This window comes from Glycine max, chromosome 19 (genome assembly GCF_000004515.6).
Source record: "Glycine max cultivar Williams 82 chromosome 19, Glycine_max_v4.0, whole genome shotgun sequence".
NCBI lineage: Eukaryota > Viridiplantae > Streptophyta > Magnoliopsida > Fabales > Fabaceae > Glycine > Glycine max.
Genome location: NC_038255.2, coordinates 13,302,877 through 13,374,965, shown reverse-complemented (window position 1 = coordinate 13,374,965; position 72,089 = coordinate 13,302,877). Strand labels below are relative to the sequence as shown.

The 72,089-nt window shown below is 37.4% G+C and overlaps 1 protein-coding gene and 1 pseudogene across 1 annotated transcript; one reads left to right on the top strand and one right to left on the bottom strand.

Moving 5' to 3' along the window:
• Nucleotides 1–22,901: 22,901 nt before the first annotated feature.
• On the top strand, nucleotides 22,902–40,375 carry LOC106797307 (uncharacterized; annotated as a pseudogene).
• Nucleotides 40,376–42,113: 1,738 nt separating this feature from the next.
• On the bottom strand, nucleotides 42,114–44,695 carry LOC100793032 (myb-like protein A). Its single transcript, XM_003555020.5, has 4 exons — nucleotides 44,180–44,695; nucleotides 43,971–44,053; nucleotides 43,623–43,749; nucleotides 42,114–42,973 (listed from the first exon to the last, which is right to left on the bottom strand). Exons 1-4 carry the CDS (start codon nucleotides 44,624–44,626, stop codon nucleotides 42,410–42,412), a joined length of 1,221 nt encoding a protein of 406 aa, XP_003555068.1. The 5' UTR covers nucleotides 44,627–44,695; the 3' UTR covers nucleotides 42,114–42,409.
• Nucleotides 44,696–72,089: the final 27,394 nt, after the last annotated feature.

Genomic DNA, 72,089 nt, shown 5'->3' with positions numbered 1-72,089 from the left:
CTCATGAGAACCCTAGGGCCTTCCCTTGGATCTCTGGCCCAATCTACTTGGAGTCTTCTATCCAATGCCCTTGCGGGTTAGGATTGCATCAAAAAATAAGGAGCTTAGGGGAAGTAACAATGGCGTCATCGACGACTATCACAAGTGGTTGAAGTCTAGAACAGAAGGGATAACTTGGCTCCCAAAGCTAAAAAGTCTAAGTGGGAAAGAGGCTGAAATTCTTGAGGAAAGTTAAGAAGTGCAAGCTTTGAAAGCAAAGCTCAAAAAGACAAGAGTGGTGAAAGAGAAGCTGAAGACGACATTCACTAGGGTCAGGAAAGAGTGTGATGAGCTAAAAGATATCAACATGACCATGGTTGAAGCGTTAGAGTGGGAAACAAAAAGGGCCCGAAAGGAAGAATGGAGCAAGAAAAAGTTTCGAGGGGCTTTGTGGGGCAGCAGTAACCAGTTCAAGCTTAGAAAGGCCGAGAGGGACGAATCATGGATGGAAAGCATGGTGTTAGAGGATAAGTTAAAGGCTTGTCAGAGGCCGAAGAGAAGTTTGACGGAATAGTTGAGAAAAATAGAAGAGAATATGTTGATAATCATTGATCAATATAAGGAGAAGGTGAGCTTGGTTGCTAGTCATGCACAAATGCTGGAAGACGAACAAGTAAAGATATCGACTCTGCAGATGGAAAGGGAATCGAGAGAGAGGGTGATAGAGTTATTGCATGGGGAAGCCATGAAATGGATGAATAGATTCGATCTCAGTCTGAATAAGAGTCATGAGCTTCCAAGGTTGTTAGCCAGAGCCAAGGCAGTGGCTGACACGTACTCGGCTCCCGACGAAGTTCACGGTCTTTTCGATTACTGTTAACACATGGTTGAACTAATGACCCGCATAATTAGGAGTCGCTGAGGTGTCTGTGTGGTATTTATGCTTTGACTTTGACAAGATGTGATTAACCATGTTGTTTTAATGAAAATAGGATTTGATTCAACCCTATGTTCTACGAAATGTTCTGTGTGAATTCAATACTTCAACGACTTATCATTGTCATGCATCCACGTTTATCTAATTATTGCATTACTCATTGCATTTTGTTTTTAGCAGTCATTGTCATCATCCAAAAGTAACTATAGTAACCAAAAAGAACAAACCCGCTTTACGACACCCTTACCAAACACGTGCCAAGGCTAAAATCATGAGCAACATAGAGGAAGTTCAGGAACAGATGAAGGCCAACATGGAGGCTATGAAAGACCAAATGACTACCATGATGGAGGCCCTAATGAGCATGAGGAAAATGATGGAGGTCAACGCGGCTGTAGTCGCCACTACAAGTGCCGCCACAGAGGTAGACCCGACTCACCCATCTGGTATGAATCAAGTAAGTCATCCAGTCCTGGACATGGTAGGTCAGGGAGGCAAAGTATTGGGAAGTACGGGCAGCCCCCATTTTGCACAGGTTTAGAGCAAGCATCCGTTCCCACCATATGGACTGCCTCACAACTATGCACCACCCAATGTTGTACATGTGCCTGATGAGAACATTGATCACTCCGCTCCTATACCCCTTGAGAGCCAACAACCTTAGTCTGGGCATGCACATGTCACTCAACCCATAGAGGAGACACTTGGGCCGACTTCGAGCCTTACCCCAGATATGCCGCTGAGGGGCAAGCATATGGTGGCAGACCCTAACCTAACACCTTGGGGGGCCTTCAGTATCGCCCACAACCGCAACTACAACCCTTACATTTTTTGGTGGGAAGACTGCCTCCTGCCATGGTGGAAAGGGAAAAATTTGATCACCTAGAAGAAAGGTTGAGGGCCATTGAAGGAGGGGGAGACTACCCTTTTTCCTACATGGTGGAACTGTGCCTAGTACCCAACATCATCATTCCTCTGAATTTCAAGGTGCCAGACTTTGACAAATACAAGGGGACTACTTGCCCCAAGAACCACCTGTAGATGTACTATCGAAAGATGGGGGCGTACGCGAAGGATGAGAAGCTTTTGATGCATTTTTTCAAGAGAGTTTGGTCGGGGCAACTATCACTTGGTACACTAATCTGGAATCTTCCCAGATCCATTCTTGGAATGACCTAATGGTTGCCTTTATCAGGCAGTACCAGTACAATTCCGACATGGCCCCGAATAGAATGCAGTTGCAAAACATGTGCAAAAGGGAGCATGAGTCCTTCAAAGAATATGCCCAGAGGTGGAAGGATCTGGCGGCTCAGGTAGCACCCCCAATGATGGAGAGGGAAATGATAACAATGATAGTGGACACATTACAAGTGTTCTACTATGAGAAGATGGCGGGTTACATGCCTTCGAGCTTTGCAGGTCTAGTATTTGCGGGCGAAAGGATCAAAGTGGGCCTAAGAAAGAGCAAATTCGATTACGTTGCTTCAACAAGTGTTGGCAATAGAAGGATTGGAACAGGTGGGGCAAAGAAAAAGGAGGGAGCGCCCATGCCATAACCACAACACCCACATGGCCAAATTCCCAACAAACCCCTCACAAACCCATGTACCAATATCCCCCGCACCAATACAATTACTTGGCCAACATCGGGTCTCCCCCCTGCCCGACGCCCATTCGGTTGAGCATGCCCAATCAACCACAAAGGCCTCCCCAACACCACCCACAAAATCCATTCCCTACACAACCCATACCAAGTGTAAATCCCAACCCCAATACAAACACTAACCCAAGGAGGAACTTACCAGAAAGAAAACCCTCGGAGTTCACCCCAATACCAATGTCGTATGCCAGCCTGCTACCATCCTTGCTTAACAACCAAATGGTTGTGGTGAGCCCGAGAAAGGTCTATCAACCTCCATTTCCCCGATGGTACAATCCCAACGCCACATACGCCTATCATGGTGGTATCTTGGGCCACTCAATCGAGCAGTGTGTAGCCCTCAAGCACAAGGCTTGATTGATGCTGGATGGCTGACATTTCAAAAGGATAGCCCAAATGTGAGGACTAATCCATTTGCCAATTATGGAGACTTGGCGGTGAACACAGTGGAAGAATGGGAGTCTCGAGGGCTGAAGCAGATAGGGGATGTGTCAACTTCAAGGCAGTTCATATTGGAAGCATTGCACGAGGCCGGTGTAATTGACCTTGACAATTGTTCGGTCACGGCAAGTGCACCGGATCGCGCAAGTAGTATAAAATGGTAAGAACCGAGTATCGAACTCTCGGGGAACTTGTGTTACTTGGTAAAGCTATTTTAGTGAGTAAACGTCTAGTATGAAAAGAGATGTGTGGATTATGCACAGGTATGTAAACTAACTATAAAAAGGAAAATCACGTGAGTAATGATGTGTAAAGACAAGTAGACAACATGTTGGTCTTCCTAATAGGTGCCTGATGTTAAAAAGATATTCTCTACTTAACAATGCTCATATGCTCTATGGTGTCTCCTGAAATGCTAAACCCCTATTCCTCATGATAGTCTAGCCTAATCCTGATCAAGCATCATCCTCAGATTCCTCTTGTTGGACTAAACTTGATCAACCTGTCCTATCAAGTTCTAAGAATCAGACCAGTTTCCACTATTGAATGATCCTAATGACACATGCATGTACGTGATCAAGGAAAAAGCATGGTAGAATGAAGTTCTGATAGCACAGTGAACACACAAAACATCATTAAATAGATCTACAGGTATTTACTTCAAGTACCTACAAGGAAGGACCAACAGAGGATTTAGCTCTCCATAATTGGGAAGCTTTCTTTACAACAAAGAGAAGAGAAAAATGAAGGATTGAAGAAATACAAGTGGTCTCAGGACAACTTCCTCTTCAAGCTCGGTTCTCTGCAGGTCTTCACACAACAAAATCTCAAAACTCTCTGGAACTTGGACCTTTCTCTCTCTAGAAATCTCTTGACATGCAGAAGCTTCAAGAAAAGGTCAAACTCCTCTCCAAAATCTGATTTCAGGCTTAAATAGGTGGCTTTGTTTGTGCTCACGCGCTTAACGCAATTATGAACCGCTTAGCGCTCATTTGTGGAATTCGGCTTAGCGCGTGCTTTTCTCACTCAGCAGATGGACTGAAGCGATGTGCTTCGCTGGATGACCCTTCGCTCAGTGAACATGCACAAATCATCCTTCTTCCAAATTCTTCCTCGTGCTCAGCTGAAGGGGTGGTGCGCTCAGCGGATGCCTCGCTAAGCCAGAAGATTGGCTTAGCGAGAGAATAAAAATTAGCACTTTACAAACTTGCCTAACTAACCTGAAATTGAGAGGAAATGATTATTAAACACACAAAATGGAAATACTAAGTATTTATTACCTATCTTTAACAAAAAGTAATTACAATACTACAAAATAACCATTAATTGGAGGAAGTTTGATACAATTTACATAGGTTTTATACACAAAAGTTAGTCGTATTCATCGACTAAAAATGATGACAAAGGAGATCCGTGCTTAATGCATCCAGGGGCGTTGCACGATGTGGAAACATGCCCAATAGCTGAGGAGCTACTGCAGGGAATGATAAACAAGGGGCAAATTGAAATCTACAATGCAAAGAAGGAGGAAGGGGAGGTATGCATGCAGTGGAGTGACAGAAACCCGAGTAAGCCTAAGCCTTTGGTGATCCATTTATGATGGAAGCTTGCTTGTGGGGCTTCTATGGAGGCTGGATCTTTAAGCTTCAATGAGGTCCTTTAATGGTGATTTTCCACCATGGAGATGTAGCGGAAGACAAAGGAGAAGAGGTGAGAGGAGGCGTCATCCACTAGGGAATAAGCCATGGAAGAAGGAGCTTCACCGCCAAGATGAGCCTTGGATAAGAAGCTTGGAGAGGATGCTTCAATGGAGGGAAAGAAAGAGGGAGAGAAAGAGAGAGGGGGGAGCACGAAATTGAAGAAAAAAAAGGGAGAGAAGTTGAACTTTGAGTTGTGTCTCACAAGACTCTCATTCATCAAAGTTACAACAAGTGTTACAAATGCTTCTATTTATAGACTAGGTAACTTCCTTGAGAAGCTTCTTTGAGAAAACTACACACCCATCTAAAAACTAAGCTCACCTCCTTGAGAAGCTAGAGCTTAGCTACACACACCCATCTAAAAACTAAGCTCACCTCCTTAACAAAATACATGAAAATACAAAAAAAAGTCCCTACTACAAAGACTACTCAAAATGCCCTGAAATATAAGGCTAAAATCCTATACTACTTGAATGGCCAAAATACAAGGCCCAAAAGAAGGAAAAACCTATTCTAATATTTACAAAAAAGAGTGGATCCAACCTTGACCCATGGGCTCAAAAATCTACCCTAAGGTTCATGAGAACCCTATGGCATTCTTTAGCAGCTCTAGCCCAATCCTCTTGTAGACTTCTATCCAATACCCTTAGGTGTAGGATTGCATCAATTTCACCAGGGGCATTACCACTCAGAGGCCCCGAGGCTTCCAGCCCTTTACATCAAAGACGCCTGCACCTTTCCCTTACAAGAGTGATAAGGCAGTACCATGGAAATATGGTGTGCAGGGGCCCGACGGAAGGCAGGACGCATCCGTCATACGTGTTGCGAATGACATGCCATCTGCTAAGATTACAAATATTTCTGGTACGAGTGGCATGACTAGTAGTGGATGTATTTTTGCTGCTCGAGGTCAAAAGACAAGGGGGAGGAGAAGGCGAATATAGGCGAGAGGGAGAAGGCGGGCCCGACTGTGAATGATGAGGCCCCTGTTGGGAAAATTGCATTGACATCAGTTGTTCCCTCATGTGTAACTTGTAGAGTGTCCCACATATCCGTAGCACTCTTACAATTTGAAACCCTAAAATATTCATCCATTCCTAGGGCAGAAATAATAATGTTTTTAGCCTTTAAATTGTACTGCACTAATCTTCTTTCTTCTTCAAACCACTCTTCTCTAGGTTTCTCTATTGTTGTATTTCTAGCCACCATGGTGGGTACATAAGGTCCAACTTCTATGGCTTCCCAAATGTTTAAGTCTATTGCTTCAATGAAAATTTGCATTCGGGTTTTCCAGTAGTGGTAACCCTCTCCATTAAAAATAGGAAGCCTATTTATCGAATTTCCTTCTGGGAATAAGAAGTTTGCTGAGGCCATTATTCTTGAAGCTTCTAAACTTTATACAAGAATGAAGCTCTGATACCACTTACTGGACAAGTGGCCTCAGATATCCTAAGAAGGGGCTTGAATTAAGATATCACAGACAAATCCCCAATTAAAAATTTTACTTTTAATTTAACCCAACAACCCAGGATTCCTTTTAAACAAGAACTCCTAGATAATAATGCAAAATAATCTTACTAAATAGAAATAATAAGCAATAAACAATAAAGGAGTTTAAGGGAAGAGAAAATGTAAACTCAGATTTATACTGCTTCGGCCACACCCTTGTGCCTACGTCTAGTCCCCAAGCAACCTGCTCGAGAGTTCCACTATCTTGCAAAATCCTTTTACAAGATCTGAACCACACAAGGACAACCCTTCCTTTGTGTTCAGATTTCTTTACAACAAGAGACCCTCGATCTCTTAATCCCTTTTGAGAAATAGAAAGAAGAGAAGAAGAAATCTCTCTTGAAAGAGATAGATTGTACAATTTGAGCACTCAATTAATTCCTTATTGAATTGCAAGTGCATTGGCCAAGGAATTCTTAAGAGGACAAAATGATTTTGCTTTTTGAGAGGATAAGACTTTTTGTTCTGAAAAACTCTAAGCAAATTCGTGTTCCAAGTCACATATAAATAGACCTTTGATGGTCATGTAAAAACCATTTGAAAAGTTGTGACCCTTGGAAATAATTTTCTGAAAATCTCCTCTGTTAATTAATTACAAGACTTGTGTAATAGATTACAGGCTTTAAAATTTGAATCAGAACATTCAATAACTGCTAGTAATCGATTACACAGTGTAAAATTTGAATTCAAATTTCTAATAGCTGTTATAATTCATTTTGGCTACTGGTAATCGATTACATCCTCTGGTAATTGATTACCAGAGAGTAAATCTCTTGAAAAAGATATTTTTGCTTAAATTTCTTGGCCAAACCTTTTGCAGTTTCAATTTGAAATTCACTTCCTAAAACACTAGAGATCTTCTTGATGTTGTATCTTGTATTCTTGGATTTTTGTCTTGAATTAAACTTAAGAAGCGCATTTTCATAAGGCATCAAAACATCACGATCATATGGCATCATCAAAACATCAAAGGCAAAGTCTTTGCTTCTACATTTGAAGTGCCCTTAAAACACTGTTTGGATCACCTTGCGTGCTTATCTCTTATACAAGTTGTCTCATCTAACTTATGGGAGGAGTTTAATTCAATTGACTTTCTGATTTTCTTCTCAGACCTTAGTATCAAATAGCTATTTGTCTCATTTCAACTTTGGATTCAACTTATTGCAACGTATATTTTTTATGCAGCTATTTGTGTCAGTGACAACAAACGATGGTGCACTTCTAAGGGTTTCCTTGCCACCCACAAAGCGTCTATCATCTGATGAATTGGGTCATGCAGCAATGACTTGTGACATTTCAATCGTGCAAGTTTCCTTTAGCAAACTAGCAAGCCCTTCTGCAGCTAAATGAATTTGTCTGCTTTCAAGTTATCTTTGTTGTTTCAAAATCCTGCTATTTCCAAGTTGTGGTGTTCGCCAAACATTATATTATTTGGTTGTTGTCTTTCTGTATAACTTTTCACAAACATTGTTTTATGTTATCTGGTCCTAAGGTGCATGCCCGACCTTTTTCTTTTGTTTGGCTTATTTTGTTTGTTATAATTAACCATATGACATTGACATGTATCATTATACATTTTAAATGTAAAGCAACAACAAAATGTTAAAAATATGGAAACTGAAATTGGAAAAGAAAATGTATATAAATTGTGCTGAAAACAATGTAAGAAGAATAGTCTTGTAGGAAAAAAAGTTTATAAAAAAACGGTGAGCAAATAATACAGATAATGCACAGTTGAAGTAAAATGATTAATTAGAGTGGCTATTTTGGGGAAGGAATTTGACCTTGTGGCTGTTAGGATTGCCAGTGATTTTCTAACATATTATATATATATTTTTTTATCAGTTCTGAAGCTGATTGGAAAATCATGTGCTACATTCTTCTCATTATGGCCATGATTGATGTTAATTGGCAGGTTTGTGTCATAGGATTGGCTCACTGCATTCTTTTCCTTTTAAGTTGTGGATGTGCTAAGTTAGTCATCGAATCTGTGATGCGTTTGTAGGCTACGGGCATGTGTAATAGGAAATAAGATCGATTATTACCATGCTATTACAGATATCATATGGTCACAAGAATTGGACTCAATTCTCAGTTGTTTCTAATGTAAATAGTCTTGATGCAGCATTTCAGGAATTGCACATGATGCAATAAAACTAGCATTTGTCTAATCTTTTATTCAACATCCTCTGACGAAGAAAAAAAAGATCCATCAAACTTAATAATATGTGTTATATAGCTGACTAAAAACAATTTACAGCCTAGCTTAACGAGCTACTGGTGCACACTCAACATCTTCAATATTAATTACCCTTCTAATCAGTCTCAGGTTCCGATGGCTCTGTAGACAGGTGTCATGATTCCTGTATGTGTGGTCCATTTTCCTAGCTATTAATATTGAATTATAGTCTTAGGACTTCAATTTAGACAATTTTTTCCCGTACTTTATAACTCTATCAAATCAATAATTGTGATTCAGAGCATGCAAAAACACCAAGTCACTAGAGGCCTAATTTAATAAAACCCATCATGATGCTGAAGTGTATCATAGATAACAGATAACTATGCACTCTACTTCACAGTGTAGGAGTTATCATACTAAAAAACTATATCAAACATTTTCCATGCAAAATATATTTTTCCATATTAATTGATTCGATCTTACTTTTATTTGTCTCTATTTACAAATAATTGCATATAAATGATTCACGCCCATATGCATTGACACATTTTTTTTATCTATGTTTTTAATTCTTAATCATACACACAAACTTGGAAGGAATGAAAAAACTCATGAACTTTGTTAATTTTAACCGATGCTCATTAGTTAAGCATTTTTATACTAACGTCCAATTTCCATTACTGCGTTTAATCAAATGAAAACTTAGAATCAATTGCACGTCACCCATTTACATGCATATATGTATAGTTAAAAATCATCTAATTTGGTTAAAAAAGCTTTCCATCATACCAAAAAACTTACCTTCTGAAATTATATATTTATTATACATATTACTTTGCTAACATATGTAATATTAAATACATTCTGATTTATTTTTTGTCATATATTTGTTTCCCTGCATTTTTATAAATATCATTGTTGCTTTTGGACATTCGGTTAACAAAAAATAATCACTTTGGATGTCTACACCACCACAGATACATTCACAATGATTTAGATGACTCTCCACATCCAATTTTGCCGTGCTGCATTGAATGCTCGAGAATTCTCAAACCCCTTCGTATTCCGCGGCTTACACATTTTCACCAACCACTATGTCACTTCAACATTTATTCTCCACAGAGCACTTCTTTAGCACTCAGCAGATATTCAGTCTTCATTCCTTTAAGAAAAAATACTAAAACGGCTCGGAGAATGGCTTCAGAATCATCAGCTGACTCAACGAAGACAAGTACCAGTTCTGATTCATCATCAGCTACAAGCAAGGTCAATGTAAAAGCAATTACTCGCTTACTTTTTCAAATTACTTTGAACATTATAATCCCAGTTTAAAACCTGTGCACCCCTTTTGTCAGTTCATACCTAGGTTTTCTTTGTCTCTTGCTATTCTGTTCTAGCTATCAAACCAAGACTTCTTCCTTGCTTTATGTTTTGAATGCATGCATAGATATATTTTGACTTATTACTATTGTCAACTATTATAAATATTGTTTTGTTATTTTTTTACTAGCAGACAATAAATACCCAATTTCCTGTGTTATTTGCTCTGTTTATTGATATTAAATTACAATATAGTACTATATGTTGCTTTTAATTTGGAATATACTACTAATAGATAGCAATTAAATATAATATTTTGCTGGTAGGATTGTTATTTGCTCTATTTCTTCATGACTTTGAGTGTCTTATCACCGTACAAATCCTTTTTTTACGCTTATTCTTTACCTCAATTGTGTCTGGATAGCGAATTATGCTGCTAAACTTCGAAATTTGGACCTATATTGATCTCTCATGTTCAATAATAGTTGGACGCTGTAATTCTAGAGCAAACCAGAAAACAGTCATAGTCCTATTCTATTTTATCATATGAGGAATCTGACATGTAACCAAACTAGAAAGTAGACATAGTCCAGCAAATTATAACTTTGTTTACTTTCTGACCAACGTAAACAATCCAAAAACTTGGCTATAGCTTTTCTATTCTGATTGTTAATCTACATTCCAGTCGAAAGATACTTTATGTCAGCAGCCTGTTTTCATCTCAATGTTTAATTCCAAAATAGACTTAATGTGACCTGTTAAGTTAGGCATGAGTATCACCCTAAAAGTTTGATCCAAAAGATTATAACCACATATTTGTTAAGTTTAGAAGTTTTTCATTTTAGTCATTCGATGATACATTCATTCATTTTATTATGTTGTTGTCATTCTCCAGATATTTTAAATTTTCCTATTTTAGTACCATACTTGATTTTAATTTTTGCATTTCCTCTCACTGCAGATTCAATATCCAATTCACACAAAACCATTAATCCTACAATTCACTGCAGTATTCCGCAATGATATGGTAATGTTACATACCAATTGTTTTTATTCTTCATGTAGTTTCATATTTGCTTTCTTGCTATGGTTTTTTGCAGGACATGATAGAAGTGTCCTCTTTTTACTACCAACAATGGGCACTAGAATACCCTGAGTTTATGAATTTTAGATATGATGGAATAACATACCAAATCAGGCTAAGGCAGCATCAGGCAAAAGTCTACATTGCGGAAGGGCTGCACGAATTCATAAAAGATTTATCAATTTTTGAATTTGTGATGATTAAATTCTTAGCATGGAACAACAAATCCATGTTTGATCTTTATTTCATTCCCTCACTGGAATGCCAGACTTGCGGAAGGCCACAACTGATGTCAAGACAATATATTTGGACAGTTGAAATCACACAATCAATGCTTAGTGCACCAGGACCACTGGTAACAATGAAAACCTCTTTAATGTTGCTTATTAATTCATGCTCATATATCATACTATTTTTTTTCCATGCAGAGGCTCCCCAACCGTGCCATGCCACATGTAAATGCCTGCGGTCGACACATGACCATTCTCAGAAGATTTGGACCTCCATTATAGTGGAATGTCGTGGTGGTTGACCGTGGAGTTAGGCGCAAATATGTTGTACAACCATGGTATCAATTCCTTGCAGATAATGATTTCTCCCATGGTGATGAAGTCTCCTTCTATTACAGGAGCATTGACAAAATATGGGAAATTGTCATCCGCCGAAGAAAGAATTGGGACCACTAGATTTAGTTTATGTGCTTTGATTTTTCTCTCCTTTTGTGTTTTATGAACATTTTTTCAACTACATGGTCTCTTTCTTATTTACTTATTTGACTTTGAACATTAGATATATTATAAATGTTTAATTTTTTTTATTTGCCAGATTAGCTTAAATTTTATTTCTGTTTTGCAAAAGGAAAAAGTATAGATGCCAAAAAAATTGCAAACCAGGGGAATAGAACTGATCCCTGATAAGAAAATCATGTGCTATATCCACTTCATCATTGTACAATATGATGCAGCTTAACATGACTGTTAAGTTGGTACTTACACAGCTTTTTGAATTATATATGATGTCCAAATAGTTCACTATTGGATCAAGTGGCCTCGGAATAATTAAGAAGGGGGGTTGAATTAATTATTAGCGAATCTTTACTAATTAAAAATCTACCCTTCTTAGGCTTTTACTAAAATGTTAAGAAAGTAAAGAACAGAAATAGAAACATAACCTTAAGTAAAAGCAATAATTAAAGTGCACAGCGGAAATTAAAGAGTGTAGGGAAGAAGAAGACAAACACAAGAATTTATATTGGTTCGGTAACAACCCATGCCTACATCCAGTCCCCAAGCGACCTGCGGTCCTTGAGATTTCTTTTCAACCTTATAAAATCCTTTACAAGCAAAGATCCACAAGGGATGTACCCTCCCTTGTTCTCTTTGAACAACCAAGTGGATGTACCCTCCACTTGAACTGATCCACAAGAGATGTACACTCCCTTGTTCTCAGTCACAACAATCCAAGTAGATGTACCCTCTACTTGTACCACAAAGGATGTACCCTCCAATGTGTTAAGACAAAGTTCTCAGGCGGTTAGTTCTTCGAAACTTTATGAAGAAGGAAACAAAAGAATTCTCAGGTGGTTAGTCCTTTGAAATCTTTTTTTTATGGGAAAGGAAAAAATCAAAAGAATTCTCAGATTGTGTCATTTTGAATTCTTTGACAAGGGAAAAGGGAGACACAAAAGAATTCAGGCGGTTAGTCCTTCGTTCTTTTGGAAAAGGGAGAAGAGAGACACAAAAAGAATTCAGGCGGTTAGTCCTTGGCGAATTCTTTTTGGCAAAGGGAGAAGAGAAAGAAAAGGATGAATAGCACACTTTTGTTTTCAAGGTTCGGAAACCAGAAAACTTTAGAAAGCTTTTTGCAAAGGAGGAAGAAGAAGAAGAAGAAGAAGTTCAAAGAGATTCAAAGGTTGTAAAAGAATATGTGGAAAAGTTGTTTGTAAAGGTTGTAAGTATTGTAAGTTGTCTTCAAATGCAAATCAAGGTATTGCTTTTATAGACTCTTCAAGTCTGGTCAAGAAAACCATTGGAAGAGTTATAACCTTTAGAAAAACCTGAAAACCATTGGAAGAGTTACATCTTTTGATTTTTCTTCAAAACTTGTCACTGGTAATCGATTACCAAATCCTTGTAATCGATTACACAAAGCTTTTTATGAAAGGGTGTGACTCTTCACAATTGAATTTGAATTCCAACGTTCAGATGCACTGGTAATCGATTACCAATATCTTGTAATCGATTACACCATTTTGAAATCAATTGGAACGTTGCAAATTCAGTTGAAAACTTTTGAAATCAAACTTTGTCACTGGTAATTGATTATAGGAAACTGGGAATCGATTACCAGAGAGTAAAAACTCTGGTAACTTAGAAACTTTTGAGAAAAACTCTTTTGAAAAACAAAACTGTGCTATGTTGTTTTTTGAAAAATCTTTTCAATACTTCCCTTGTGAAGTCTTCTTGATTTCTTCTCTTGGAACTTGAATTCATCTTTTCTTGAATCTTGAAATCAAACTTCTCTTGATTCTTGAATTTGTTCTTGATTTAATCTTGAAATCATTCTTTGGGCTTTTTGTCTACATCTTTGTCATTATCTAAACTTCTTGAATCAACTTGATTCATCATCATGAAGCTTGCTTCTACATTCACATTATTAATGCCTTCTATTTAAGTTCTTTCTAGCTATCCTTTCCTAACTGTAGATGTTTTCATTTTAGGAAGCTTCGCCATTCTCTTATTTTCTATATATTCTGGTGCCTATCCATGTTTTTCCTCTTTGCTGTCATTTAATTGAAACAAATTATAAAAGCTATTCGAGAATAAAACAACTGATTGTCACATCAACATAGTTTCATCTTAGGCATTCTGTGCTGCAGTCATCTCATATTTATTTGCTGCCTATTCAACTGCTTATGTTTTACAGACCATGTAATATCCATGTTCTGTTTTCAGATTTACTTGATCAAAAAAAGAAAACCTATCCCAACATGCTGTGTTTTTAGACCAGATACATATATATAATTTATGTGTTTGCCTCTGTAGCTGTTCGATGTATGTCCACATATGACACAATCAAAGTTCTTCTGTTTCATCCATGTTAAGGTTGATTACCATCATAGATTAGCCATTTTGCTGTACTGGTTTTTTCACATTTAATTCAATTATATTAACAACTTTGTTAGATACTTAACTCAATCCTATTCTTTTGTCCTCTCCATTTAGCTATTTAAGCCTATATTTCTTTGCAACATCACCAAATATAACTTCTCTTGCTAAGATAGCATACTCAAATGGTAAGTTGTGTTTTTTCAAATGGTCTCAGACAGCAAATCAACCACCAATTTATATTGCAGTCTACAACAACATTCGATTGTTACAACGTTAATAAAATGCCTATTTTGGCAACTTTTTTCTATACTACTTTGGATATTGTTATTCTTTTGTTTTGCTATTTTGGCAAAACACTATATACCTCTATAATTGTAATTATAATATCATATTAATCACTTTTCTATTATCCTAATTGTCATCAAAATTTGAAAAAACAATTTTCCCTTTTTTTTCCTTGCCCTACATTTATATCTATTTTGTCAAAACACTATATACCTATATTATTGTAATTATTATATTATATTAATCGTTTCTCTATGATTCTAATTGTCTAAATCCAAATTTGGAACAACAATTTCTTACTTTTTTTCTTTCCATACATTTATATCTAAGTTAATTGATGATATATTTAATAAGTTAAATTAATTTAAAACCAATTAACTCATTCCAATTAAAACTATATGTGTAAGAAAAAAAAACTTTGTGCCCATTATTTATTCCAATTTTTGATAGTTTTTTTTTTTTAAATTACTATTTTTAATTTTCCTGATTTTGAAAAAAAAGCAAGACAAAAAAATAGTCGTTACTTGATCTATCAACCAAAACAAACTATTATTCAATAATATTCATTTCTTTTATATATTTTCATACACATTAAATTTACAAAAAATATCATCTCATATATTTATCATTATCATTATAATATATGACTCTTCACATACAATCCTCAAAGCCAGCCATGAATAATGCTACAAAATTCCCACAAAAACCATTCCGCCAGTTACGTCTTCTCGACAATTAGTCTGTGACTCCCGCACTTCTTCTCCAAAAAACATTCCGCTTCCACACATCCACATCCAATCATTTTTACTCAGTTATATTTGCCATCCAGAAGAACTTTAATCAAGTAGGTTAATATTTTAAACAACTTATAGCACTAACCCCCGGTCCAACTCACATTTCAACTCAACCAAGACAAGCATGACTTCACATTCATCCTTGGCTACAAGCAAGGTTTTTTTTTGTCCTCTGCTATTCTACATATGGATTAAAAGCTTATTATCTGTTATAGATGACATATTGATTAACATTACCAATTTTGACTCCCAAATTTAATTCCTATTTTGACTGCTAGACCAAAGAAAGATACATTTTTCTCCCTATCTCTTCTATTGCTTCGTATTAAATTGCAAGATGTTTCCATATATTGGTCCTAATTTTTTATACTCGCTCATGCATGTTGAATATTTTGACAACATTAGGTTTTTTATAATTTATGAATGATCCTTATTGAAGGACTGCTGTCTGTTAAAGGTCATATATAAATCACTATCCCAGTTTTATAATTTATAATACTAATTTGAGAACAAAACCTTTTTCTACATTAAAAATTCAAAGTCATAGAAATTTTGTAGCATAGGCCATTGAATATTGTCTGCCCTAATATGCACAATACAAACAATTTGGCTTTTACTTTCATATTTTGACTTATAAAAACTAGATTTTGATGTCTAATATTTGTGCTTTATTTTTTCTTGTCCAGTTTTTGATAAATTATTCCCTATTTTGTTCTGTGACAAATTTTATTATTTCTTGTGCTATAGGACCGATCAAACTGGTTGGCGACAATACGGCTTTTGGCCGCATTCCGTGTTTCCAAGGTCAACATTTAACCATTTTCGCAGTTGTCTTATTTCATATGAAACAAAATTCTTTTAATTAATGTTAACATGTTTTTCTGCAGAACATCATTGAGGTTCCACTGTCTTACCATAGACAGTGGAGGCCACATTATTCGACGTATGTTTTATTTCAGTATAGTGGAACCACACATTTTGTTAGGCTTCGCAGATATGGCAGCCGATACTTTTTTTCTGATGGCCTAAAAGAGTTTAGAAGAACTCACGACATTGACGACAGTGTCATAATGCGGTTTTTTAGTGGTGACAAAAATACTACCTTCGAGGTGGATGTCATTGGACCTATCCTTGGGCAGCGCCGTCCAAGGTCGGTTCTAGCAACCAGGAGACACATCTTTATAGCCGATGTCACCGAACACATGATGCAACAGAGCCTCCCTTTGGTAATGGTTTGCTAGCTACCCAATTATGTTCATACTATTAAATTATTTACTTTTATTTTGCTTTAACGCTGACTATATGTTGTTATTTTTCTCACCCCAACTTTTCTTTATGACAGCAAACCTATTCTATTATTAAATTTTTGTCTTTATATTGGTTAAATTTAAATAACCCTGAGTGTTGTAAATACAATACAGGGAAAACATTCAGTCATATGATCACTATTTTTTTTTTCGATGCAGGTCCTTCCACCAACAGCTTTCAATTTTTTGTTTGGATCACAAAAACTTATTCCTCTTCGGAGAGGCTATGGCAAACGGCAACAATGGCAAATCACCATGCAGGATGGTGTCCCATCTGTTGCCCATCCATGGTTCCAATATCTCTCTGAAAATAATTTAATGGTTGGAGATGAGGTAATATTCTTCTTCAGATTTGACGAACATGTATGGGAAGTTGTATTTAGAAAGGAAGTTATATAGATGATGAGGACCTTTCCAGCTGAAGATAATGCACAGAGACCATGGACACGGACTCTTTTTTGTTTATTTCTTTTATGTTTTTATTAATGTTGTTACTCAAATACATTACAGTATCAGACAATTTCAGGTTTATTATTTTGTTTCTTCAATGGTTTTGCCTACCAAGGTTTAACCATGTTAATTAAGTATCCTTCAATTCTATTTAGTTATATTTTGCTATTTATATGTTAATTAAGCTTGCTCATCATTTTATTTCTATTATGTACTTAAAAAAAATTACCAACTTTGTCGTACATCAGAAATACTATTATTATTATTATTTGCTCACTGTTTTTTATAAACTTTTTTTTTCCTACAAGGCTATTCTTCTTACATTGTTTTCGGCACAATTTATATGCATTTTTTCCCAATTTCTGTTTCCATTTTTTAAACAATTTTTTGTTGCTTTTCATTTAAAATGTATAATCATACATGTCATATTGTTAATTATATCAATTTTACATGTTTGGATATATATAGCTGGAGTTAAAGTTTTAATTCTGTCATTCAATATATATAATGCATTTATTATATTTTCCCAAAATCATGCTTTCTAATTATATTGATAGTGTCTTTTTTATTGACTGTTAATATTTATCATGGAACTTATAATGTTTTTCATGAGTTAGCATAGATATAGTAAATAATTAATATTAGTATGAATTATGGAAATAAAATATGGTTACCATAGTTTGTTTTTATACAAATTTTACATAAAAAAATAAAAATTACAAACACGTATTTGTAGATAAAAAATATTTGACTAGAATTGTGTTAACTATTTATTTTTTAAAACAAAAAATCAAACTTATTTTATCGATATTTAAAAAAAATTCTACAATTTAGTGTAACTTGTTAATTACATTATTTAAATTTACCATGTCTGATTATTATATTGGTGATTTAAATTTAATTTTTTTTAAAACAAATCGTGATATCATTTTCCTTACGAATAACAGAAGTCTATTGTTACAACTATATTTAAATTGGGCCTTAAAAGTTTACAAGAATTTGTCTTCTTAAGATCATCAATTGGTACAACCATTTGTATTCTTGCAGGGAGATTCCTCAATTCAAAGAACACATTGTTGCTTTAACCATTTCTATTAAAAATTTCTATGCAAATCAACAAGTGTTTTTTTCCTATTCATTAGCAGTGACCACTCCATCAAATTCTATTTTATTTTATTATATTCATTATTACTATTATTATTATTATTGTTATTATGAATAAACTCTATCTAAGGTTTTTTTTTTGTGTTGTTATGCTTTAACTTGAAATACTATCATCACTATTATACCCTGTATTTTTTTTTTATAGAATTGTAATTACCTGAATTAATACAAATACAAACATTTGTAACTTTCAGCAAGACGAATTCACCTTCAACACTACAATTATTAGACATCTATTTATAAATAACACACACAAATAAAACACATTCGAGGGAAAAAATCTCAATTTGTTGGTTTTTTGGGTATTTTAGTCTGGCTCCAACTGTCGCTTTCTGCATGCATTCCTGGTCATTCCTTCAACTACTACTCCACCTTTTGCATGCATTCTCGATCATTCAAGAACAAGAAAGTTCTTACTCTGTCTTTGCGCATTCTCTCATTGTTGTCTTTCCTTGGTTTGGTTTCTTTCTTTTTTGTTTTTGTTCCTCCATTATTTAAAGTTTGATTTTTTAATTGCTCTCAGACCTTCCATTTTGTGCACATTTGGTCTTGCTTAAACTTTTCTTGGTTCTTAGGTTTAAATTTTCCAGCTACTCGGAGTTTCCATTTTGTGGAGATTTCCTATTGTCGTGCATTTTGGTTTGAGTTCTTGCGGTTCTGTTTTTTTCTTTACATTTGTTTACAATCGCAGGTGTTTTGTTTTCATGCATGCATGTTTGGTGTTATTTATGCATGTTTGTTTGTTACGCTTTTTTACGATCGGCCTGTTGGCTGGTGTTATTTTTTGTATGTTTTTAGCCAGGACAAACAAAATCGGGTAATAGCTAAGGTATCATTGCGAGAGTACTATTTTCCTATCGAGGTCACCTTGAATAGCCATGCCTGCAATGTTTTTTGGTTGTGGGCCCTTAAGTTTTGGTCCATATTTATGCATGCTTGCCTATTCCCTTTTTTTTTAATTCATGTTTTCTATGTTGTTATTCATCATGACAAAAATATTTTATGTTTGATAAATACTATATATTGTTGTTCCTTTTTGGTGTTGTTGTTGGCTGTCCAAAAAAACAGAATCAGGTCATCTCAATTATTCTTTTAATCTTAGTCATCATATTTATGGTTTGACTTATCATTGTTTATTTCAATAAATAACATTCTATTTTTTGTTGTTATCATGTTATGTGGTTGTTTTGTGGTTTCAATTTCTATGTATGTGTCTGACTTTTTGTTCAGACTAATGGCACGTATTGCTGACAAGATAAAAACCATTGATGGATCTAAAGAAACTTTGAAACTTGTTGTAAGGATAACTGAGCTCTGGTTTGTTGGGACGTTGGGCAGGTCTGAACAAGCTGAGATTGTCATTGTTGACTTTGACGTATGCTTTTAATTTGTGCTTTTTGTTCATGAATTGTCTCTGTTTGTAGCCGTTAATTAGATTATTTTATTATTCATCAGGTGATCAGATCCATGTGGTCTATAAGCAAGACCAGTTAAAGGCATGGAAAATGGATTTGAAGGAAGGTTGTACTTATGTGATGCATAATTTTAGAGTCAGTAAGAATGATGGACAGTACAGAGTTTGTGATCATCCATATAAATTGACATTTATTGGAGTTACGGTTGTCAGATAGTGTGAATTGGATGGCCTTCCTTTTAAAAAGTATAGATTTGTAGATTTTTCGGATGTCATTGCTGGCCAATTACAGTCTGACCTATTAGTAGGTAAGCGCAGCTAGATTTACATTTCTAATTTCATCACCAGTGTTTGTGGGTTTTGTTTTCCGTTACTGATTTTTACTTAATTTTTTAGACATCATTGATGTCGTTGATGAGGTTGTCTTTCGTCATATTTCACCCAGAAGTAAGAGAGTTGTTTTTAAGCTTATGAATTTGAGGTAAACGTCTGATATGTTGTATGAGTTACTCATGGTTGTATGATTGTATGGTTGTATGTTGTTAATTGATTGTTTGTATAATCAATTGTTTTTTTTTCAGTAACCAATTGTTGTCTTGCACTCTATAGGACGATTATTGTGTCCAATTTCTGGAATACTTGGATCACCATGAGAGTGAAGGGCCTATTATTGTGTTGTTGAGCAATGCCAGAATTAAAGAGGGTCAGGGTATACTATGATATATAGTTAGTTGTTTTTCATCTTCATTGGATCCAACTTATGCTTTTATTTCTGAGTGGTGCAGGATCCTATCCATGCTCAGTTAGCAATTCTTTGAAGGCTTCAAAATTGACTATTCATGAGCCAGTGGCACCAATTGAAGAATTCAATCAGAAGTATTTGCCTCCTGTTGTTATTAATATATAGTTGTTTTTTTTCCTTCGGTCTGTTATTGATTTAGTATGTATAGGCTTTCAAAATTGGGCATTGAGATTCGCTCAGTTTTGACACATCGTTCCCAGTGGAGTTCGCAGCCTTTAGGTTCTGCTCAGTTATCATCAAGGGAGGCATTCATTTCCAAGTCAGAGGCAAAGAGCATTTCTGAGATAAACAACATTTGTGAAGTAATTGTCTTATATATGTTAACTTGCTTATTGCTTCTTTGGCTGCCTCCTGCTGAATTTTATAGCTGTCATATTTCTTGCAGGAGTTTGTTTGTGTTACTGTTGGCACAATCACGAGGATTGTTATGGACAATCATTCATGGTGTTATGCATCTTGCATTTAGTGCCATAAGAAAACAGATGTCTATACAGAACCATTTGTATGCCCATGTGGCAAACATAATGATCGAGTTGTGCTTAGGTCTTTGTTTTGCTTTTTAAATTTCTAAGCCACTATATTTATGTTTGAATTTCTTTTTAGTATTTAACACTATTATATATGTTTCCAGATATAGAGTTGAAGTGATGGTCAATTATAAAGATGAAAGCACAAAATTTCTCCTGTGGGATCGTGAATGCACTGAATTGATTGGGACGTCAGCTGATGAAGTCAATACCCTCAAAATAGAAGTAGGTGTCTATAATTTCAAAATAAAAATTTTAATCTTGGGATTATCTTTAATTTTATTTGTGTATTTTCCTGTTCAAGGATGGTGATCTGGATTTAAATGCCTCCCCAAAAGCACTTGATAAACTACTGGGTCATTTGCTCGCCTTCAAAGTCAAAATCCAGCCGCAATATAAAAATTATGTTGTTTTGAAATGCTCCACTGACTTAACTTTAATTAATGATGTTCTAGACATGTTGCCTGATGCTGAGGTGCTATTTTATGGAGTTGTTTTTCTTCATTATTGTTATATGTATATCTTATTTATACGCTAATTCATTTTTCATCGATTATGCCGGTATCAATCAACATCTTATGCAAACATGTTCAAAGATTAAATCTACAACACCATTTGATTCCAATGATCTTGTCCACGATGAATCTGTAAGTTTTAAGTTTTGGCGTCTCTTTGCAATATAATATTTGCATAGAGATATTTGGGCCAGGATTCTAATCCACATGCATAATGATTATCGAATGGGATCAAGAATCCCGACTGACATTTGCATGAAGTTCAGCTTTTGCATCAACTTATTGTTATTGTTTGTTCTATCGAGCAATCCATTTTTATAACAGCAGACCATGATCCACTTATTGGACTTCCCTTGACACCAACAAAACGACAGCCATTTAATGAATGTGATGATGAAGCAAGAAGCTCCCAGATTTCACCAGCTCAGCTATCGTCCAACAAATTAGCAAAACATGAGAAGATTGAATAGATTTTGTTGGTTAGGCACAACCAACACTGTTTCCTTTTTTGTTGGTTTTTTGGAAATTGTAATTGAACTATCTTTGTTTTATTTTGATGTTTAACCCTGTATGGCATGGGCTATTGCAGTCTAACATCCTTTTTATTTAGAAATTGTAATAGAACTATTTTCTTTATTTTATTTTCATCTATGATCCTGTCAAACATTACGCTTATACTAGCATACGTTATTGTAGCCTGACATCCTGCTTATATATTTTGCACAATGTTGAGATGTGTTACTTTATTAATCGAGATTAAGATTCATTATTTTTTAAATAACAGATTAAAAAAACATTATTTATTCCATGGTAACTGAAGCATGCGTGGGTGATTCGTTGTTCATAATTGAGTTAATGTCTTGATTAACAAATTTGGTCAACGCCTGTGAAGAGTTTAATAGCCTGAGCTTAATTTAATTTAAGTTAATTTATGATATGTATCAAGCAAAATCTGGTATTCAGTTCCGCATGTATACAGGAAGAAACAAAAATAGCTCTCATGTATTCATCATGTAATTTCCTACACTTTTATAAATTTACACAAGATATTACTTTAAAGAAAGGGAAGCTAAATGTTTTATCAATGAATGAATGCTACTTCTATTCCTCACAACATACTTGATATCAAATTCCTTATCGGTCAACACCTGTGTCGAGCTTAATAGCCTGAGTTTAATTTAATTTAAGTCAATTTATAATATGCATCAAGCAAAATCGGGTATGCAGTTCTGCATGTATACAGGAAGAAACAAATATAGCTCTCATGTATTCATCATGTAATGTCGTTAACTTTTTAAATATTACACAACATATGACTTTAAAGAAGCCAAGGCTAAATGTTTTATCAATGAATGAACGCTACTTCTGTCCGTCACAACATACTTGATATGAAGTTCCTCATCGATGTTACCAATCCATGTCTATAGGTACATGTGTCATTACTATTTGAATTAAAAGTATCCAGATTTTGCCACCTGTAAATTCAAAATTTGTTATTACACTCTTTTAGTTTCATTTCATTACTTACTGCTTAAGTTAATTATGACAGGCCTCATTTGAATAACCTTTAACCGAAAAAAGTTCAACTACGACGTGCTCAATAATCCTCGGTGTTTGTTTTTGTCTTTTACCATTTGAGTTTCCAATATAATTGCTACTTCCAACTATACTCTACTATCCAAATATAAACTACAATATGATCAACTAAAGACAACAAGAACATGGAAAACCATAGATTTATAAGCAAGTCTTATTCAGCAAAAGTCAAGAGCAACAGAAAGCATATTAGACAACAAATGGTCCATCTTAATGTTCAGGATAGTGTCCATGCAAGTGTCAATCCAGCTTCATCCCATACTGAAGATGATTATAACCAATTAAAGACACCACCGCATAGTGTCCATGCAACTGTCAATCAGGCTTCACACGATGTTGAAGATCATTGTAAGCTATCAAAGATAGCATTTTTATATTTTTATATTCAGCTCATATTAGTCAATTATGTTGATACAATATCCATATATAGTTTGTTGTGAAAAGGTAAGGAATTCGTAGGTTTGATGCAAGATTATAGCAATGCATGCCATTTCATCATTCCGTTTGAATCATTATCATTGTTTGCTATTTCTATCATCCTTTTTCTGTTTTGAATTTAATATCTGTTATTCATCTGAGAATGAGAGTTTTGGATCAACAGAAGGTAGTATTACAAATCTCCTTTATTGATTTACTAATTTCACTTCTAATCATAATACCTAACTGCAATTTTCGTAGAATCTCTGACTATTTCTTCAGTTGGATATCCAAACTTTGAATCGTTGCATCATGATTCTTCAATGGACACAGGAGGTAAATGTCTTATAGAATTCATTTTGTTTTTTAAATAACACAATAAAACGTATTTTCAAGTATTTTGATGTTCGCTACCAGTTAATGTTCTAATATCTATTTTAGCCATTCCTATAAAAATTAAATTTTCTATAGTTACGATTATGGTCTAATATATAATGTTATTATTCCAGAATATTTTGATCTTGGTGACTAGCTCATGCAATGTAGACATTGTAATGCTAAAATGTGGTACAATGAAAACATATCAAAACGTTCAAATACCTCAAGCCCACGATTCAGTCTATGTTGTGGAGATGGCAAAGTTGAACTTCCATTGTTACAGAATCCACCTAAATTTCTGCAGCAAGTTCTATTTGAGCAAAATACAGCTCATGCAAAAAATTATCAACAGAAAATAAGAACTTATAACATGATGTTTGCATTTACTTCTGCTGGTATTAAATTTGACATAACAATTAGTCATTCAAGAGGTCCTCCTACAATCAGAATTCAAGGCAAACTGTGTCACAGGATTGGAAGTCTATTACCACTGCCTGGAAAAGAACCTAAATTTGCACAATTGTATATCTATGAAACAGAAAATGAAGTTCAAAATAGAATTAACACCATGAGGTAGTTAACAACACAATGCCAATATAACATCTTTGATTTACATTGATGTCCATTGTTTATTTTACATTAACATCCTCTTAATTTTTTATATATTTGAATATCTGGTTTTTCAGCCACTATAATGAAATTGAGGCACATATTGTCTCAAATTTGCAAAAAATGATGGATGAAAACAATGCTCATGCAAAAAGTTTTAGGGTGCCAAGGGATAGATTGATAGACACAGAAGTGCATAATGTCATACTCAAATTGATTGCTGGTCGAGAAAAAGATGGTCGTACATATAATGTACCAAGTGTTCCAGAAGTTGTTGCACTCATTGTAGCTGATATTGATGCAAATTCGAACAGAGATATTATTGTTGAAACTCAAAATGGTCAATTACAAAGTGATGTGTCATCATTTTCTCATATTTCTTAACCCTTTTTGTCACCATTTTAATTACTGATTAGCCTTAATTGTCAAATTAATTATGCAGTTTTATCGTTTGGGCCTACTGGATTAATTTTGTGTTTTTAATTTAATTTCAGGAGAATTATAAGCAATTGGGCTTGAATCCAGAATTGGGCTTGGACTTGAAGAGAGCAGGCTATTTTATTCTACCAAATCTTATCTTATCTAGATTTTATCTCATCTAGATATTATTTAGATTTGATCTCATCTAGATATTATTTCATCTAGATCTTATCTTATCTAGATTTGATCTCATCTAGATCTTATCTTATCTAAATTTGATCTCATCTAGATATTATTTCATCTAGATCTTATCTTATCTTATCTTATCTAGATTTTATTTTATTAATGGGCTTGGATTTAAAACAGATTTGTAAGCCTTGGGGCTGAAGAATATATAACAGCACCAAGGTTCTAGTTTAAGGCTCTTCTCTCTCTCTCTTTTCTCTTGAGGATCAAGCACAATTCTCTTTGAGGTTCTATTATTACTGTTAAATTATGTTCAGTTTTTCCTCTTCACTAATTACTCTGAATTTGTTGCTATTAATTCATGCATGCTTAGTGCTTGATTAATTGTCTCTGCGCTTAATTTACGTTCATGCTTAATGATCGTTTATGAGTAATTGGTGTATGTGTTGCTTAATCACATAATGAATGCCTTATGTTAAATTTCGCTTAGTAATTTAATTTTGGGTTCGATTAAGTGGTTGAATTGATAAAGGATAAATTCTCGCAACCTAGGATAAGAGACTTGCTTGTGAATCAAGGGGAAGCAACATATTTTAATTCTGATATTTTCTAATTCAATTTGACTCGTTTAATTTAAAAAAGCAAACAACCCGCCCCCCCCCCCCCCCCCAATTTGTTGCTATTTCCTACTATTTGTTATGAACGTTTGGTTGATCATTGCTCATTGGGAGACGATCTAAGATCACTTACTAGATACTGCATTTTTAATGTTTATTTGATTCGGGTACGGTCTCGATCAAATTTGGCGTCGTTGCTAGGGAGCAGTCGTCCAAAGGTTCATAATAGCTAGTGATTCGTGCTTTATGTTTAGTTGTTTAACGTTTAACTTTTTTGTTTAGTGTGTTCGTGTTGTGTTAGTGTGATATTCTGTTTTATTTGATGTTTTGTTTTGCAATTTAGTAGTACCCCTTGTTCAGCGCCATCCCTGTTTCAGTTATTGTTTTGCTGTGAATAGTGCTTAGCGACGGAATTAGAGACTGATTTTGTGTTACTGTTCACACAGCATTACATTAGCGACTGAATTAGTGACAACTGTTTACAATTTAATTGGCGATTTTTGTTTTGATAGTTAGGGTAGTTATTTTTGGCTCAATTTTTGTGTGGTAGGTTCTTTTGACTCATATTTTGTGTGAAAAATACCAGGAACACGTGGTGTGGCTGGATTTGAGAGATTTAAAAAATTTGAGAACTTATTTTTAGCAAAATTTAAAACGGCCATAACTTTTGCTCCGGGTATCAAAACGACTATTATTATATATGCATTTGGGGTAGAAAAAAATTTCCCATATTGTGGCAACTTGCGAAAGTCAATTGGGTTCTCCCAAACTCCAAAAATCAGCTATTTACTAAGTTTTTTTTTTATTTTTCAAGTATTATTGTCCTATTTTTCTAAACTTTTCTTAGGTAGTTTTCATAGTTAGACTTTGAATTTTTGTTTGAAATTTTTTGTGCTATCTTTTCATGATTTTAGGGTGATACTCACAAAATTTCAGCTCATTTTGATATCGTTTGAGTATAGTTGTAGTTTTACCCCCTTATTAGGTGCTTGTTGAGAAACACATTATTTGCTGCATATAGTGCATGACTAAGGGCAATCCAGGTGATTTACAACCCTTTGATCCTGAAATAGATAGAACCTTTCATAGATTAGTTAGGCATAGTGTGCATCCTGGTCATTCTGTGCATTTTAAGCATTCTGTTGAGGGTGATTCTGAATATTCTAATTTTGAGCATTCCACTACTAATTTTTATACTGAGAACATGGCTCAACCTCCACCTCGTGAGAGGACTCTTAGGGAGATAGCTGCACTTGATTTCACTTATGAAAGCGTGTGCATTCAATATCCTGATGAGGGTGTTCCATATGTTCTCAAGACTGGACTAATACGTTTGTTGCCCAAGTTTCATGGTCTTGCAGGTGAAGATCCCTATAAGCATCTTAAGGAGTTCCATATTGTTTGTTCCACCATGAAGCCCCCCGATGTCTAGGAAGATCATATCTTTTTAAAGGCTTTTCCTCATTCTCTAGAGGGAGTGGCAAACGATTGGTTGTACTACCTTGCTCCCAAGTCCATTTTCAACTGGGATGAGCTTAAAAGGGTGTTCTTGGAGAAATTCTTCCCTACATCTAGGACCACTGCCATCAGAAAAGACATTTCAGGCATCAGGCAACTTAGTGGAGAAAACTTGTATAAGTATTGGGAAAGATTCAAGAAATTGTGTGCAAGTTGTCCTCACCACCAGATTTCTGAGCAACTACTTCTTCAATATTTCTATGAGGGACTTAGCAACATGGAAAGGAGTATGATTAACGCTGTCAGTGGTGGAGCCCTTGGTGATATGACCCCTGCTGAAGCTACGAATTTGATTGAGAAGATGGCTTCCAACTCCCAATAATTTAGTGCAAGAAATGATGCTATTGTCCTTAGAGGAGTCCATGAGGTGGCCACAGATTCATCTTCATCTACTGAAAATAAAAAGCTTGAAGGAAAACTTGATACCTTGGTCAACCTAGTAACTCAGCTTGCCATGAATCAAAAATCTACACCTGTTGCAAGAGTTTGTGGTATATGTTCTTCTGCATATCACCATTCAGATCTTTGTCCTTCTTTGCAGCAATTTGGAGTCAATGAGCAACCTGAAGCTTATGCTGCAAACATTTATAATAGACCTCCTCAGCAGCAAAACCAACAACAACATAATAATTATGACCTTTCAAGCAATAGATACAATCCAGGTTGGAGGAATCATCCAAATCTGAGATGGACAAGTCCTTCACAAAAACAACAGCCTGTCCCTCCTTTTCAGAATGTCGCTGGTCCAAGCAAGCCATATGTTCCTCCTCCAATGTAGCAACAACAACAGCAGCAGCAATCACAACAAAGACAACCAGCAACTGAGGCTCCTCCTCAACCTTCCTTAGAAGAGTTAGTGAGGCAAATGACCATCCAGAATATGCAATTTCAGCAAGAGACAAGAGCCTTCATTTAGAGTCTGACAAATCAGATGGGACAGATGGCTACTCAGATGAATCAAGCTCAGTCCCAAAATTCTGACAAATTGCCTTCACAAACTGTGCAAAATCTGAAAAATGTGAGTGCCATCACCTTGAGGTCTGGCAACCAAATTCAAGTGCCTCCACCAGTAGCAGCACCTGCACCTGAACCTGTCAAGCTTCATTCTACACCTGAAAAAGAGGATGAGATAGTTGCATAAAAGAGAAAGCTTCCTAACAAAAATTTTCATGCAGGTGGACCTTCTTCTAGTAATTCTGACTTACCGCAACCTCCTATCCCTCTTCCATTCCCACCTAGAACAATTCCAAAAAAATGGAAGAAGTGGAAAAAGAGATCTTGGAGACCTTCAGGAAAGTAGAGGTGAACATACCTCTGCTAGATGCCATCAGGCAGATTCCAAGATACGCTAAGTTTCTAAAGGAGTTATGCACCCACAAAAGGAAGCTCAAAGGCAATGAAAGGATTAGCATGGGCAGAAATGTGTCAGCATTGATAGGTAAATATGTTCCTCACATTCCTGAGAAATGTAAGGACCCAGGTACTTTCTGTATACCTTGCATTATTGGAAAAAGTAAATTTGAGAATGCCATGCTAGATCTAGGAGCATCAGTTAGTGTCATGCCTCTGTCCATTTTCAATTCTTTATCTCTTGGACCTTTGCAATCTATAGATGTAGTGATTCATTTGGCAAATAGAAGTGTTGCTTACCCCGCAAGTTTCATAGAGGATGTGCTGGTTTGGGTTGGTGAACTTATTTTTCCTGTTGATTTTTATGTTCTTAATATGGAAGAGGGATTTTCCCATGGTTCAGTTCCAATTATTTTAGGCAAGCCATTTATGAAAACAGCCCGAACCAAGATAGATGTTTATGCTGGCATATTGTCTATGGAATTTGGTGATATTGTTGTTCATTTTAACATTCTTAATGCCATGAAACATCCATATGAGGATCATTCTGTTTTTTGTGCTGAGATAATTGATCAAATTGTTGATAATTATATGTTTGATTTTGATTCTGGTAGGAAACATCCATTTTTATCTGATCTACATACATGTCATTCCTTATGCATTGAATCTGAATTTGAGTTTGAATTTGATCCTGTGTCTGATTTTTATGCTGAGAATGAATTTGAATTTGAATCTGATTCTGATTTTCTGGGTGTTGTACCTCTTGATGTTGATTTTTTAGAGTCAAAATGCACTAACCATGTTGCAGGAAGTACATATACTTCCGACTTGCTTTATGAGGTACAGGCTGAGGAACCTTCTTCTTCTCCTACCATGGTTCCTCCCACTGTTCAGCCACCACCCACACCAGAGTTGAAGCCCTTACCAGCAACCCTCAAATATGCTTACTTGGAAGACAAGGAAAAATTTCCAGTGATCATCTCTGCTTCCCTTGATGCTAAGCAAGAGGAGAAGTTGTTGCTAGTTCTCAAGAAGCACAAGAAAGCCATTGGATGGACTTTAGCAGACATTCCTGGCGAGTCTGCATTGATTATAGGAGGCTGAACCAGGTAACCAGAAAAGATAATTTTCCCTTGCCTTTCATTGATCAAATGCTTGAGCGCTTGGCAGGTAAGTCCCATTACTATTTTCTTGATGGTTTTTCTGGTTATCTACAAATTCATATTGCTCCCGAGGATCAAGAAAAGACCACATTCACCTGTCCCTTTGGCACTTTTGCCTATAGGAGGATGCCCTTTGGCCTATGAACGCCCCTGGTACCTTCCAGCGGTGTATGCTTAGCATTTTCAGTGATTTTTTAGAGAGTTGCATAGAGGTGTTTATGGATGATTTTACTGTTTATGGATCCTCTTTTGATACATGTTTGGATAGTCTAGATAGAGTTCTTAGTAGATGCATTGAAACTAACATTGTGCTGAATTTTGAAAAATGTCACTTCATGGTAGAACAAGGTATAGTTTTAGGGCATATCATTTCCAGTATGGGCATAGAAGTAGACCCTGCAAAAATAAATGTTATTTCACAATTTCCTTACCCCTCTTGCATGTGAGAGTTTCGTTCTTTTTTTGGTCATGCAGGGTTTTATAGGCGCTTTATCAAGGATTTTAGCAAGGTGGCCTTTCCACTATCCAATCTGCTGCAAAAGGAGGTGGAGTTTGATTTTGATGACCGATGCAAAGAGGCTTTTGATTGCCTCAAGCATGCGGTGACTACCACCCCTATCATTCAAACACCTGATTGGACAGCCCCATTTGAGCTAATGTGCGATGCATCCAATTACACATTGGGGGTTGTCCTTGCTCAAAAGATCTCCTTACTTCATCTTACTTCTTTTCCACCATGACTTAGGGAGTTTTCTTTCTTCTGTCTCCTTTTTTACTTTTATTGCACTTGTCCAAATTTTATTGATTGCTTTGATTGTTCTTGATCTTATGATTGTGCTACATTGAGGACAATGTGTTGTTTAAGTGTGAGGGGGGGAGAAGATTGTTCTTTAATTTTGTTGGGTATTCTAGTTTAATTTTATTAGGTTTTCTAGTTTAAGTTTGTTAGGTTCTAGGTTAATTTTGTTATTTTGGTTTTATGTTTGTGTACAACATTGCATGTTCCTCTTTGAATTTTGGGTTATGTACAAGTAATGGGTAATTGTTTTTGAAATAGAAGTTTCTTGGCATTTTGTGAATTGAAACCCTTGTTTTTCTCTACATGTCAAGTTAGTTTTGAAGGTTCGAATTGAAAGTGATAGATTTACCCTTGGTGAGAATTTGAGCCATCAACATTTATTTTGTTCTGTGTGTTTTGCCCCATTGATTGCTTGCATAATAGCCTTGGCTTGACTCTTGTTGATACTTCTTGCTTCACATGCATGTTGGGAGATGATTTAGGCATTTTATTCTTATAAGCCTCTAGCCAAATGAGCCTACCTTGAATTAATTCCTTTGATAGCCCATTTGAGCCTATGTTCCCCTTTCTTTGTTTTAAAGCTCATTACAAGCCTTAAGTGAAAAACCATGATTTCACCCTACCCTTAAGGAATTTTGGAGCTTCGGAATTGTTTTGGGAATAAGTGTGAGGGGGGGGGGGGGGGCGGGAGGGGTATGTTTCATTGGATGATATGTTTTTGTTGGCCATGCTTGATGATTTATTTGGCCATGCTTGATGTATATACATATATTGCCTAATTGTTGCTTTATTTTTCAAATGCTTTCAATTGCTACTATTCACGTTCAAAATAAAAAGAGAAAAAAAATCAAAAAAAAAAAGAAAAAGAAAAAAAATAGAAAAAGAATGAAGTTGAATAAATGAGGTCTTGGTTTGAAGACTTGGATTCGTTTAAGGACTTGGTTGATTTTGTTTTGGGTTTACTTTTTAATTTTGGTTTTGGGGTTTACTACTTTTTCTTACTTCCCACTTATTCCCCATTGATCCTCTATTCCTTTCGGTTTTAGCTACTATCCCATACTTTCATCTACCCTGTCCTTGGCCCCATTACAACCTTAAAAGACCTTTTGATCCTCATGTGCATGTGTTTGTGATGTGGTTGTCAATTTTAGAGTCTTGCCAAGTCTATGTGGTGTTTGTTTTCATGGGTGCTCTAAGAGTAAACAGTAGCCTAGACACTTGAGAGATAGAGTGCATATCTTGTGAGGCTTTATCACTTTTCATTCTTGAGCTGATTTACTATCTTGCCATTTTTGAGATGCTTGAATGAATTTCATGATGGCCTTGATTCTTTAACTCTTTACGTGTTGGATGTTACCCATTCTTTTCATTCCTTGAGATTCATTGAGAAATATGTAATTGTTGTTGTGTCTGTTTGTTTCTCTTTAATGTCTTTGAATTTGCCCCTTGCTTTGTTTTTTTTCAATTTTTCCCAGAAGTGCAAAAGCCTAAGTGTGAGGGGATTTGATGTGTCATTATTTTCTCATATTTCTTAACCATTTTTGTCACCATTTTAATTACTGATTAGCCTGAATTGTCAAATTAATTATGCAGTTTTATCATTTGGACCTATTGGATAAATTTTGTGTTTTTAATTTAATTTCAGGAGAATTATAAGCAATTGGACTAGAATCCAGAATTGGGCTTGAATCCAGAATTGGGCTTGGACTTGAAGAGAGCAGACTATCTTATTCTACCAAATCTTATCTTATCTAGATTTTATCTCATCTAGATATTATTTAGATTTGATCTCATCTAGATATTATTTCATCTAGATCTTATCTTATCTAGATTTGATCTCATCTAGATCTTATCTTATCTTATCTAGATTTTATTTTATTTATGGGCTTGGATTTAAAACAGATTTGTAAGCCTTGGCGCTGAAGAATATATAATAGCACCAAGGTTCTAGTTTAAGGCTCTTCTCTCTCTCTTCTCTTCTCTCTCTAGTCTCTTCTCTCTTCTCTCCTATTTTCATTTGTAGTTTTAGGCTTTTCTTCTTTTAGACATTATTTTTCGTTTTTCAATTCCAGCTTTTACTTTTCGTTTTAGCAATAAAATTTCGTTCTCTATTGATTAATGGAAGGCTAAGTCCCCAGCGTTGTTTTCTCTTGAGGATCAAGCACAGTTCTCTTTGAGGTTCTATTATTACTGTTAAATTTTGTTCAGTTTTTCCTCTTCACTAATTACTCTGAATTTGTTGCTATTAATTCATGCATGCTTAGTGCTTGATTAATTGTCTCTGCGCTTAATTATGTTCATGCTTAATGATCGTTTATGAGTAATTGGTGTATGTGTTGCTTAATCACATAATGAATGCCTTATGTTAAATTTCGCTTAGTAATTTAATTTAGGGTTGGATTAAGTGGTTGAACTGATAAAGGATAAATTCTCGCAACCTAGGATAAGAGACTTGCTTGTGAATCAAGGGGAAGCAACGTATTTTAATTCTGATATTTTCTAATTCAATTTTACTTGTTGTTTTATTTACAAAAGCAATCAACCCCCCCCCCCCCAATTTGTTACTATTTCCTACTATCTGTTATGAACATTTGGTTTATCATTGCCCGTTGGGAAACGACCTAGGATCACTTCCTAGTTACTGCATTTTAATGTTTATTTGATTCGGGTACCGCCTCGATCACAGAGGATACATGAATTACATTGTAGTTATCTAGCTTTACAATATCCTCTATTGTTTCATTATGGAGAAGATGGATATAGGCCTGACATTCTACATCGTGATACATTAAGTGGGAAAAAAAGAAAAAGGAATTGTCTTACAATGAGAGAGTGGTTTGCTTATAGACTGCAATGCAGACCCAATGAAGGTCAAACTTTGCTACATTCTAGAAAACTATTCCAACAATTTGTTGCTGAAGGATACACAATGATTGAATCCGAAAGACTTTCCTATGTTAGAAACAACCAAAAGAAACTCAGAGTTAACAAGTTCTGTAGCTTGCAGCAGTCATCGGATGCTGGAAATACAGAAGGTTTAGGCAAAGGCAAGAGGATCATCTTACCTTCAACCTTTGTGGGCAGCCCACGTTACATGGATCAACTTTATTTTGATGGCATAGCTATATGCAGTCACGTAGGCTTCCCAAATCTTTTTATTACTTTTACCTGCAATCCAAATTGGCCTGAAATTCATAGGCTACTGACACCTTTGAATTTGACAGCAATAGATAGGCCAGAAATAATCTACCGAATGTTCAAGCTTAAATATGAGCAGATGTTATCAGACCTTACAAAGAATCACCTGCTAGGAAAAGTTGTCGCATGTAAGTTGATGCTAATTCCTTTTTCTGCTACTAACAGATAAGTTACTTATTGTAAATTATGTTTTCTTTAATACCTTTCTATTAATGATATTTGGTTACAACTACAGACATGTACACAGTGGAATTCCAAAAACGAGGACTTCCTCATGTCCATTTATTTTTATTTTTACATGCCAACAACAAATATCCATCTCCAAACGATATTGATCATATTATATCAGCAGAAATACCTTCACAGAAAGATGATCCAGAACTCTATAAATTAGTGCAAAATCACATGGTTCATGGTCCATGTGGAATTTTGAGGCCCGCATCTCTATGCATGAAGGAAGGCAAATGCAGTCGATTTTATCCAAAAAAGTTTCAGCCCACAACTCTTGTAGATGGAGATGGTTATCCTGTGTATTGTAGAAGAAACACTGGTCAGACAATAACCAAGAATGGTATTATAATTGATAATAGATGTATTGTACCCTACAATCCAAAATTGTTGAAAAAATACCAAGCACATATAAATATTGAATGGTGTAACCAAAGTACTTCTATCAAATATTTATTCAAGTACATCAATAAAGGATATGATAGAGTTACTGCTATCATGGTACATGATGACAATGGAACAGTTCCCCATGCAAACACTCCGAATGATGAAATCAAGGAATATCTGGATTGCAGGTATGAGCCAAGTTTAAAATGTAAATCATCTTATGATTGTATTTAAAATATTTGTTTTTATTACAGATACATTTCTCCATGTGAATCTACTTGGAGGATCTTTGGTTTTCCAATACATGGTAGAAAACCTTTTGTGGAGAGGCTACAGTTCCATCTTCCAGGGCAACATAGCATTCTCTACCAAGACCATGATGATATTGATGATCTCCTCTCTAACCCAAGCATTTCTGAATCAAAATTTATAGCTTGGATGAATACAAACCAGGATTTTGTTGAAGGTCAAAGCCTGACATATTCTGAATTTGCAACTAAGTTTGTGTATAACCAGAAACAAAGATGTTGGCAACTTAGAAAAAAGGGTTATACCATTGGCAGACTTCAATGGGTTCCCCCAACTATATGGGAATTATTTTATTTGAGGATGATGTTGATTGTCTATAGAGGACCAACCTCATTTGAAGATATCAGAATAGTTGATGGTGTTGAATATTCTACATATAGAGAAGCATGTTTTGCTATGGGTTTTTTACAGGATGATAGAGAATTCGTTGCTGCAATCCAGGAAGTAAAAGACTAGGGCTCAGCACCTTATCTAAGGAATCTTTTTGTATTATTACTTTTGATAGATACCATGAACAAACCTGAACAAGTGTGGGAAAAAACTTGGCATTGGTTAAGTGATGATATTGTATATAGTCATTGCAGATCATTAAACACTCCAGGTTGGCTTACATATAGCTTGGCACAGAAAAGTTTTATCATAAACATTATCTAACTTCCTTTTCAAATGTCTTAGGATTACATATTGATGACTCCAATCTGATGAATCTGGTATTGCTTGAAGTTGAACAGCTGTTACAGGCCAATCAAAGATCACTTAAAGACTATCCTTCCATGTCATATCCTGAGAACGCAAATTTACTAACACATGCAGACAACGACCTCATTTTGTCTGAGCTCAATTTCAACAACGAAGAACTTAGATCAGAATTCTTGAACCTTTTTTCTCAAATGACAGGTTTATTTATTGTGCTAACTTGCCTTACTTATTTTCCTCCCTTGTGTTTCGCTCTGGAATTTCAAGTTGTTATTAAAACCAGAACAATCTTTATGCCTACAGACCAACAAGCAAAAATTTATAACCAAATTATTCAGGCTGTCAATAAAAATGAAGGTGGAATGTTTTTCTTATATGGATATGGAGGAACAGGAAAAACATTTATTTGGAAGACACTTGCAGCCTCATTAAGAGCTGACAATAAAATAGTTATTATGGTTGCTTCTAGCAACATAGCTTCTTTGTTATTGCCTGGAGGAAAAACAACACATTCAAAATTAAAAATTCTTGTTCCGATATTTGAAGACTCAACATGCAATATTCATCAAGGAACACAATTGGCTGAATTATTGAATGAAACAAGTCTTATCATCTGGGATGAAGCCCCCATGGCTCACAAATTCTGTTTTGAAGCACTTGATCAAAGTCTAAGAGATGTTATTAAGGCGAAATCAAGTTCTGATAAAATCTTTGGTGGTAAAGTTATGGTATTTGGTGGAGATTTCCGGCAGATTCTGCCAGTCATTCTTAGGGGTAGCCGCTCTGATATTGTTAATGCAACTATTAATTCATCTTATCTATGGAATCATTGCCATGTTTTGACACTATCGAAAAACATGCGTTTAGAAGCCAATACAGATGCAACAGACAGAGAAGAAACTACAGCTTTTGCAGAGTGGATCCTTAATATTGGTGATGGAATTGCTGGCCAGCAAAATGATGGTTATGGTTCAATTGAAATTCCAAAAGATCTGTTAATCACAGAATATGATGACCCACTCTCTACAATAGTTAATTCTACATTTCCAAATTTATCTCACCATCATACCAATCCTGAATACTTTCAAACCAAAGCCATATTAGCTTCCACAAATGAAACCGTACAACGAATTAATGATTATATACTATCATTGATACCAGGTAATTATAACATACTTAATCCAATTCTTATTATATATAAATTTGGACTGTATGTCATTCTTATGAAACATTCTGCAGGATTAGTAATCAAATCTATTCAATATTTTATCTCCATATTGATCTTCTAATTTTTTACTCTTTTTATTCTTTATCTGATATGATAACCTGATAAAAAATCACAGGTGACCAAATGGAATATCTAAGTGCTGATTATGTGGACAAGTCAGAAACACTAGAGAGTTCTCATTTCCGATCACTAACAACGGAATTTCTTAATTCATTAACAACATCCGGTCTACCGAATCATAACATCAAAATCAAAATTGGATCACCTATCATGTTGTTAAGAAACTTAGACCAAACTCAAGGACTATGTAATGGCACTAGATTAATTGTTACAAAGTTAGCTAAACATGTGATTGCAGCTGATATAATTGCTGGCAAAAATATTGTCAGAATGTTTATATTCCAAGAATGTCTATGTCTCCTTCACAATCACCATGGCCTTTTAAGCTCTTGAGAAGACAGTTCCCAATAATGTTTTCTTATGAAATGACAATTAACAAGTCCCAAGGTCAATCACTATCCTCAATGGGCCTTTATTTACCTAAATCTGTCTTCTCACATGGACAATTATATGTGGCATTGTCAAGAGTAAAATCAAAAAAAGGCCTTAAAGTTTTAATACATGACAAAGACAAAAAAAAATTCAAATTCTACAACCAATGTTGTCTTCAAAGAGGTCTTTGCAAATCTTAAAAGGTTAATCCATTTCATATATATTCTCAATTATTAGTTTGTATGCTATGATATTCGATAGTTACTTATTCATTCTCTAACATGCAGTTAGATACAGAATTATAACAGCCAGCTTTCGACACATCAATTCCAGTACTGATTCTCTCTTAACCAGGTGCAACATATCATATATACTATTCTTATGTCATGTCTTTCTGCATAGACCATCACAATCCAATAAACAAAAAACTGAAAATATTGTTGCCTTCTATTTGGTTGTCCTACATATAATAGGTCCATTTTTGGTGCAACCTTACAAAATAATCCAGCCAAAAAAGAGCTCAAGCCAGAAGTTCAAGATATAGACAGAAACATATTCTTCATTCATGTACTTGAATAAATATTTGATACAAGTATTTTGGTTACACCATTCAATATTTAAATGTGCTTGGTGTTTTTTTTTATCAATTCTGAATCATAGAGTACAATATATGTGTTATCAATTATAATCCCTTTCTTGGTTATTGTCCCATCACGATTTCTTGACTTCTCATATTTCCCTTCTTCATACACAGACATACAAGTTTCAAAATTCCACATGAACCATCAACCACATGATTTTGCAATAACAATAATATCTATCTTCGAATTTGCATCAATATCACCTGCAATAACTGCACCGAATTCTGAAACCGTTGCCATCCAAAAACTCTTTGAATGAACATTAATAGAGGATGGAAATGTCTAAGGCAAATCCATTTTTCTGATATATATATATATATATATGTATGTAACATAGAAATCCAACATTCAATATTGACAATCATCCAGAGCGAGTTGAATCATTCGATAATTGCTACTGTCCAGCAAACACATAAATTATTTATATCACATATTTTTATTAACATGATTTTAGGAAAAAAAAAACTATATGATCAACTATTTAATACTCATCTTTGATTAATTATTGTGCCACCAATTTGTAACATATATTGATTGATTAAATATTTAGCCATTTCTAGAATAACAAATTTACTATGAAATAGTATAAATACGTTTAAACAGAAAACTAAAAGCGAAACTTAATCTTTAAATTCTTTACATGCAAATAAACAATTTAATTTTTTTTTTACAAACACTTATTTCTTACAAATATAATCTAATTATTATCAATTACAGCATATTTCACGTTTTCCATTTAATCATTAGCATTTGCACAAAAAACAAATTTTCTTCCCTACATCTTTGAAGATATATATATTGCTCATGACATTCAACGACAAACTAGAACCACAACAATATTCACAATGATTCAACTCCCCCTACATGTCCAATCTACTGAACCAGCATTCAATATTCCACGATTTCCAATTTACTTGCCATGCCTCACGTCACACCTGTTGGCTAACCAGTACTTTATTGCCTAATTTATTCCACAAACACCATTTCCTTACAAACATTCACCTGTTTCAACTTTTCTAAAAAACAATAGCGACTGGGCTCCGACTATGAGTTCAGACTCATCGACCGCTTCAAACAAAGTAAATTTCTAGACTATTCTTTCCGATTTTGACTTCTATTTCTGATTCTATGATGAAATTTATTATCTACATTGCAAATTTCCTCACTTGATTGCGGAATCCTTATCGGGTTTTTCTTCTCTCTCAGTTAATGTTTTCAATGCATGCGGTTAAATTAGTTCCATCTAGGAACTTCTGAATAAAATATGAATACATTAGATTACGCTGCACAAAAAATTATTTAATTTCCATTCGACATGTCTAAAATTATTCTAGATTAGGAACTATATCAATTATTTGGACTGTTGTTTTCGTATGACCTTCAATTTTTCTGACTTGGAAATTTATCTTTTTTTTCATGGTTCTCGAGCATTGCTTCAACTATTCTAACCCTGCTTCCTCTGTTTTTGTCTTTTCTCAGTTTGTTTATCATTTTTGTATCTTTATCACTTCCACTCGATTTTTTCACCTGCTCACACCTTCCATTTTGTGATGGCTTTGCTTTTACTTCAAGCTTTCTTACTTCTTCGATTTCATTCTTGTTCTTGCTTACTCTTATCGTCCATTCCTAAAACTGCCACATCACAACTTAGATCTTAATTGAATTTTCTAGCTCACCAAACCATATTAAATAAATTCTAACCCTGCTTCCTCTGTTTTTGTCTTTTCACAGTTTGTTTATCATTTTTGTATCTTCATCACTTCCACTCGATTTTTTCACCTGCTCACACCTTCCATTTTGTGATGCCTTTGCTTTTACTTAAAGCTTTCTTGCTTCTTAGATTTCATTCCTGTTCTTGCTTATTCTTATCGTCCATTCCTAAAACTGTCACATCACAACTTAGATCTTAATTGAATTTTCTAGCTCACCAGACCATATTAAATAATTTTAGATTATCGACTATACTGATTATTTCAATTGTTGTTTTCATATCGTGTTTATTTGTGCATGTTAACCTCCCTCATTAAATTTTGTTATTCATCATTCTATCAGCATAATAATGAAAACACTCCAGCTCGAGATGAGTTTTTCTTACATACATCTTTAAAGCATTCCATAAAACTTTAATTTTCTTTAATTCCCTGTATCTTTGATCAACAATTGTAGAAGGTTATATCCATCTAAATGTCCTAATCTAGAATTACCCATGCCTCTAAAATTACTAAACAAAATTACAATAAATATCTTCATTTGTATCAGATCATGCCATTTTTCTATCATTTCGCCAACCGACAATGTTGTTTAACTTCCTCCATATCTGATTAGCAATGCCAGAACCTAATATATTGTTCGACAATTTTACTGCTCTAAAATGACTAACCATAATTACACTTTCTGTACCAACTTGATAGATTAAACTTTATTGCTTTGTTTCTTCCTAACTCCACATGTTTGATTATTATCTATTTGAATAATATAGCTATGTTGCTTTTTATGTCCAATCTCATTCTAGGTTGAACTTCCATTTATCAGAAAACCAGCAATCATGCAGTTTAGAGCCACGTTCCACAATGATAGGGTAATTTTGGATTAAAACTCTTTTTTTTTTGGTTTTTTTCCCGCCTTATTTATTATAATTTTACATTCAATATTCTCTTGCAGGACATCATAAAAGTCCCATTTTTTTACCACATTCAGTGGGCACCAGAATATCCCGAATATGTCTGTTTCAGATATAATGGAGTTGTATACCAAATCCAAGTCAGACTCCATAAGGGAAAAAATTTCTTTGCTAAAGGACTGAAACAGTTTAGAAAAGAATTAGCCATTTATGAATCTACCATCATCCATTTCTTTGCAATCGACCACATCTCAATATTCAACCTTCATTTCAGTCCATCACTGGAACAACAGACCTCCTGAAGACCGTGGATGATATCCAGGCAGCATATTTGGACACTTGAAATAACACAATCAATCATTGATGCACTACACCCTTTGGTAATGATAACAAAAAATTTATTATGACTCATATAAACACAAAATTAAATATGATTATTATTTATCCTCTTTTGCAGAATCTTCCAAACTGTGTAACTAGACATCTAAATGCTAGCGATCAACACATGACAATCCTTAGAAAATTAGGACCTCCATTACAGTGGAATGTTATTGTTCTTGATATTGGAATTGACGAAACATATGTTCTGCAACCTTGGTATAAATTCCTTGAAGAAAGTTATTTTTCTCATGGTGATGAAATCTCATTCTACTACAGGCATCATGAACAAATTTGGGAAATTATTATTAGAAGACAAAAGGATTGGAACAACAATGATAGTGATAATGACTAAATTAAGTTTAGGTTGTTTTTTTTGTTTACTAACATTGCCTTCGTCAATGAGTAACCTAGCTTTTTAAAAAAATACAAACAATCTAATTATTATTAATGTTACATATATTTATGTTCATTTTAATACAGTATTATAGAATAAATGAAAATTCATACTGAACAAATTACAAGTGATGTGTGCATAAGCACGGGTTACCAACTAGTTATATATACATGTAGATAAGTAATTATTAGTAAATATATAAATATTTTAAGAAAAAATGAATATTACGGTAGACAAATACAATAATTTTTTATTTTTATGATACTTATAAGACAATAATATAATATAAATAAAGGACTATAATAAAGAAATTATGTTAAGTTAAAACAAAGAATAAAAATTAAATAGAGAGAGAATATGTGCTGAAATTGTGTGTTTTTAGAAAGCTGACAAGAGTTTCAGGAAGAGATTTATTCTTTTATATTTTAAATTATATAAATAAATATGGGTTGGATTCCAAGAAAAAAAAAATTTCTTCTTACTTTTCATCCTAAACATCTACCGAAAATTTATGGTGTGTTTAATTTAGAGAAGATGGAAACAGAAATAATAAAAATATAAAATAAATATTTAAATTAAAATAAAGTGTAAAAAGTTTGAGTCCCACCAAAATATAAAATTTCTGTAGAGTATTATTTGTCTTTTCCAAAACAAACACATCTAAGGCATTATTTTCAAAAATTGATTTTAGTTTTATTAATGTAACCAAATAAAAGATTGTTCAGACACTTGGTGAAAGATGGTACAAGTCGTTTGTCTGTCCCATTGTTTCAAGAGCCCTTCATGCATCTCCTTTCTCACCTGCAATACCTCTCTGTCCACCATCCAGCCCATCTCCGTCACCGGCAACTTCATCCTGCTTTGTCGCTGCCACCTACAACCTCTCACCCCCTGTTTTCTATACTTCAAAGTGGGTTCCATTTATTCTCTTTTATTTTGTAATCGTTGGATTAATATTGAATATGTGCCCTAAATCATCAATTTTCTTAAGTTATATATTAGAATGAGATGGGCTCGTCTATATGTTATATTTGCGCTTTGGGGGAGTTGAAGCAATGACGAGGATGAAAGCCTCGAGCAAGGTTGGGGTGCTGAGCTTGGTGGGTATCCTCGGGTTTGCAATGGCAACGAGTAGAGAATGGAGATGTAACGAAAACACTGAGATGGTGCTTCAAACTTAAGGTGGTGGGTAACAATAAGCAAAGGAGACTGAGGTGTCGTTGGACTGAAAGATTATATCCTCGGGTTTATCGTAGTCGAACACCCAGAAATGAGCACTATCATAGGGCAGTCTACACCAATTATATTCATATGCATGCCCAAAAACATTTAAGCTTGAGTCACAGCCGAAATGTAAAAGAAACCTACATTAAAGAAACACTGAATGTGGACCCCATCCACTTGATGGGGCTAAAACCACATTCGAACTGAGAATCACAAGACAAGACAAAAAGCAACTAAAATATCCAGCTAATGCAACCAAACAAACCTAACCGAAAGCTACAGTTTCAAAGGTATCCAAAAGCAAATTTAAACCAGAAAGCAGCAGAAGAAACTATATGAAAAAGAGAACACCAAATCCATCATGCACAATATTGCATCTTAAGCTTTTCTATAGATCATCTCCATGAGATCCATTTCCTTCTTCATCTGAACCTCCGGCGCCATCTCCATCGCAACATCATAACCCATTGTGCCATCTTCCACAGCAGCATTTACCATCGTAGGCACATAGGCACCACCACCACCATGTAGCTGCTGCACACCCCGCCCAACTTCATCCTCCTCAGAACTGAAGCCACCCTCTGAGCTATCGTACCGAACTCGAAAGAGACGCGGATATTTGGTTTTGGTGTTGGTGGTGTTGCTACTACGCTCGCCCTTCAGGTTCATGTTGTTCATGGAGTTCTTGATCAGCTCCTTTTCCGCATCTTCTTCTGCAGTGACTTGCCTTATGTAACTCTCCAGAAGCGTCGGCCCCTTAGAACTCCTGCGCTTGTTCCTCAGCCTCTTGGCGTTTAGGCGCCTCTTCGTCGCGTTCCAGTGGTTCTTGATGGTGTTCTCCGTCCTGCCGGGCATTCTCCTAGCGATTTCGGCCCACCTGTTCCCAATCCCCTTGTGAGCTTCGATCAGGATTCTGTCCTCCTCTTCGTTCCATGACTCCTTCTGCATTGATACAAAACAGCAATGCTTGGATTAAATATGTGAAATTAGATCTATATTAATTTTATAATTTCATTTTTTTTCTAACTGTTATAAAACATTTTATAAGTAGTTTTTTTTTATTAATTCTGGAAAAGTATAGACACATGCCCTGAATGCTTCGGAGAATTGGTTATAAATGAAAGAGAATTAATGTAGATAAAAAAAATGTTATGTCACTCAACTATACAAAGATCTGTCTAAAAAAAGTCAGTTACAAATTTCCTAAGCTGTAATGAAATTTGTATAAATGCCATTATTTAATTTCATTTATGAATTTAATTTAATATGAATTCTTTTTAATTTAATTGAAAATCCTCGCAAAATTGTGAAACTAACTCTCCCCACATGGTAAGTAAATTCCTCTAGAGTAACTTTAGCTACTTAATTAACAATTATCACTCATCCCAGAAATTCATCAGAACTTGGAAGAATTTAATTTTCCATTCAAAATAATAAGAAATACATATTGTGTAAAAATAATTAACAGGCAGGATGAAAAATCTGTGAAAGATGTGTTTGGATAATTGTAAAAGATGATGTCAATTAGTACTTAGTATTTAGTATGCGTAAGAAAAAGAAAAAGTGAAAAAAGGATAGAAGAGGAAGTAACCCTAATGTTGGGCCGGAGATGGTTGTGCCATCGCTCCCTGCACTGTTTCCCAACCCTTCCATTCAGCAACCTTGCGATGTGAGACCATTTTTTGAGCCCGAAGCGTTTCACCAATTGGACGAGGACCCTATAAACAAAAACCACATGATCAAAATTCACCACCATTTTTTTGTCAACAATCGGACAAAAAAATGTAAGAAAATTCACTAATGTTAAAGAGAGGAGCTAAATTAATGAGAGAATTTTTTCATTGAAAGCCCCACATGAAACCGCAAAGAATTGAATTCCAAAAAAATAAAAATTAAGAGAGAGAAAGAGTATGAAATTGGGACCTAATTTGGTACATACCTGTCCTCTTCAGCACTCCACTGGCCTTTGATTATGTTGGTCATATTCTTGTGCTGAATTTCGCCATTACTCCTCCTCTGCATCTGCTTCATGTGTTAATAAAAATAAGAACTTTATTTCTTAGAAATATATATATTTCTAGTCCCAATGATGCAAGAGATGGTGACAGATCCAAGAGAAAATGATCATGGTTACAGAGTGGGACCCACCTGATGAGGCTGTGAAGTTGCACCTGCACCTGCACTAGAGCACCGAAGGGGAATTTTCTGGGAAAAATCCCATATGGCTCTGTTGGGGCCATGCATGGGTTCATTTTGGGTGTTGTTTTGTGCATAAGGCATGATGGGGTGGTAGAAGTTGTTGTCGTTGGCAAAGCTTCCTTTGAGGCACTCATTAGGGTATGATGAGTCACCTGAAGAAGAGGACAAAGAGAACAATGGGGTAAGGATGGAGGAATTAAAACCCTCTGAGAAAAAGTTTGCAGTAGGGTGGTGATTATCATGGTTTTTGAAATTGTTTTGGTACATGCAGAAGGTGGTGTTGTTGTTGTTCTCTTGTGACATGGGGATAAAAGCTGGGATCTCTGGTTTGATCCCAGAGAAAATACTAGAAAGGTAGTGAATTTTCTCTGCTGGAAAGATTGGATCAAACTCCATGAAGGATAATGAGAGAGATTTCTTGTGTTGTTGTTTGTGTGTCTGAACTGTGCTTGTGAAGGAAAAGGGGTGGGGTCTTGGGTTCTTATGGAGTCTACCAGTGGGACTTACAAAAAAATAAAACAAAATCAAATATGAGTGAGGGATATTCATGTGACACGTGGCCATTGTGATAACAGCATCCAACGGCTCAAATTCCTTGTCTTTGTGACTCTTCAGCTCCTGCTGTGGAGTACAGAACCGAGAAAATTATTATTTTTATTATTATTATTTCATTTGTTTTATTTATTTCAGGATGATTTCTGGTAATATTTATAAACCAAAAAAGGAAAATGAAATGATGAGTTTGTTAGAGAGTTTTTGTATTTTAGAGATGGCTTAGGACAAACAAATGTTTAAAATCACATGAATGAATGACACGTGGTTGTTGTCACTCTGATAATAAGATCAGGAATGGGATTTACTTTTTCTCTTTCTTCTTTTTTTTTCCGAAGGATAACAAGAGTGCCAAAACAAGCTCCTTAATTTTTTAGGATGATTTCATCAAATTAAAGCCTGTACATTATATATATATATATATATATATATATATATATATATATATATATAATCACGTTTTTATATTTCGCATTTGCATGTGAAAATAGACTGGATTTAGTAAGGGGCAACTAAAACTTGGTTGTAACCTTGTCTTTCCATTTAATTAAAATGTTATTTCCATACATATACTTCTTCCCATCAATAATATAAAATTTTACATAGATCTTCCTTCCTAAAGGTATCAGAAAGGGTAAAAATGGAGAAAAAGTTTCCTTAAAATATTTTAAAATTAGTGAATCAAAGAGATAGTATATATATTGGTTAATTTTTATTATTCTACATGAAAGGTGAAAAATGCTTCTTCTTTTTTATAAATTTCTGATTTTAGGAAACAATTGTTAATTAAAATTTATTCAGTGAGATTATACGTGCATGGAAGGAATATACGCTAGTAGTATATGTTAAAATGAAATCTTGAAACAACTAAATTAAATTACTAGCATTTCTGTATTGACTCCTTGTGACTTTTTTTCTTTCACTTAATCTTGCAATCATAAAATTAGTTATTTAATTTTTTTTAGGGGGTGGCGGGGTACTTTTCCACGAATTTGCAATTTCTTTTTGATACATTTTAATGGATAAAGGCCTTCTCTTTTTCACGGAAAGCAAGGAGGAAAAGATGCAAGAAAACACAGAATCCTTTATGGTAAGACCGACAGTTCAGAGTGGCTAAGAAGACCCTCTGCCACATCAAAATGCATGAACAAAAATGACTTTAATTTAATGACAGTAATAAATTTCAGGTTTTTGGTCTTAAAAGAGGGGTAAGTAATCTGATTCATAGTCAAGCTGTATGTAACAATATTTCTTGTCCTGTTCATGACGCCGTTGAACCCATGAAGGCCAATTTTGAAGTCATGAGAAGACTCATATGCTGTGCAGCGTGAAGAAAATAAAGAATGCACTGATCAATTGCGTGTAACTGTCTATTCAATGTTCACACTTTCCTTAATTGATATAATAACTATTTAATGATTTTCCATAAACATTGAAAAAATAAACTAATCACTCATTTTATACCATTGAAATATATATTGATTATAAAATGCTTTAAAATGAGGTGCAATTACCGTACTTCAAGATTTGAAATTCTAGTATGTCATTCATCTTCCGTTTTGTTTTACCATGACCAATATCATAGTTAATTAATGTGTAATATATCATTGGTAAATGTAAATGTCTTTTTTATATTGCTTAAAAAATTAAAAAAAAACATATTAAGATGCATAAAATTAAGTTGTTTATAACTTTTTCTACACTCTTTTATAACTTTTTCTACACTCTTTTATAAAATTCATAATAAATATTTTTTTAGTTTTTTAACTAATCCTAAAAATATATATTAGCAATACCCTAAAAGTAAAAGTATAGCTTAATCGTATTTTTTTCTGTTTTTTTTTACTTATAGCATTTCTCTCCCTTTTTCTAATTGGTTACATGAAATTTTTTTAAGTTCTAAACGTGTGATTGGATGAATGTTTGGAAAATTAATTTTGAAATGAATATTGTAAAATTGGTTTTATAAAATTAATTTTAATTAAAATTGTTTTGGAAAATAGATTGATTCATATATATACGAACAGTTTTACCTTGAAAGCAGTCTATTTACTATAATATAAAAATATGTCATAAACTTAATTTTCCCGATCATTTTTATATATGATTCCCTCTTACCCTTCCCAATTCTTAGACGTGTTAAACTTTTTTGCTAACTAAAATTGTAGGTATATCCACTCATCCCAATCCTCTTTGAACTTTTTTCTTAGTTAAAATTTTAGTTGCTATTAAATAAATACAGTAACATGAAAATGCTACACTCCACATGTAAACTCTAAACATTCCACATCTTTTAATATTTTTATCATTTCTTGCATAATTTTTAAAAAATGAACCTAATTTTTTAAAAACTTTTATAAAAAATAAAATAATATTTTCTCAAGTGAAAATTCCATTAAAACTCAATTAATTTTCAATGAATTAAATTTAATAATGCATCTTTTTTTAGTAAAACAAAAGAATAATATAATAGTTTTTTTTTCTAAATCAAGTCAATGTACGTTTTTAGTCTAACTACTATAAATTTATTATACTAATATAATATAAAAATATAATTTATATCAAAATAAAATAGTATTCTCACAAATCAAACTTGTCATTAAAATTCAATTAATTTTCAATTGAATTAAGTTTAATACATACACCTATTATTTTTTAGTAAACTAAACCGTAAAACAAAAGAATAATATAATAGTTTGTTCGAAATCAAGTCAAATGCCTGTGTTTAGTCTAATTATTATAAAATTATTATATTAATATAATAATAAAAATAAATTAGTATCAAAATAATAATTTGAAAAATATCTATTCACGTTATAATAATAAATATAATTGATGTCATATATTAAAAAAAATATATTGTTAAATAATGAATATTCAAAATAATATTTTATTAGCACAATATGGTAGATAATTTGATACATTTTTATAAACTTTATATATATACAATTATAATGCTAGTGTTTTATAATTTTATCAATAATCAATCAATTATTGTTATTGTGTTAATATATATTATCATAAATTGAAATGTTCTATCAATTTTTTAAGCAAATATACATGTATGTATTTATGTATTTCTGTATATATGTGTTGTTTGTATAATAATAGCGTAATATATGTGTTGATTACTTGTCTATACATCAAGAGTTTATAGTTACTATGTTGAAAAAAAGAGTGACGGAGACTTTGATGCTGGATTATGCATGAATAAATACATGTTGTTTGGACTATGCTATCTATAATCATATAGTAATTCGAAATTTATTAATTTTATCATTCTCTTTTGATTGATTTTATGTTAATCACTTGTGTCTTCAACCTAGCCATTGACTCTAAAATAAATATTACATTAGACTTAAATCTTCAATGCAAATTACTTGTATTGATAAACTATATATATATATATATATAAGTGTAGCTTTTATTTAAATAATCCTACTATATTTAAAACATTCTGATACATACATAAAAACAAGCGTACCTAAAAAAACAAAAACAAAAATGAAGTGACCAATGCAAGTGCATAGGTCAACTAGCAAGTCTATTTACTATAATATAAAAACATATGGTATTTCTTATTTAGATTAATTCTGCATACCTTTTATCCTGATTCTTGCCCGCCGTTCTCAATTCGCTTGGTATGTTCAACATTTCTGTTTAGGTATCCGCTTCTCCCCCAATCCTCTTGGAACTTTTTTTCTAACTAAAACTTTGGACACTTTTAAATAAATATAGTAACTTGAAAATGCTACACTCCACAAGTACACTTGGAACATGATTGTAACTTTTTTTTAAAACTTTTTACTCTTTTATTTCTTATAATTAAATTCTAAGATCACTAAATCATTTCTCATTTTTAACATTTCTTACATAATTTTTTAAAAATCTATTTACCATAATAATAAAAAAAACCTGTCATGAAGTGACACGTGACATCTCTTTATTAGCTTAATTTTTCGCTCATTTTATCCCCATTTTCGCCCGCCGTTTCCAATACTCTAGACATGTGCTTTTTTGCTAACTTCTTGGTGTCTACCCCTCCCCCAATCCTCTTTGAACTTTTTTTTCCCTAACTAAAAGTTTGGACGCTTTTAAATAAATATAGTAACGTGAAAAATGTAACACTCCACATGTACACTCTTAACATGACTACAACTGTTTTTCTTTCTTTTCACGGTCTTTTTTCTTATAATTAAATACTAAAAATACAAAATCATTTCTCATTTTTATCATTTCTTACTTAATTTTTTAAAATCTATTTATTGTAATTAAAAATTGTCATAAACTACCATGTGGCTTCTATTCTCTTTTATACTCTCATTTTCTTAAATTCAAATGTTAGTTATTCAAATGTAAGAGAGAATAATTCAATTTGAATAAAACGGTACTTGTGCACTTCGTTTTTTTGTGACACTCAGTCTCTGAGACTGTGTCATACCCTAATTTCATTCTGGGGATGATTATTTGTTAATATTTGGATTCTTGTCGGCCGAATTGAGCTGCTTAACACTAATCGTCATGCAATCCGAAGGATTTTGCAATGTTTTAAAAGGAAATGAGTAAAATACTCAAAATGGGGACAAAATGGTCAATTCAGGGGCATTCTTCAGCCCTTGGGCCCACCTAGGCCCATTAGAAAACTTAAAGGAGAATCAACCAGCTCGCCTAGGCGAGCTGTGTTGTAACCTCCTCCCCCCATTTTCCTATAAATAGGCGTGAGGGGCTGAAGGGAAGGGGTTCAACATCATTATTAAGCATATTTCACTGAAATTAGTGAGAAGAAGGAGAAAAAAGAAGAAAAATCAAGGCTGAAGCGCTTCCGTAACGTTTCTGTAACGTTTTCGTGATCAATTCCATGAACGTTCTTCGCCATTCTTCATTCGTCTTCATCGTTCTTCGTTCTTCAACCGATTAGTTTTCTATTTTGAAGCTTTGAATTCATTCTATGCACCCTTAGGGGTCCATTCTTGCTTTGTATGTCTTCATCTTCATCCTTCTATCATCAGTGATCTTTTCTTTTGTTTTAAGTGAGTTTCGACCGATCGTTTAAACCGTAACCTCACTTAATCAATGTTAAAATGAATTTCAACCGATCGTTTGCGCGTTGTAATCTCGTTTAATCACCTTTAAAATAAAATTCAACCGATCGTTTGTGTTGTAACCTCGATTAATCATCAAAAAATGAGTTTCAACCGGTCATTTACTCCGAAAGTTTTCTTTTAATGACTTGAAAAATAATCAAGTGAAACCAAAGCTAAAATCAACTCATAAACAAGCTTTTTGTCCACAAGAAAAATCACTTGAATCAGTTCAAAGGTCCAACGCCTTAAACGGTCTTTTTTTTTTTTTACTTTTTAAACTGTTAAAATGAACCTATAGAAGTCTAAAATCAATCCTATGCGTAATTTTCTTTCTTTAAAGAACTACGTAGGTCTGAGTTCCTCATCGCAATTGAGGATACGTAGGAGCGAGAGCCCCGCTCTTGTCGACCCCAAAAAGATAAAAAAAAACATAAAAAAGGGAAAATAAACTAAGAATTGAAGTCATGATTTTGCACATTTGGTTAAAGACTGTCGTCCCTTGTGATGGACGTGTGGGGTGCTAATATCTTCCCCGTACGTAAAGAACTCCTGAACCTTTATTTCTTAAGATTTGTAGACCATTTATTGGTTTTTCTAACATTTTCCTCAAATAAACGTTGGTGGTGACTCCGTGCATTTTTCCTTCCTTGGAAGACGCACCTGTGAGTCTCGCGTCGCCCTCCCGCCGAAGGATAGGTTGCAACAGCTGGCAATTCCACTGGGGACTATTTTTTGAGAGTTAGGCCATTTTAATCTGTGTGCGTTCCTTATTGTGACTTTCTCTGTTGTTTATTTTCCTTTATTTCTCTTATGTTCTTGTATGCATATAACTCTTTGATGCTTTTAGTGTATTTGTTTAGTTAATTTATGCATTAATATAAATTTGTTCATTTGATGCACACACAAATACCTACACTTTTTGCACACACTGTGAGTTGTTAAGGGCCCTACACCCAGGTCCGTGGAACATAGGAAGTGGAGGTGAATCTGTGGTCATGCTAAGTCTCCGACTTGCTTGATGACAATGAAATCTCATCTAAAGTTTTTCTCTTTGATGATACGTTGTCACTGGTAGTCCCTACCGCCACAATGTTAGATATCAAAGGGGATGATATCTCTAGAAACCTTTGAAAGCTAGATGCAACCACCTTGGGAATTATCACTTAATAGCGAGCTTTTAGTCCCCCCCATTAGGTTCTTGAAGTAGGGGAACGAAACAAATGCACTATGTATTGTTTCCATGATATTGCCATGCATTGTGTTTGCAATGACATGTTTGTGTGCGTCTCTGCTGTGTTATTATTTTGATGGCATTACCATGCATGTGCATCTAGTATGATTTCTGTTTTGTGCTATCAACCGCGGGCTCTCACTCATATATATATGTATTGCATTATCACTTATGCGGTCCTTTTGTGTCATCATTTTGTCACGGGAAGTCGAAAGGTTTGCATCACCTTCTTAAATGCATACATGGGGCACTGTGGTGATGACTGCAAATGAATCATGATGCCCGAATGTTTATGAGTAAGAAGAGATGATCTTCCGGGATCTTGTGTCTGTAAAATGCATTTGTGTCATGCATAGCATAAGCATTCCTTCATGAATTCATCATATTTCCTCCATGATAGGGCGTCGAAGTATTGATTCAAACAGAACTTTTCATTTCTAGCAAAAACATGGGATCGAATCAGGGACCCTTGCTTAAGAAAAGGTTCTATCAAGTCAAAATTAAAAGCCTAGAGGTTGCTAGTTTGCAAGAATTGGGGCAATTGATGGATCAGCTCCAACATCAAGCTTTCCGCAAGGCCTATGAGAAGATTTGGGATCTAGCTATGATAGAAGTCTCTGTCGAAGCCATCGCATCCCTCACTCAGTATTACAATCAGCCGCTAAGGTGCTTCACGTTTAGGGACTTTCAACTAGTGCCGATTGTGGAAGAGTTTGAAGAGATCTTGGGATGTCCGCTAGGAGGAAGAAAACCATATCTTTTTTCTGGGCTTTATCCCTCCAAGGCGAGGATAGCCAAGGTAGTCAGAATCTGGGCGCAAGAGTTGGACCGAGTAAAACAAAACAGAAATGGGATAGTCGAAATACCAAGGAAGCATTTGGAGGAAAAGCCGAAGGCGTTGGCAGATCAAGGTGAATGGGCTTCGTTCATTGATGTCTTGGCGCTATTGGTATTTGGATTTGTCCTCTTTACAAATGTGGATGGGATAGTGGACTTAGCGGCGATTGATGCCTTCCTTGCTTATCACCATAGCATGGAGAGTCCGATCATTGCTATTTTGGCCGATGCCTATGACACTTTCGATCGAAGATGCGAAAAGAGTGGCGCAAGGATTGTTTGTTGCACACCAGCTCTTTATGTGTGGCTAGTCTTGCACTTCTTTCGTCATGAAGGTAGACCCGTTTGTCCCATACAAGGTCACCGCTTGTGCGCCGAGAAAGGGAAGGAAAACTGGGAGCAACTCTTGGCTAGTGTGGTAGGGGGATCCATTAATTGGTTCCCCCAATGGAAGGAAGGAAGAGCCACGGTTTTATCCTCATGTGAAGGATTCTCAAACGTCCCCTTGATGGGAACAAGGGCTTGTATCAATTATAATCCCGTCCTTGCCATTAGACAACTTGGCTACCCCATGAGAGGAGCACCGTCGGAGGAAAGCATCACACCTTTCATCGCACGGGGTTTCAGGGACCCAATGGGAGGATACTTCAAGGAGTCCGCAAGGCATGGGGCATAGTGAAAAGGAAAGATAACGAGCTTAGGGAAAGCAGTAATGGGATCATCGGCGGCTATCATAAGTGGTTGAAGGCTCAGACGCAAGGGTTGGATTGGCTCCCGAAGCTAAAGACCTCAAGTGAGGAAGAGGCTGAAACCCCTGAGGAGAGTGAGGAGGTACAAGCCCTAAAAGTGGAACTAGGGCACAAGCAGTCAAGGAAAAGTTCAAGATGACGGCCATCAAGGTCCGGAAAGAGTGCGACAAACTGAGAGACATCAGTGTGGCCACCGCCGAAGTATTGGAACGAGAAACAAAGAGGGCCCAAAAGGAAGAATGGGGCTGAAACAAGTTTCGAGGAGCTTTGTGGGGAAGCAATAGTGAGCTTAAGCTTCGAAGGGCTGAGAGAGACCAATTGAGAGTTGAGGGCATGATATTGGAAGATAAGCTAAAGGCTTGTCAAAGGTCAAAGAGAAGTTTGTCCGACCAATTGAGCAAGATGGAAGAAAACATGGGGGCCATCATTGACCAATACAAGGAAAAACTAAGTCTAGCAGCAACCCATGAACAAAAGCTAGAAAATGAGTATGCAAAGGTATCGGTCCTGTAAGCCGAAAGGGAAGCGAGAGAAAGAGTGATTGATTCATTACACAAAGAAGCAATAATGTGGATGGATAGGTTCGCCTTCACCTTAAATGGGAGTCAAGAGCTTCCAAGACTGCTAGCCAAAGCTAAAGCAATGGCAGACGTGTACTCGGCCCCCGAGGAAGTTCATGGGCTCCTCGATTATTGTCAGCACATGATCGATCAGATGGCCCACATAATTAGGAGTCACTAAGGCGGTTGTATTTTCGCTTTCATTTTGACAAGATGAACATTTTTGTTCCTTAATAAAAAAAAAAGTTTGGTTCAATACTATGTCTTTGCTCAAAATTCTATACGAGTCCAATGCTTTGACAACTTATCTTTAGCATGCATTCATGTTTAGTTCTTTGTTGCATTACTCACTGCATTTTTGTTCTTTAGGCAGTAAACATCATAACTAAACACACTTTAAGGCACCCTTATCAAACTCGTTCTAAAACTAGAGTCATGGGTGGCATAGAAGAGGTGCAGGAACAAATGAAGGTCGATATGTTGGCCTTGAAGGATCAAATGGCTTCCATGATGGAAGCCATGTTAAGCATGAAGAGAATGATGGAAAGCAATGCAGCTGTAGTTTCCGCCGCTAGCGCTGCCGCCGAGGAAGATTCTACCCATCCATATGCTACAAACCAAGCACACCAACCCATCCTGGGCATGGTGGGGCAAGGAGGAGAGGTGTTAGGTAGCATCGGTGGTCCACACATGGGGTATAACAGGAATGCTTACCCTTACGGCTTACCCCCCCCCCCCCCCCCAATTATACACCGCCTACCATGCACATGCCCAACGAGAACGCTAGTCATGCCGTTCTCGGTAAGGGCCAGTAACCCCAGTCTATGGGAGGCGCCTGTGAAGAACCTCGGGAGCGTGCTCAAGGTGACTTCGACCCATATCCCACTTTCACCACCGAGGGACCAACATATAATGCTATGCCTTAGCCTAACACCGAGGGAGCTCCTTAACCCCACCCTCTGCAATCGATGCATGTCTCAGTAGGGGGGACGCCTCCGACAATGGAAGGAAGAGAGAAACTTGATCTCATCAAAGAGAGATTAAGAGCCGTCAAAGGGTTTGGTGATTACCCTTTCCTCAACATGACCGAATTGTGTTTGGTACCTGATGTTGTCATCCCTCCAAAATTCAAGGTGCTAGATTTTGATAAGTACAAGGGGACCACTTGCCCCAAAAATCACTTGAAGATGTATTGCCAGAAAATGGGGGCATACTCTAGGGACGAGAAGTTGTTGATGCATTTCTTCTAAGATAGTTTGGCCAGAGCGACGGTCATCTGGTATACCAATCTGGATGCTTCTTGCATCCGCTCATGGAAAGACTTAATTACTGCCTTCATTAGGTAGTACCAATACAATGCTGAAATGGCTCCAGACAAAACCCAACTACAGAATATGAGCAAGCGAGAGCATGAGTCATTTAAGGAGTATGCCCAACGGTGGAGGGATTTGGCGGCGCTGTCGGTGTTTTACTATGAAAAGTTGGTGGGCTACATGCCCTCTAGCTTCGCAGATCTAGTATTTGCAGGCGAAAGGATTGAAGTAGGCCTGAAAAGAGGGAAGTTCGACTATGTTGCCCCTGCCGGTACAAGTAACAGAAGATTCGGAGCAACTGGGGCAAAGAAGAAGGAAGGGGATGCCCACGCAGTGATTTCAACACCTACCTGGCCGAAGCCCCAACAAACCCCTCACAACACTTACCAATATGCCTAAAATCAATCGAGCTTTTCGGCCCGCCTCGGAAACCCCTCCAGTTCAGCACCCGCCCAGCAAAAGGCACCCACTCAACCACAAAGGGCCCCCACTCAGAATGTGGCTCCTGCATAACCTCGCTCCACCGATAGCTCCAATCTGAGCACAAGCGCCAGTACGGGAAGGAATTTTCCAGTAAAGAAGGTTCCAGAATTCGCGCCTATCTTGATGTCGTATGTAGACTTGCTACCTTCTTTGATCGCTAACCAAATGGTGGTAGTAACCCCCGAAAGGATTTTCCAGTCTCCGTTTCCTCGATGGTACAATCCTAACGCGACCTGCGCTTACCATGGGGGTGTCCCGGGACACTTGATAGAACAATGTGTGGCCTTCAAACATAAGGTCCAAAGTTTAATCGACACAGGTTGGTTGACGTTCCAAGAGGATGGTCCAAGCGTGAAAACCAACCCTCTTGCTAGTCATGGGGACTGGCGGTTAACGCGGTGGAGGAATGCGGACCATAAAGGCCGAAGCAGTTGAAAGATGTGATAACCTCGAGGAGGTTCATGTTAAAGGCGCTGCGCAAGGCGAGCATCATTATCTTTAATGGGGGTGAGGGAGACGCTTGCTTAATACACCCAGGAGCGGCCCATTATGTAGAAGCGTACCCTGAGGCAGAAGGTTTGTTGCAAGGCATAATGGACCAAGGTCTGTTTGAAATTGTCGACGCAAGCAAGGGGGAGCAACATGTGTACATGCAATCGGCTGACAAGAACCCTAGCAAGCCCAAACCCTTGGTGATACACTTCACTAGAGATGTTGTCACGCACAAGCCCCGCGGCTACCAGCCTATCCCAGGTAAGAAGCATGTCCCTTTCCTTTACAAGAGCGACAAGGTAGTCCCATGGAAGTACGCTCTTCAAAAGCCCGATGGAAAGAAGGACAAGTCTGTCAGAGATGACCTATCCTCAACCAAAGTTACTAACATCTCTGGCATGAGTGGCGTGACCTGTAGCAAACGAATCTTCACGGCACCAGACCTGTTGGTATGGCCTAAGGACATGAAAGGGAAGGCAAAGGTAGGCACAGAAGAAGGCGATAAGGCAAGCCCGATTCTCGATGAGGAGATCCCAGCTGGGAGATTTGCTGAGGAAGAGGAAGACTTTGGCAAAAAGAAGATATTTGTTGAGGAAGCAAAGTGAGTTCAAGGTAATTGAACAGCTCAACAAAACCCCTGCTAGGGTCTCCCTGTTAAAACTACTCATGAATTCTGAGCCTCATCGGGCACTGTTGGTAAAAATATTGAACGAGGCCCATGTCGCCCAAGACATATTCGTGGAAGGATTCGAAGGCATCATCACCAATATTTCCGCCAACAATTACCTCACCTTTGCCAATGAGGAGATACCCATTGAGGGTCGGGGACATAATAGGGCCCTGCATGTGTCTGTCAAGTGCTTGGATCACATCGTGGCCAAGGTTTTTATCAACAATGACTCATCACTTAATGTTATGCCCAAGAGCACATTGGACAAACTGCCCTTCAATGCATCACATCTGAGGCCGAGTTCCATGGTGGTATGGGCTTTTGACGACAGTCGCCACGACGTAAGAGGGGAGATCGATCTCCCAATTCAGATTGGGCCCTACACATGCCAGATCACTTTTCAAGTGATGGATATCAATTCGGCCTATAACTGCCTTTTAGGTCAGCCTTGGATTCACTCAGTCGGGGTAGTCCCTTCAACGCTCCGAGGAGGAAGGAATCCTTGTGACTTGTCCCTCTACTACACCATATGTGGAAGCCACCGAAGAATCCTTGGAGGCATCCTTCCAAGCTTTGGAAGTGGTAAGCAACGCCTATGTCGAGTCTCTCCCAGTGCAACCCCGCTCATTCAGTGCTGCATTGATGGTAGCTCGTGTAATGTTGGGGCATGGGTATGAGCCCGGAAGGGGTTTAGGTTGGAACGACGACGACATGGCAAGTTTGGTAGAGTTCAAAGAGAACCGTGGAAGGTTTGGGCTAGGATATAAGCCCGCATGCATCGACGTAAGGAGAAGCACCTTAGAAAGAAGGGGCCGAAGCATGGGCTAGCAGCAAGGACCGCAAGTGGGAGGGACTCCCTTAGGTCATATCAATGATAGCTTCATCATTACAGGATGGAAGTGTGAATGGCGGATTGCCATGATCAACGATGAAGTTCCTTAAGAGCAATCAAGCTGGGTATGACCATGCCCTCCTGGGTTCGAGTTGGGAAACTAGCAAATTATCGAACAACCCGGAATTTTCCTAGCAAACATAATGTAATTTGTCAGTCCAAACCCTATAGCTAGGCCTAGGCTTTAGGGTTTCTCCCTGTTTGGGCTTGTCTTTTGCTATCGAATATAGACAAATACAGCTTTTCTTCATTTGTTCTTGCACTTTCACCCATTCTCATTCATCTACATGTTTATTGTTGTTGCAATTAAATGGTACAGATCTGAAAAGGAGTCCTGTGAAGGTACTAATATTGAGGACCCAGACGTCGATTTTGAGAGGCTAGTGAAAAACGTTGAGGATGAAGAAGATGAGGATTGGGGGCTTCCCCCAGAACTCCAAAGAATGGTTGAATAGGAGGACCGAGAAATGAAGCCACACCAAGAGGAGACAGAAATCGTAAACATGGGCATTAGTGAGGAAAAGAAGGAGGTAAAGGTTAGCATGAGCATGACCACACCTATCCGAGATGAATTGGTGGCTCTGGTACGAGACTACCAAGACATCTTCGCTTGGTCGTACCAAGATATGCTAAGCTTAAACCCCAGCATTGTGCAACATAGGTAGCCTCTGAATCCCGGCTGCTCCCCGGTGAAACAAAAACTAAAAAGAATGAAGCCCGAGATGTCTTTAAAGATAAAGGAAGAGTTCAAAAAGCAATTTGACGTCGGCTTCTTGGCAGTTGCTCGATATCCGGATGGGTCACTAACATTGTGCCAGTCCCTAAGAAAGATGGGAAGGTATGAATGTGTGTGGACTATCTGGATCTAAACCGAGCCAGTCCAAAGGATAATTTTCCTTTACCGCACATCGATGTCCTTGTAGACAACACATCCAATTTTTCTTTGTTTTCTTTCATGGACGGGTTCTCGGGCTACAATCAGATAAAGATAGCGCTGGAGGACATGGAAAAAATTACGTTCGTCACCCTATGGGGAACATTCTGTTACAAGGTGATGTCCTTTGGGCTCAAGAACGCCAAGACAACCTATTAACGGGCTATGGTAGCATTATTCCATGATTTGATGCACAAAGAAATTGAAATCTACGTGGATGATATGATCGCCAAGTCTAAAACCGAGGAGGAGCATCTCGTCAACTTGCGGAAACTATTCAAAAGACATTATAAGTACTGGCTAAGATTGAATCCTGCCAAGTGTACTTTTGGGGTCAAGTCCAGAAAACTGCTCGGCTTTATCATAAGCCAGAAAGGAATAGAGGTGGACCCCGACAAGGTGAAGGCCATCCTTGAGATGCCCGAGCCACGCACTGAGAAACAAGTCCAAGGTTTCTTGGGATGCCTGAATTATATAGCGAGATTCATATTGCAGCTAACCACTACCTGTGAGCCTCTCTTCAAGCTTTTGCATAAGAATTAGTCCGTCCAATGGAACGACGACTGCCAAGTGGCATTCAGAAGGATCAAGCGATGTCTTATGAATCCTTCAGTGCTTGTGCCACCCGTGCCCCGAAGACCCCTCATTCTATACATGAATGTGTTGGATGAGTCGATGGGATGTATGCTGGGGCAACATGACGAGTCTGGGAAGAAAGAAAGGGTCGTCTACAACAACTACTCTTTGCTTGAAAGGACATGTTGTGCCTTGGTGTGGGCAACCCATCGTCTAAGGTAGTACATGCTAAGCTACACCACTTAGTTGGTATCCAAGATGGATCTAGTCATGTAGATTTTTGAAAAGCCCGCTCTCACCAGACGGATCGCTCGGTGGTAGGTGTTAGAGTTAGACATTGTTTATGTCACTTAAAAGACGATAAAGAGAAGCGCCTTGGCAGATTACCTAGCACAGCAGCCCATCAATGACTACCAACCTATGCTTAGTGTCAAAACCTACCCTTCGGTGGGAGGGCAACTCAGGGCTCACAGGTGCGTCTTCCAAGGGAGGAAGGCGCGCGGAGTCGCCACCAACGTTTATTAGAGGAACACGTCAGAAAAACCGGAACATGTGGTCTACGAACTTTAAGTGCGAAAGGTTTGGGAGTTGTTTTTACGCACGGGGAAGGTATTGGCACCCTACGCGTCCGTCACAAGGGACGGTAACCTTTAATCAAATGTGCAATATCATGTCTTCAATTTTTTTATTTTTCCTTTTTTATGTTTTTGTGGTTTTCTATGGGGCTTTTTGTATTTTTTTATCTTTTTGTGGGCCTTTTTGTATTTTATATCTTTTTGTGGTCGACAAGGGTGTTTCCCTCGCTCCTACATATCCTAAATTGCGATGAGGAAATCAGACCTACGTAGTTCTTTCAGAACTAAACATTGGTTAAGTTGTTTTTATCTTTTTTCGCAAGATAGATTTTAATTGAACAAAGGTCATTTAAGGCGTTGGACCATTAAACGATCTTTTGATTTTGAAAGGAGAGAAAACGTTAAGGTGTTGGACCATTAATGATCTCTTGTTTTTGAAAGGAGAGAAACATTAAGGCATTGGACCATTAACGATCTCTTGGTTTTTGAAAGGAGAGAAACGTTAAGGCGTTGGACCATTAACGATCTCTTGGTTTTTGAAAGGAGTGAAATGTTAAGGCGTTGGACCATTAACGATCTCTTGGGATGTCAAAGGAGAGAAACGTTAAGGCGTTGGACCATTAACAATCTCTTGGGGTGGTCGACAAAAGCGGGCTTTTGCTCCTATGTATCCTCAATTGCAATGAGGAAATCAAACCTACATAGTTCTTGCAAAAGCGGTAAAGTTATGTGTTGATTGTATGCTTTTGAACGGTCCATGTTAACCGATAAAAGTAAAGAAGACCGTTTAAGGCATTGGACTTTAAAACGACTTTAAGTGACTTTTGCGGACGAAGCTTGATTTGTTAGTTGTTTTTAGCCTTAGTTTCACTTTGGTTATTAGTCAATTCATTCAAGGAAACTTTCAAAGAAAAACGTTTGATTGATTTTTTTGATTATTTTATTCAAAGATATTTTTGATTATTTTATTATTATTATTTTCAAGATATTTTGAGTTTTTTTATTATTATTTTGCCTTTTTTTTATTTAACTGAGGTTACAGTGTGAACAATCAGTTAGATTTTGCTTTAACATTGATTAAACGACATTACAACACAAATGATCGGTTGAAATTCATTTTATCATTTATTAGGCGAGATAATGGCTTAAACGATCGATTAAAGCTCGTTAAAAACAGAAGAAAAGAAAACCGAAAGTGGATGAAATAAAGATGAAAGCCAACAAAACAAGAAATGAATTGAAAGTCTCGGATTCGAAAACTTACCGGTTGAAGAATGAAGAACGATGAAATATCTTCACGAAATTGCTCACGGAAACATCTTGGAAGCATTACGGAAGCACCTCGGCTTGGATTTTCTTCGCGAAAACATGTTTTTTCACCAAAAACAGTTGAAATGCATAGCATAGGGGTCAGGGACCCTTTGGAACAGCCCCCCTTTGGCCTATTTATAGAAAAAATGGGGAGGAGGATGCCGCCCAGCTCGCCCAGGCGAGCTAGGTTGCTTCCTCCTTAAGCAACCCAGCTTGATAAGTTCACCCCCCCTTTTTCGTAATTTACGGAAAAGTTACGGAAGCATATAGGACTTGATTTTATTATTTTCCTCTTCTTTCTCACCCATCTTAAGTAAAATATTCTTATTTAGGGTTACGAGAATTTTATAGAAGTATTACGGAAGCCCCGAAATCCATTTCTCAATAAAAGCAGAGAGGTGCTTGCCACCCAAATTTGAAAATTGAGTGAATAGGCAATTTAGTCCTTGAGATTGTATCCTTTTTGCATATTAGTCCCTAACTTAATATTAAATTCAAAATAGTCCCTATCTTTGCATAAGTGTTGCAAAATAGTCCTTCCGTTAAATTTTAAAGTAACGCCGTTAGTGAGGTCAATTTTAGTGCCACGTGGACTATCCACGTGGCACTAAAGGATGACGTGGCATGACATGTGGACGTGCCTGATGCCACATCAATGTATCATTAAATGATGTGGCATCTCATGTGGACGTGCCTGATGCCACATCAATGTTTTCCTCCCGAAATCTCATGGAACTTTACGAATTCCACGACGATGGGTGTTAAGCCTTCCAAAGCGATCAACAATGGTCCCCGGATGAAATTAGGGTGTGTGACAGTCTATTTACACGCCCACACTTTGCTAAATACACTCTCATTTTCGTGTTCTTGGTCGGTTTCTCTCCGAAACATCCCAGAACTTTACGAATTCCATGACGATGGGTGTTAAACATTTTGAAGTGGTCAAACGAAAGTCGCATGCCGACAAACAATGGTCCACATACGAAATTAGGGTATGATAGCTGCCCCTCTTTACTTATCTTTTATTGGAGATAAAAGGGAAGTAAATATAAGACACTAATTTTGTTCTAGCTGAATCTTTACCCGACCGACCACTTGCGCAAATCCAAGCAGTAAAACCCGTGAAGGCATGAAGACATTGAAATTCCTTCTTTTCTCATTTAATTCATTTTCATTTTTCATTTTCACTCTGTTTTTTAAAAGCGTACAAACAAAGGATGTCGAGTCCTATGAAGCACAGGGGAAATAGATATTGAAGTTTTTGAGGTGAAGACATTGTCGTCTTCGAAATGCAAACGAAGACATTGTCGCCTTTTGAAGGCATGCAATGATTGAAGACATTGTCGTCTTTGAAATGTAGCTAAGGACATTATTGCCTTTGAAGGCATGCAATGACTGAAGACATTGTCGTGTTCGAAATATAAATGAGGGTCATTATCGCCTTTGAAGGCATGCAATGACTGAAGACACTTTTGTCTTTGAAATGTGTGCGGATTACCGTATAGGGCGTCTCCACATGCTATTGGACCCTTGGGTCACAATAGCGAAATTGAGACTTTTTCGCGGTCTCAGCTGGAAAACGCTGACATCTCCGAGAAGGGTGCAGATGACCACATTGGTCTCTGCGTGTCAACGGGCTCGCTTGCCTCTTGCTGACGAAAGGTGAGGATAATCATAAGGTGTGTCTGCGTGCTACCAAACCCTTGGGTCACGATAACGAAATTGAGACTTTTTCGTAGTCTCGGCCAGAAGACGCTGACATCTTCGGGAAGGATGCAGATGACCACATTGGTCTCTGCGTGTCAACGGGCTCGCTTGCCTCTAGCTGATGAAAGGTGCGGATAACCATAAGGTGTGTCCGCGTGCTATCGGACCCTTGGATCACGATAGCCAAATTGAGACTCTTTCGCGGTCTCGGCCTTAAGACGCTGACATCTTCGGGAAGGGTGCAGATGACCATATTGGCCTCTGCGTGTTAACGGGCTCACTTGCCTCTAGCTGACGAAAGGTGCGGATAACCATAAGGTGTGTCCGCGTGCTACCGAACCCTCAGGTCACGATAGCAAAAAGGTGGGGTGGTCGATAAAAGCGGGGCTTTTGCTCCTACGTATCCTCAATTTCTGATGAGGAACTCAGACCTACGTAGTTCTTGCAAACTGTGTGAGAATAAATAGTCTCGATGTTCTTTCACTAAAATGCGAACATGCTTTAGTAAAGAAACAAAACCTCCAACTGACCAGAACAACATATAATTTTTGGAGAAAAACAATGTGTCTATTGGGGAAGGAGAGCATGCTGATAAAAAATTTTCATAGCCACAAATGAGATTTTGGATGTTAGCGTTTTGTTTCTAAACGACCATTTAGAGGAAACACTGGGTCCAACTGAAAATAGAAAAAAAAAACCACTCAAAGTTTATCAATCTCACACAGGCAAGTGTTTTATCCTAATTCCGAACCATAGATATGTCATGATTTGACTTTGCAACTCATTTCCTATCAAATCAGAGATAACATGCGTGATCATGGATCAATAGGAATTTTTCAGGAATGGTGTTTTTGGTGAGAAATTTGGCTCTGAGTGTTTTGGCCTTTTCCTTTTCTATTTTTGTTTAGTGCGGGGCGAAAAAGTCGCCGACGCACAAGATTTTGGTTGGTAATCAAAGGGAGAGGACCACTTCCAGTCGTGGTTTTCTTTCTTTTCTTACTTGCTCGTGACAACTCTGTATGTTTGTTCACATACTGTCTAGTCTGAAGACCTTTATATATAATTCCTTTTTGTTTTCTTCCGATCTTTGATCGGGAACTTTCTTTTTTTCTTTTCTTTTGTTTTCTTCCGATCTTTGATCAGGAACTTTCTTTTTTCTTTTTTTTCCTTTTTTTTGAAGCATGTTAGTAGCTCAACAATGAGTGACTCTTCTTTCTTGGGAGACCCCACTTTTCCTTTCTCTGAGGGCAAGGATGGAAATTCTCATCCTGGGTCAAGGTTTATGGTGATTTGAGGTCTTGGCTCAAAAGGCTTGCAGAACGACCGGACGTGACATAAGTCAGGGAATTGGTTTGGCCAGCAGCTCAGGGATAAGGGGAATGTCCCACATTATTTCCATGACATGCATGCAATAATGATGATTTAGAAATTTATGCAAAGCTAGTCATGCATGCACCTATGCGGACACTCAAGCATCAAGTTTTAGGGTTGTGAGACACTAGCGCTCAGGATTCATTTTCCCTATTTAAGTCAACCCAGTGTTTCCAAAACATGCTCTTTTATTAATTTATGCATTCGTCTGAGTCCATTTTGGGTGTTCGGAAAATTCCTAAGCATTCACCCTTCAGGTTGTAGACACATTTTTCTCAAAAACCCTTGTGTTTTGATTGGTGACTCTTTCCAAAGAAAAGCTGGAGTCTATTTCTTTTCGAAAGTGTGTTGGCTTTTTTAGTTAACTAATTTTATTTTTTATTTTGTTTTTTTTTTCATCAGGCATTCTGCTACCTAAATATATGCATATTTTTGTGAGGCATTTTGCTACCATACATATTCAAAGTATTTTTGCTACCTAAACATATACATACATATTCAAAGCATTTTTGCTACCTATATATATATATGTGTGTGTGTGTGTGTGTGTGTGTGTGTGTGTGTGTGTGTGTGTGTGTGTGTGTGTGTGTGTGTGTGTATTGTGAGGTATTACTACCTTCCCAGTTTGTGCTTGTTTATTTAAGTTCCTAGGATTATGAGCAACTAGGCGTGTTCAACCGTGGCTTAAGAAACATAGGTGAACAAAATAACAAGCGCAAATTTAAAAGGTACTAGGTTTCCTCCTAGTAGCGCTTCTTTAACATCTTGAGCCGGACGCGGGATGGTGATTTGTTGATCACGGGCCCAGTACCTGCTCGTACCTGTCCCGATGGTTGGGTGCCTGCTGGTCGGCCATGTATTGTAGGCAATGTTCTAGCCTTTGTAGATGAGATGAGGTGGATTTTGGAGGTGGTGGCGGTGAGTCTGCCGCCACCTGCTGGCCGTCCCTAGGCTGCCGTGGTGCCTCACACTACGCCTGCCTAGGGGCACAATACTTCTTGATGAAAGCCCGGTTAATAGGGGGCCTAATGACCTTGTTGGGGGTGACGTGCACTCTATAGAACCGGCAGAGGCCCGTAATCAGAGCTAGAACCCCAAGACCCTGTTGAACTTCTTCGGGTCCACTGGGTGTCTTGCGGGCGCGATCCCTGCAAACAGTAGATGGCATCAGAAACCAATTGAGCCATGTGCTTACTTACCTATGTCATGATGGCATAAACCAGCTGACACTTCGACATGGGGAGATCAGAGTGGTGGTCACTCTATAGAATTGACAGAGGCCCGTAATCAAAGCTAGAACCCCAGGGCCCTGTTGGACTTCTTCGGGTCCACTAAGTGTCTTGCGGGCGCGATCCCTGCAAATAGTATATGGCATCAGAGACCAGTTGAGCCACATGTATACTTACCTATGTCATGATGGCATAAACCAGCTGACACTTCAACAGGGGGAGATCAGAGTGGTGGTCGTTGGGAAGAAGGTTGCTAAGTAGCAACATCATCCATATGTTGGTGCGCACGATCCACACTCGTCTGCTTGCAGTGGCTGGGTGAAATCTTGCCCCGGTATGCATAGTAGCTATGTGATAGTCTCCTCATCAAAGCCAGAGACCTGCCCCATCCTCTGGTTGTGCTTGCACAGTTGGTCGCCCTCCAATATCAGGGGGTGGCCCAGGAACTGATAAAATCAAACTACTAGCCCCTCACCCGGGAGTGCAAGCCTCGATTAAGCATTAAGGGCTGAGGATCTTGAGTTCTTTGAAGGCGCAGATGCGGAGCCCTCTGAAGGCGAGGGCGTATAGCCCTATGAAGGAGAGGGCGTGGAGCCCTCTAAAGGCGAGGACGTGTAGTCCTCTGAAGGCGAGGACATGTAGCCCTCTGAATGCGAAGGCGTGGAGCCCTCTAAAGGCGAGGACGTGTAGTCCTCTAAAGGTGAGGACTTGTAGTCCTCTAAAGGTGAGGAAGTGTAGTCCTCTAAAGGTGATGGCGTGTAGCCCTTTGAAGGTGTGGACGTGTAGTCCTTTGAAGGTGAGGACATGTAGTCCTCTGAAGGTGAGGACGTGTAGTCCTCTAAAGGTGAGGGCGTGTAGCCCTTTGAAGGCGAGGGCGTGCAGCCCTCTGAAGGCAAAGGCGTGCAACCCTTTAAAGGCGAGAATGTGCGGCCCTCTGAAGTCGAGGGCGTACAGCCCTCTGAAGGCGAGGATGTGTAGCCCACTGAAGGCGAGGACGTGTAGCCCTCTGAAGGCAAGGGCGTGCGGCCCTCTGAAGGCGAGGGTGTGCACCCCTCTGAGGGTGAGGGCGTGCATCCCTCTGAGGGCGAGGTCGTGGACGTGTAGTCCTCTGAAGGCGAGGACATGTAGCACTCTGAAGGCGAGGGCGTGTAGCCCTCTGAAGGCGAGGGTGTGTAGCCCTCTGAAGACAAGGGCATGGAGCCCTCTGAAGGCGAGGACATGTAGTCCTCTGAAGGTGAGGACGTGTAGTCCTCTAAAGATGAGGGCGTGTAGCCCTTTGAAGGTGAGGGTGTGCGGCCCTCTGAAGGTTAGGGCGTGCAGCCCTTTGAAGGTGAGGGCATGCAACCCTCTGAAGGCAAGGGCATGCAGCCCTCTGAAGGGGAGGGTGTGTAGCCCTCTGAAGGCGAGGACGCGTAGCCCTATGAAGGTGAGGATGTGTAGCCCTATGAAGGTGAGAACGTGTAGTCCTCTAAAGACGAGGGCGTGCAGCCCTCTGAAGGCGAGGACATATAGCCCTCTGTAGGCGAGGACGTGTAGTCCTCTGTAGGCGAGGACATGTAGTTCTCTGTAGGCGAGGACATGTAGCCCTCTGAAGGTGGGGATACTAGTACCAAAGGGTCCACCCTTATGAGAAAGCAAGAGATTGACTCATTAGGAGGGTCGCTGATCCCAAATTCAAAAGATTGGAAATTAGATGTAGGAAATCTATGCAGTTAACATGATTTTTAGGGATGTTGATGCATGCAACCTTTGTCTTGAAATGCGGTAAATGCGGACTTCGTATGGAACAATGCAATGTAATGGAAAGTTGTACAATATTCATGACATTCTTTCCCTATTTTGTGATTTTGATTTTGATTTGATTTTTTTTGGAAAACATAGATTAACTGTCTTTTTGAAAGAGGTGATAATTCATGCAACCTTATCCTATCTTTTGCAAATCTCTCCCGGAACTCCCTCAGAGTGTATGTTCTGTTTGATTTAGTCACTTGACCATTTTGGAGTGACGGCAATGGAGTCGTTTGACGTTTAATCAATCCATTGAAATCCCAGGGTTTGTCCCCCCTTTTTAGTTTAAAAACATCGTCGAGTGAGAACTTTTGGTTTGCCCCTAGGTTCGCTTGAGGCTCATGCACGGTGCCCCTCATTGCCCCAGTGTAAGGCTTTGAGGTACCAATCATTGTCTTTCGTCATGACCTTGTAGTAGGGAACCTATTGGGTGAGAACTTCTAATCTGCCCCTAGGTTCGCTTGAGGTTTATGCATGGTGCCTTTCATTGCCCCAGTGTAGGGCTCTGAGGTATCCATCGTTGTTTTGTTTTCACAACCTTGTAGCAAGGAAGAATGAAAGCAGCGGTTGATTCTCGCAAAAAGAAGTTTTCAAGGACGAGAAATAGTTGAAGGATTTTTTTACTTGACGGATTAAGTCAAATGAATCCTATTCTTGATAACTCACTTCTCTCTAAAAAAGACAAACTTTCCAGAATGATAAAATGAGGTCACATGAAAACACAGTCAATCAAATGTTTTTTTATTTTTCCTTTTTGAACTTTTTTTTTTTGCTTTACTCGTCATTTTACGGCACCCCCACCAACATGCAGGACGAGTAATCTCTGATTGAACGGTCTTGGAAGTAAACACTCAGGAGCACAGGTCGCTTGAGCAAACAAACCAATGGCTTACACTCACATTCCGATGAAAGTTGAATAAGCAAAGATGTGTTTGTGAGAGGATGAGAGAGACAAGGATGTCAAATTTATCCATATTATTTAGCATTGTAATTGTGGTTTACAATAATGGCATAAACTTGAAAATCCTAATGAGTCATTAGAGACATCTAACAATAACCTTCAAATTGCCTCATGTATGGCATCTCTTGTCAATGTTAGGACTTACACACAATTCTCCTCAAATTTCAGCCAGCCCGCATCAATTAGACCTTGCACCTTATGCTTGAGGGCCCTACAATGCTCAATGGATACCCCGGGGCTCCTCCATGATAAGCACATGTTGCGTTCGAGTCGTATCCTCGAAAAAATGGAGGTTGAGGACCCTTGGCTGGGGTTATGGCAACCATTGAATTATCGAGTAGATATGGGAGCAAGTTAGCATATGCTAGCAGAATTGGGGTGAATTCTACAGGCTTTTTCACTGCAAAATTCATTTCTTGGTTGGTGTTTTGGTTTGCACTTGGCATTGGATGTGCGGCCAGCAAACTTTGTGGATGATTTGGGGATAGCCTTTGTGGATGACTGGGTGGTGGGTAATGTGAAGGGTTGATATTGGCTGAGCGATGACATTGTTGGGCTGGTGGGAAGTTTGGCCATGTAGGAATGGCAGCCACAACGTGGGTTCCTTCCTCATTCTCGTCCTCTTCATTTGCCCCAGTTTTCTCATTCATCAAAGCAGGATGATCAAATTTGCCTCTTTTCAGACCCACTTCGATCCTTTCGCCGGCGAAAACTAAATCAGCAAAGCTTGAAGGTGTGTAGCCCATCATTTTTTCATAGTAGAATACTGGTAATGTGTCTACTATCACTGTTATCATCTCCCTTTCCGTCATTGGGGGCGCCACTTGGGCTGCCAGATCCTTCCACCTTTGGGCGTATTCTTTGAAGGATTCATGCCCCTTTTTACCCATGTTCTGTAGTTGTATCCTATCCGGAGCCATATCAGAATTGTACTGATACTGCCTAACGAAGGCAACCATTAGGTTCTTCCAAGAATGGACTCGGGAAGGTTCCAAGTTAGTATACCAGGTGGTAGCTGCCCAGTAAGACTTTCTTGGAAGAAATGTATCTGCAGTTTCTCATCTTTTGCGTATGCCCCCATCTTCCGACAATACATCTTTAGATGGTTCTTAGGGCAAGTAGTCCCCTTGTACTTATCGAACTCCAACACCTTGAACTTCGGAGGGATGATGACATCAGGCACTAGGCACAATTCTACCATGTCAGCAAAGGCATAATCTCTGCTTCCTTCAATGACCCTTAGCCTTTCCTCTATCCGATCCAACTTTCCATCTTCAGCCATAGCAGGAGGGGCTCTTCCCACCGCAAAATGCAAGGGTTGCGGTTGTGGACAAAAATGAGGGCCCTCCAAAGTGTTTGGCAAGGGCTCACCACCAACTGTTTGCCCTTCAGTGGCGTATTCGAAGCAAGGCTCGAAGTTGGCTAGATTATGGTGGGGCATTTCATGTGCGCCCCCCCCCCCCCCCATGGGTTGAGAGACATGTGCATGACAAGGTTGTCGGCTCTTAATGAGTATAGGAGAGGGAGTTATTGACATCCTCACCGGAGTGTATGCCACATTGGGTGGTGTATAGTTGGGAGGCAAGCCATATAGCACGAAGGCGTGCTTGTTTTGAATTTGCACACAATGGGGGCCGCCCGCACTTGCCAACCTTTTGCCTCTCACATCGGAGGTTGGATGACTTATTTGATTGAGGCCAGATGGGGGAGTCGGGTCCACCCCAAAAACATCACTGACAATGGCAATTGCAACCGCAATGACCTCCATTATCTTCTTCATGCTCATCATGGCCTTCATCATTGTGGCCATCTGTTCTTTCATGGCCTCCATGTCGGCCTTCATTCGCTCTTGCACCTCGTCTACTTCAGGCATTACTCCAGCTCTAGCATGTGTTTGGTAAGGGTGTCGTAAAGTGTGTTCTTTCCTTATGATAACAATGATTAAAGTTTGGTTTTCAGGGAAAGAATGCAATGAGCAATGCAACCAATGAAAAGCATGAATGCATGCGAATGATGCATTGTTTGAGCTTTATCGTGACTTTCTTTGTTTTGCAGAAGAAAATGCAAGGATCATGCATGAGCGAACATGAAAATAAAAGGTGTGCAAAAAAACATGTTAGATGCATATGCATGGTGAATAAATGACTTACGCAAAATGCAATGCATGAAATAATAAGTGACAAAGGCAGGAACAATATGTCCATTATGATGCCAAGAAGAGATGCTTATGCAATGCATGATATGAATGCATTTATGGACACGAGAGCCCGGAAAATCATCTCTTCTTACTTGCGCATTTGGGGGCACAGTGCCCCATGTGTGCAATTAAGAAGGTGATATAGACCTTCCGGCTTCCCGTTACAAAAGACGAGACCAACATACAACGCGTGCATGACGACATGATGCAGACGCGCAAAAGCACAACATAGGGATGTACACAGTATGGCAATATCCACAAATAATCATACAACAAAGGCGTACATGACATTTAGTGATGCAATCCTACCCCCCAAGGGTATTGGATAGAAGATTCCAAGAGGCTTGGGCTAGAGCTACTAAAGAAGGCCCTACGGTTCTCATGAACCTTAGGGTAGATTTTTGAGCCCATGGGTCAAGGTTTGATCCACTCTTCTTTGTACATATTAGAACATGTTTTTCCTTTGTTTGGGCCTTGTATTTTGGCCATTCTAGTAGTATAGGGGTTTAGCCTTGTATTTTGAGGCATTTTGAGTAGTCTTTGTAGTAGGGACTTTTTTTGTTTTTTCATTTATTTTGTCATGGGGGTGAGCTTAGCTATTATAGGGGGTGTGTAGCTAAGCTCTAGCTTCTCATCTCAAGAAGGTGAGCTTAGCTATTAGAAAGGTGTGTGTAGCTAAGCTCTAGCTTCTTTAGGAATCTTCTCAAGGAAGCTTCTCAAGGAGGTGAGCTTAGTTATGAGAGGGGTGTGTGTAGCTAAGCTCTAGCTTCCCAAGGAAGTTTTCTCAAAGAAACTTCTCAAGGAAGTTTTCTCAAGAAAGCTTCTCAAGGAAGCTACCTAGTCTATAAATAGAAGCATGTGTAACACTTGTTGTAACTTTGATGAATGAGAGTCTTGTGAGACATACTTCGAAGTTCCACTTCTTTCTCTCTTTTATTCCTTCAATTTCGTGCTCCCCTCTCTCTCTTTCTCTCCCTCTTTCTTTTCCTCCATTGAAGCATCCTTCCAAGCTTCTTATCCAAGGCTCATCTTGGTGGGGAAGCTCCTTCTTCCATGGCTTATTCCCTAGTGGATGGCGCCTCCTCTTACCTCTTCTCCTTTGTCTTCCACTGCATCTCCATGGTGGAAAATCACCATTAAAGGACCTCATTGAAGCTCAAAGATCCAGCCTCCATAGAAGCCCCACAAGCAAGCTTCCATCATTTAGGCTATATGCATGGCAGTGTTTAAAAGGCACGCAGCATGTTCGCTTTGTGCCCCTATTTTAGGGACCTAAATGGGAGGAACTAAAAGGCTTTTAGTGATAATTCCCAAGGTGGTCATATCTCTCTTGATGGTTTCTAGAGGTATCATCCTCTTCGAAAAACATATTGTGGCAATAGGGACTACCAGCAACAATATGTTATCAAAGAGAAAAACTCTAGATGAGGGCTCACTATTATCAAGCAAGTCGGAGACCTAGCATGACCACAGATTTACCTCCACTCCTTATGTTCCTATGGACCCGAGTATAAGGCCCTTTTTCAACTCACCATGTGTGCAAAAAGGTGTTGGTGTTATGTGCATCAAATGAATACATATTTATCTCATGCATACATTAAAACACGCATACAACATCAAAGAAGTTTATACAAGAACACAAAGGAAAAGGGAAATCGATGAAAGGGAAAACACAACTTTTGCACAAAAGATTAATAGGCCTAACTCTCTAAAAATAGTCCCCAGCGGAGTCGCCAACTGTCGCAACCTACCTTTCAGTGGGAGGGCGACGCGGGGCTCACGAGTGCGTCTTCCAAGGGAGGAAGGCGCGCGGAGTCGCCACCAACGTTTATTCGAGGAAAACGTCGAAAAAACTAGAACGTGTGGTCTACGAACTTTAAGTGTGAAAGGTTCGAGAGTTGTTTTTACGCACAGGGAAGGTATTAGCACCCCACACGTCCGTCACAAGGGACGACAACCTTTAATCAAATGTGCAATATCATGTCTTCAATTTTTTTTATTTTTCCTTTTTTATGTTTTTGTGGTTTTCTATGGGGCTTTTTGTATTTTTTTTATCTTTTTGGGGGCCTTTTTGTATTTTTTTTTATCTTTTTGTGGTCGACAATGGTGTTTCTCTCGCTCCTATGTATCCTCAATTGCGATGAGCAAATCAGACCTACGTAGTTCTTTCAGAACCAAACGTTGGTTAAGTTGTTTTTATATTTTTTCGCAAGATAGATTTTAATTGAACAAAGGTCATTTAAGGCATTGGACCATTAAACGATCTTTTGATTTTGAAAGGAGAGAAAACGTTAAGGCGTGGGACCATTAACGATCTCTTGTTTTTGAAAGGAGAGAAACGTTAAGG

Coding starts and splice junctions, on each gene's coding strand:
- LOC100793032 (XM_003555020.5), bottom strand. CDS start 44,626: ATGGAGTTTGATCCAATCTTTCCAGCAGAGAAAATTCACTACCTTTCT. Junction 44,054..44,179: donor CAACTTCACAGCCTCATCAG/GTGGGTCCCACT, acceptor CACATGAAGCAG/ATGCAGAGGAGGAGTAATGG. Junction 43,750..43,970: donor TGGAGTGCTGAAGAGGACAG/GTATGTACCAAA, acceptor TTTTGTTTATAG/GGTCCTCGTCCAATTGGTGA.